Source organism: Pseudoliparis swirei, chromosome 10 (assembly GCF_029220125.1).
Source record: "Pseudoliparis swirei isolate HS2019 ecotype Mariana Trench chromosome 10, NWPU_hadal_v1, whole genome shotgun sequence".
NCBI lineage: Eukaryota > Metazoa > Chordata > Actinopteri > Perciformes > Liparidae > Pseudoliparis > Pseudoliparis swirei.
This window is the reverse complement of record NC_079397.1, coordinates 12,034,638-12,099,013: the sequence shown is the minus strand read 5'-3', so window position 1 is coordinate 12,099,013 and position 64,376 is coordinate 12,034,638. Positions and strand designations below refer to the sequence as shown.

Genomic DNA, 64,376 nt, shown 5'->3' with positions numbered 1-64,376 from the left:
TCATGCACTTTGTATGCTCATTAATTATGTAGAAGATGTAATTATATTACAGTTATTAATCCAAGTACTGCTGTGTCACTGCTTTACCAGAGTGTTGTTTTTTGATGCATCCTTACTTCACGTCTTGGTGAACTTCATAATGTGTTGCCTGAGGGAGAGAGAGAGAGAGACAGGCCTGGTTATCCGAGGCTGATAGCATACAATGCTCAATTTAGCATTTTTTTATTTGAAATTGAAATAATGAATGCCAACGCAAAGTAGTAAAAATAACTTATTTCACTTCTTGATGAACAAGCCCAACACTGCACACTATCCAGCCCTATCACCTGGCTGTGGTTCATCACTTGACAACAAGATGTTACCTCTGAACATGATGCAGGCAGCATTTACGTCTGACACCTCGTTATAATTGGGAAAACAATTTAGTCCAATATATGCTTACTTCCTAGGGTACACTTGAACTATAAGACAGGATTTGACAACTCTGGAAAGTTAGGCCCCATCAGTTCATGTGCACATAGCTCATGCTGTACAGCCTTCTCCTCAAGAGTGTGTTTGTGGCCTTTGATCGATTTATACAAGTTTATATTGAAAACATGAATGCACCATTGCCGTTATTGCTTTTGATGCACTTTGACTTTGTAGTTCTTAACCTGCTTTCATTATGCTTTTGTTTTTATAGACCTAAGCTATTACGTTTTGCATGTAGTCTTTAACTTTGATGGTTAATATGATAGGTTTGTAAAACTGATGAATTGCATTCATTAGTTGCTCTTATGCTAGAAAATACTTTATCTTGACGGTTTTCACCATTCAATCCTTAATTCGTACACCAATCCGCATCTATGGACATACAAAGATAACATCCTAGAACAGAAAAATAATGTTACGAAATGTTTCTTTCTATCTCACAAAGGTGGATGAGTGATTAGGTTTGGCGTGGATAAGATCAGGCAGTAAAGCGATCAGTGACATGGTAAAAGGCCATTGTTCCCAGTGCATTACGGAAAGATGATTGTTAGTAATTATTTTAACAGCATGGGGCTCATCGAGCCCTCTACGCTTTCCTCTCCACTCTTATCGAGCCCCACTTCTTTACATTCACACCTTCCACAAAAAGAACCACTCCAGTGATATGATTATAGTACCGTTATAACTTTACTGAAAGTTGATAAAGTAAGCATTATACATCCACTCACGACTGTGGGTTTTTCTGTAGATTTCGTGCTTTTGTCAACAGCTTAGTTTTTGGCTGTAACTACCGATTGAAAAATTCAACCTTTTGATTCATCGAAGCCCTCTTTCCCCCGTGGTCCACACCTCCCCTGATGCCACCACGACCAAAAACCCAGAACGCTTCATCCAACCCCGGGCATCACAGGGGCCCCTGCATACTACACAGCCTTTATAAGATTATTGCAATGGATGGAGCAGGTGTCTGCCAAAATTCCATTCCCATTTAAACCTCAGAGCCCATACCAGCAACCTAATCCTATTAGGCCTAATTGAGTGAAGTCAACAGTCTTTTTCCGTTAAACTAAGTTCACGCACTAATAGGATTCAAAAGGGGGCAGAAAAAAGGTACAATGTGTCATGAGTAGACGTGTTAGTGTGAGACTGGGAAGTGGAGAGTGTGCATCAGAGAGCGGGTAAGCAGGGACTGTGTGCTGGGACCAGTGGAGCTGTCCCGCTGGGTTTGGGGATCTATGCTCAAGGAAGAGGGACGTAGTGGACTGGAGGTCTCCCAGGAGGCTAGATAATCTTATAGGGGGGACCAAGAACAACATAATTGGTATTCGGGAACCCCTAGTGCGTGTGTGTGTGACTGTATGTGCATGTTTGTGATACTTGTCATAGGAAATCCATCGTATCCTTGGATACCTTATCAAATGACGATATATGTGTAAGTTTGAGTGGCCATGTGCCGTAAGCACAGATACAGTCACAGTGACTACACAGTTGCATTGCAGCAAACTATAATAGAATAAAGAGGATATTCAATACATGATTTGTTCTAAAAGAATTCGTGAAATTGATCAAACATTCTTTGATTTTGTCAAAATAGAGGGATATATATCATACCTCATTAAGCAATTTCTTAATGAGTAATTTGATTTTGGTTTAATTAAATCTCCATGTTCAAACAAGGAATGTTCATACAGTAGAAACACACAAAGCAACAAGAAAGAACTTCAAAAAAAAGTTGTTCTGGGATAGAATTAGGTCAAAACAGTCTTTCCTATTATTTCTACGAGGATACACACTTCTAACAAAACGTTTCTGGTAGGAAATCAAGCACAAGATATGATCTACAGTGATACGACCTCAAGCCAAAAGACAGTAAAGAGCCTGCCGCCTCTTCAATGCTTGTGTTTGATTGTTTTTGGCTTGTGGCTAGTACGTGATCTCAACAGGGCCCTTTGTTGACATCCCTCCCCCTTTGTCCCCAGTTGAAAGACATGTCTTTTACTCTGAGGCAGACTAGTTCTTTACACAGAAAGTAAAGGAGATTGAATATTAGAAATCAAATCATAAAGGTTGCATGAATCTTACCCTGCACCAATAGTTGTTGTAAAGATAAGTAGCCTACGATGTATTTCAGAAACATTTAGAATCAGGGATGCGCCCTCTTTTTATTCTAAACTAAGTAATGCGTTCCAAACGGCCCGTGAATACACGTATTAAACAAGACTTGATGCAGTTTGTACAAACTGTACAAAAACCAAAGTTTAAAAACAACAATGTGTGGATTCATGGACAATCTTTATATTTTTCACAACATATCAACTTGTCCTCCACCCTGGTTTTGAAGTACACAGACAAACAAACACACACACACACACACACACACATGAAGGAGGTCAGAGTGCGACACGGTGTGTAGCCGGTGGCGTCAGTGACACAGACACGGCCTGAGAACATAACCTTTCATGGCTGCCCGTAGCCAGAGGTGCTACATGGGACTCCCTTTGAAGAAAACACATCCAAAAGTACTTTGGAGACAAAAGGTTAGCATCGGCTTCCAGTGATGTGGCGGAAGAGTAACATCTAACGGGAAGTGAAAGAGGAGATGTTATCTGGAGTTTTAGAGTCCCAGATGTGGGTTTAAAGATTAATAATTGGTTTATTATTCCATAAAACTGATTTATCACACCACGAAGTGATTGGATTATTGTTGGCTGTTGTCATCTTCAAAGGCTTCGAGATATTCTCGTTGATCACGAGGTTAGTGGAATAGGAACCTTTTACATGAATATATCTTGTATTTCCACATTACGCAGGGGAGGATACTGTTTTACAAATGAGGGCCAGAGAATGTGCGATCCAGTACAGGACAAGTTTACATACATATCAGCTAGAAGTCTAGCCTGATAACTATCATAATTCAAATATTAATAATCTTCATCGGGTGCATCTTTATCGCAAACATTTCAGAAACATTCAATAAGACTGACAATAAATGGCCAACGTCTCTGATATCCGAAAGCGCACTCTGTGTTTCACAGTGACTGGCAGGTAAAAACATTCTCGTCTGTAGGACAGCTGATTAGGAGCCATAGAGCAGACATTTTAGTTAAAGTAATTTTCCTAAATCAGGGAAGGATGGCAATGATACTTTTATACAATCTAATTCAAATCATGTTAATTTAGACGAGAAACTATAAAAAGTTTCAATGCTTAACATCCACCGTGTTTCTTGGCCGTGCAGTCTGCCACCTTTTAAAAACAACACGTGCGATAAAACTCACCATAGTCAAGATTAAATTAATTATAAACTGTCTGACAAATAATCAAACCAACATACTGTTTGCTTTCTTTTCCCTTAATCATGTTACAGAAGGATTTCCTTCATATACTTTTCCTAATCCGATTACATCTGATATTACTGGCATTGACTTGTATCTTCACGGCATCCTGTCTAAATGTCTAAATGATTTTTTCTCTGAGATGAACCGCGCAGTTATCCATGTGTCTTCTATTTACACATTAGAAGATATGTGCAAGGCATTTCCTAAAACGGTGGAAACTGATTAGAAACGCGATAGTTCATCTTCATCCTAATTTAAGTAATGCGTTTGCAATGGTCCGTTAAGTGTCTCAGACTGTGAAAAAACCAGAGACACAAACTCTTTTCAGAACTTATGGGAACTCTGCAAACACGACTTTGTGCAGTTTGAACACCCATTTTAAAAATAGTAGGGGTGTGATCATCAATGTTTTTTAAATATCACAATGTTTTTGTTAAAGGTATAGTTTGACATTTGAGGCATTACACCTATTTGCATTTTTGAAGACAGTTAGATGATATTGATATACATCTGAAATGTTCTTTTACATAATTAACATACTTTACTTTTTAAGGCTTTGTTTAGGTGATGACACGTTTAACCCTCCTGTTACCTTAGGGTCAATTTGACCCCATTCAATGTTTAACCCTCCTGTTACCTTTATATTTACTGACATATTTTACCCTTGGGGTCAATTTGACCCCAGCAATTAAAACCTCCAGAAAATTATTAGAATTAATATTGTTTTCCAAGTTTAAGTGTGAGGTACTTTATGTTTGTTTGTTGACTACCTAAATAGCCCTTTAAATATATTAAAAAGTTGATATTTATTATATGTTTGACACAGTGAAAAACAGCCTGGGGTCAAATTGACCCGAAAGAACACCGACATTAAACATTGAATGGGGTCAAATTGACCCTAAGGTAACAGGAGGGTTAAACAGTTATGATTGTTTTTTATATGCACTTTAATGGGTCAATACATTCAAATAATGCTATTTTCATGGTGTTAGTATCTTCACTTAAAGATGTAGGTGCGCTAATACACAGATCTGATCTGCGATAGTTTAACCTGACGAAGACCTGAACTGTCCTGAGTCCACCACAAACACCAACGGTCCCCACCAAAAACACCATGTACTTTTTTTAGAGTGTGTGTGTGTGTGTGTGAGGTAGTCCAGTGACGGAGACTAAACTATGAAAAGTCAAAGGGGGGGGGCTGAGGCACACAGCTTAGCGCAATGATAGAACCGAGACAGGGAGGGGAAAAAACTCAAAGAATTGGAATAATTGGCATAATTCAAGGTGACTGGGCACAGTCAGGGGGAGTGTCGGTGTTGGGCGAATCTTTTGCCATCCTCAAAGAGAGACGGTCTGCACAATTAGCCACACAAACTCTGACCCCGCTCAGAATAATTAATGAATAACAGAGGGAATAAAGACAAAAAGGCACAGAGTGGTCTGGTTGAGTGGCGAGCGAGGGTAATACATCAAAGAAGACCGTTAATTGGCCCTGTGGCTTTCATTCTTTGCCCTATTTCTTTCAATTCATTGACTCAAAATAATGGGTTCAGGTTCATTATAAACAGGTCGTTAGCCCTGGGAGTGCCAACATTCACCAGGAGAGTCAAGCGTGTGTGTGTCTATTCTTGCTTGTGCGTGTGTATAACTATGTGTGTGTGTGTGTGTGTGATGGCTTAGCTTTTGCCTGCCCCCCCCAAAAGTCCTGACGACATCAATCCCACAAAGGGAAAAGTAGTATAGTTGTGTTGAGAGGACAGCAATAGGCGTGATTGCTTAGATGTTTTTAGTTGCCAAAGAGCATACAAGTTTTCACCACGTGCGTTTGTGAATGATACAAGTGTCACGATGCTGGAATATAACTGGTACGGACAGGTAAGTGAAGCCCACACACCTACTCCTGCGATGATGCTTTCTTATGTACCCGAGTGATGAGGCCTCCGAGTTGCTTCAGTCCAATAATAACAACACATAATGTAGAGTCTACATTATGTGTTGTTATTATTGGACTGAAGCACATTGTAGACGATCACAACGAGACAATGATGACGCACGCTATTGAATGTAGTAAAAATTACATTTTCAAATATTGCAGACTGCTTTTTCAAATCAAATTCCAAAATATATATGCTTCAAAATAAAGCGCACCCAACTATGTTAAGATGTGAACCTAATATATTCGGAAGCACAAATGGCATTCGACTTATTTTATATAATTTAACACGAAAATTACTGCACCACATTTTTTGACATGTTGATGATAAACATGGCAGATTGATGCCGTAAGGGGGGAAAATACATTACTATAGTTATTGGAGTGGCAACTGTCTGTTAGGTGCATTCTCTTTAAAGTGAAGTGATAATCATCATGTGCAATTACAACAATTACAAAAATGTTTTAACTTAATTTTTTTTACTCTCCTGAGTCAATTATGGGATGTGACATTTTTAATTTTTTGTCATAAACCAAATGGATTATCTGGGCAATGCATTATCATGCAGTTGAAAACAGGAACATTTGTATGAAAGCTTTTGGACCAACATTTTTATTTGGAGGAATTATTTAAAATACAGAAAAACAATAAATAGTGTTTTAGACTCCTAAAAAGCAGACTCAAACAAAGTAAAATGTTCTAATCATACATTTCACAACACTGAGAGAACTTTAAGGGAAGTGTTAATGTTGATACTGAAACAAATGTGGGTTTTATTTGACTCTTAATGAAGCACAAAGTAGAAGCGTCTACAGTATTTTCTTCCAACACTCTTTTCCTCGGCTTTGCTAGAGTTCACATTTCTACACCTGTAGTGATCGTCTTCCTCTTCTAACCTATTAACCCTTTATCATCCCGATATGACACCGGGTAATGGGACTAAAGGTGTCCTCATGTTTCATTCTCATGCTCCTTCCGTCACCTTTCTCGCCATCAGACTGTCCGTTCAGCTCATTCAATTCAATCTGTCTGTGGCAATCTGTCTCATTCTTTTGTCTTACACGTTACTAATAAGTCTGGTTTTGGGGTAAAAAAACCAACTGGTCATGTGAAACTACTCCCACTTACGCACAGAAAGAGACACACCATGAAAGAGCGAGGGGCAGGAGGGGTGGTTAACTCAATTACATTAACTTTTTCTGCTCTCGGCACATGATTTGGTGAGAAATACCTCTCTACTTGTTATACGCTCTGACATATTTCATCCTCTTTACCAACCACAGGACAGTCTTTCTTCTTCTCTCGACTGGTCTTTTTTCATTCCAATACCAAAGTGTTCCAATACCTGGGCGAGCCATGTCAAGCAATTAATACCCTAAAATACGCCTTTTAAGTGAGTCTTTTGGTCTGTGTGGCCTCGCACAGGTACCTTCTCTGCCTGCACATCAGATCATTAACATAACCACTGATGAAGAGAGAGAGAGAGAGAGAGAGAGAGAGACTGATAGAGGGAGAGAAAGGGAGATAATAAATCAAGATGATATATTTTGGTGGGACCTGCTTTTAGTCAGGATGCATGCATGACCTCTGAATAGTTCAGAGGGCTAAATAGTAACACAAGCAATGGTAGGTTACTGCATTACATCATTATGTTGTACTGCAGGTAAGATAATTCCTGCTTGGGGGTGTGTGTTCAAGGATGTTCTCAGATCTAAGATGTCAGTGCATTACATTCAAAAGCTTCAGTTTGTTACGAGAAAATCTCTTGCATAAATGAATGTCTTTATGCAGATGTTTGCAACCACATCGCCCCATAAAATAAAATAGCTTTGACCAAAATGGACAGAAATTGTAGATAGATGTAGTGTGTGATGGATTACCAATGTTTATGTAAGTTTGTGAAAGAGGATTTCTATAACACGCTGAAATGAGCTGTTTAGAAGGTACGAAATCAATCTGAAAGCTCATGGTACGCTTGAGAGAATTGCCAGCAAGTATGAATGTAATGGGCTGAACATGCATAACCACCAGCATGTTCCTTTAATCCCTGATGCATTTGCTATGTTGTAAACTGTGTACACTTCTATGTGGACATTCTGTGCACTTAAACACACTGAGATCAAATTGATCCCACATGATTATTAATTAATTAATTACAACTAAGTTTTAAGGTCATTTCTGGTTTACCGATGAGATCTGTCATTGTACAAACTTCACAGATAGCGAGGAAAAAAAGCAAGTAAAGCAAACATTAGTTTTGGTTCATGCATGCATTATCAACACATAAGTAGGATAAATGCAATACATGCTTGAACATGGACACTGGTGGGAGCAGAAACGAGTGAGCAGTGTGCAAAGAGGTGCACATTTAGAAATACACCTTTTATAAATTGTAATTTAGTGAACTGAAGTCATCTGACCGTGAAAACTTTGATGCATATTATTGCATATTCTTAGATTCTGGATTTTTCCAATGAGGAAGGATGCATAGATGATTTTAACTTCCAGAAAACTAACATTTTTCCCTTCGTTGTATACCGCCGCCAGCCGCCAAGCAGTCAAGTAGCAGTTTCATCCACTCTCTCCAAAGGTCACAGGTCACGTTTGGAATCCAAAAACCAAATCAGTTCATCTTTGACCTCGCGATGATGTTCATGCCAAAGTTGAGGGAATTTGCGGGGAGGCGTTGCCGAAATATCACGAGACTGGAATGGACGTTAGGTCCTATTGACCTTCACCTTTGACCTCCAACATTTATTCAGTTCTTCCTTGAGTCCAGGTGGAACATTTGTGACATATTTGTACTTCCCTCACGGGGTTTCTGAGACAAGAATGGACAATGCGGACAGATGGACAACACAAAAACATAATACCACAAGGTATACAGCATTGTTTTACAAAATCGGACACATACTATTATTCAAAGCAGAGTATTTCTCTGGAGCTTATACGATTAGTAGTGGATCTTTAAAAGAGAAGCATGATACTGAGGGAGGAGATAGGGGTGGACGAAGGAGCATACAAAGCATAGGCCTTTGACATAAATTGACATCTGATGCTGATGCCAGACGCTGACATTGGATGTAAGCCTGACATTGGAATCCTCCAATATGGACAGTTTTCTCGATATCTTTAGGTTGGCATGCTGTTGTAGGGTATAGTAAGTTAAGCACCTAGTTTCGGGAAAAACAGAGCTGCCGGTTGAAGACAATTTTCGTTATGAATGTGTCGGTGATAGTTGCTTCACCTTGGTGGGACGTTTAAACCAAACATGTCGGCCCAGTTCTGGGTTCAGGTCATTCAAGTCCCACGTGTAAAGCTCGTGCAGGACAAGTTTATTGGTGAAGCTTATTCAGTGAAAAGAAGTGGCTGGCATGGCCATCCGAGGAGGCGCGTGGTAGTCTACACGGGAGGACTTGGCAGTCGCGGACATCCCACACACTTTGAACTGGCAGAGACTGAATGATGGAGAACATAAATTGAACTCAGGCACAGCTAATTACCCAATTCATCCAAGACTGGAAATCGGGGTGATTTATTGAATCATGATTCAATAAAGGAAACGGAAAGAAAATAGAAAAAAATTGAAAAAGTATATCTAGACTGGGCAGGATGGAGATACATTTTCACAAAGTTCAGGTGGAGATTTTTTTTAAATTGTCCCCGGTAAAAGACTACCAGATGCTCTTTTGTATTTAGATAACTGTTACATTCATTCATTTGGAGATAAAGTTTCGGATAATAATCATAATATATCCTGAGAGATTTCAGCATATTAACTGTGAAGTAACGTCAAGATGCTTGATTGAAGCCTTTGCCTCTTACTCCCCCTCACTTGATGTTCCTCTAATGCGTGGCTGTGATGAGGAGCAGAGGCACTCCTCTCTTCATCACAGCATCTTACTCATTCAAACGGCGGAGGCACAAAGATACCCAAACAGAGCCAACAAGCAGCTCTTTGTCCTTGACACTAACCGTATATGACTAGTTCTGGTAAGGTCAAAGTTGATTTCATTTTCTGCTTAGTTCTCATTAAACAGCTATTGCATTACTTAATTTCCCACAATCTAGTTAACGGAAGATTTATCCCACAGATGCACTTTGTGTAGCTTTGGGGGAGCAGCATCCTCTTTTTTCATCCCGTGTCGAGCTTCAAAGGTCAGAGGAGCTGCATTGAAATATTTAGATTTTGAGCTTCACTCCATCCAGTTGAATCTTTACCAATATACATTTTTATTCTCTACTTCTCTTTACGATTTGCACAAAGATAAGCAAGTTATATGGAAATGGAAACGCTTGTGTTTTGGGGCATTACAAGCTGTACCTGAATAACTACATTAGTGTAATAAAGTGATTTCCAAGAGACCACAGTGATTTTGGAGTAGCTCAATTAAATTGAAAAAAGAAATGTCATAACAATGTAATATTAAAATATTGATTGTGTCACGACAACTAGCAAGCAAACAGATAAATCTAAACCGTTAACTCAAACCATAACTTAATGTTAGGATGTAATGGATAAGTAGTTAAAGTCGTAATAATGCTTAGACATTTGAAATAGTCTTTCAACCATTGGGTCTAAAGTAAAGGATAAATAGTCATTGTATAGCTTGGTCCAAATGTTTAGTGAGCACTTTGAATGAATAATGCATTATCATAAGTGTACCATAAAAGAAAAGTGAATGACCTTCATGCGTGATTTAAACAACCTTGACAGGTGAGAGGAGTGACCCGAGTGTGCACATTGGCTTCTGCTGTACTATTATTGGTGTATTCATAGAAATCCAGGCACATTGTGAACAGGTGACATTGTGAATGACTTCAGATAGAGTTTTAGTCATTTTAAAAGTCTGTTACAATGTCAACAATAACAATAATAAAAATAAAAATAATAAACTGTATTTGTATCGCCCCATTCATAAAAGAAATGCAATAGAAAAGCGCTCGATAATATGGTAAAATACACAAAATAATTACAGACAACTAGGGGAAACCCTCCAGGTATGGTTGACAGTTACTTATTTCAACCTTAGTTTCTGTTGATTGTCAAACGCAATAATAAAGATGGCCAACTTTTATTAAATCTCTCCTGACCCTTAAGTCTGGACCCTTATGGTGGAAAGTTCACTTGTGATAACCTTAAATCTCAGCTTAACATGTGTACATACAAGATACGAGATAGCTTGGGAGCCAAAGGCAAAAGAGAGACAACAAACAGGTCTTTGTCCACAACACAAACATAGATGAGGAATTCAGGAACGGTCAAAGTTCAGTTCTCATTCAACATATCTTGCATTATTTAATTTTCCAGGATCAGGTTATGGGAGGGAGGATGGAGGACAAATCACTATATCTCAACTTCCCGTCTTAACCATTCATTTTATGCCATACAGAATATGACTATGGACACGTGTAAATACATTGGAGTGAGGCAGTGATATACTTTATGTTTGATTGAAATCCTGCGTGACATGATGTGACAGAGAAATGATCACAAGAGATGTTTCATATTCGAGCAGACAGAGTTTAAGGCTTTAATTGGTCTGACTGTCAGAAACAAAATTAGAAGCATAAAGTGTCTCATAAAGTGTAGCAGGGACATTTTGCTGCCTTCATTTAATGATCACACTCTTCTAAGTGACTGCAAAGCGGGAGGAGAGTTAACACACAGGGTCTGGTGTTGGCGTCGGTCTTCTTTGCCTGACCCTGTCCTCTGTTCTTTGTTTAGCTTGCTGAGTTTGATGGTGACCAACTCTCTCTGTCTCTCTCCGTCCAGTTTTAAACCGGGTTTGTCCCCAAAAGAATGGGGGTGGCCGGTTTCACCTCACTCTCATAGCAATCTCTCTAACCCCTTCTCTCCATCTCGCTCCATTTGGGGCATTCTCCCTCCTCAAACCAACCTCAGAATCTCCTCCTCCACCTGTCTCTTCCATGTCTTCTTCGGTCGTCCACGCTTCCTTGGTTCATTTACTTTAAACTCCAACACGATTAGTAATTTCAATTTGTTCTCACTTATTTTTCTATTTTCTAAATGACTGAACGGCGGTATTTCCTGGTCTCTTAGGCACAACATAGCTTCATAGATGCTGTATATATTGCCCCCTTTTTACAGTCATCATGGAATTACTAATGTCGGTTAACTGTGAAACACTCTTGGACACATCCAAAGCAAAATAAGTCACACGATATTCCTGAAATAAAATATAACAAAATACCAAATATTTTTTTAAAGATCCCATCTGCAGAAGTTCATCAGCTACTTTTCAGAGTGCACCATTGATCACAGTGCAGGGAGCGTTTTGTCTTTATACTGTTGCCATGCTTCAAAAGCCTTTACTTTCCTGAGCTGGGACTGTCTCACAATCAATCATGTGCATACTTTTAATAAGACTTCATCTTCATAGTTGGAGCCCACCAGGGGCTCCTTTTCACTGTCTGCCAAAGTGAGAGATTAAAGTTGTCTACAGTACAGCTTTCTGACATCATTCAGAGGCAACACTAAGCACCGGCCTAACCTGTTCTAGCTCAATGGACACTGAGGATCAGGGATGAGGTGCCCCTTTCAGGACAACAACCACCTCATAGCGGTTTACCCACAATCCTCTGCTCTGAATTGCTCAGCGGCTTTGTGGCTGTGGCTTGGACCTACCTTCAAACGGTTAAGATTAGGTGCCATTTCCCTTTGTTTTGTTTACTCGTAGAACTCCTTTTGTCAGTGCGAATCAAACTCATTTAATATTTTAACTTAAATTGAACAAATTACACAAACCGTACCAGCGTAAAGATGACAAAAAAAAGAATGTTTTAAAGCTGTCCAGACTAAAATATTGTGTGCACAGAATAGGACTGTAGTATGTGATAAGCATGCTTTAATTGTCAGGTTCTTGTGACGGGGTGAGGCTCAGGCGCAGTGACAGGCTGGACGCAATATAAATAACAAAAAAACACTCTTTAATGAGGCAAAACAGTTTTCAAAAAAACAAGGTCCAAAAGGGGCAGGCAGAGAATCCAGGTTCGGGGCAGGCAGGGTCAACAGGCAGAACCAGGAACACGGACAGGACGACGGGAAAAGGACACGGAACTAAAGACGACAATCTGACAGCAGACAAGGGAAAGACTGACACAATATATAAGGGGGGAAACACAGGTGTACGACATCAGACACTAACGAGACAAGAGTGGCTGAGGGCAGGTGCAGGGAATTAAACAATTAAGACAGAGAAGACACAGAAGAGACACAGGAGACACGGAACACAGGAGAAACAGAACAGGGTGTTACATTAATTAGGAGGAAAAGTTGATTAAAGTCCTAATGAAGGAATGTTCAGACTTAAATTTGATTGCGGGCCCCCGAACAGCTAATGGCTGTTCTCACAACTCACCATAAACTCCAGTCTCACCTCTTTCACTTCTTTTCTCTCTGTAGTTATGCATTTTATTCAATGTGCTCCCCGTCACATATCTCTAATAACCTTCTATGCATTTATGTTGTGTCTAAAACAGTCTTTCATTATTTTTATAATATCCGTCGTAGCGAATTCTGTTGAATTCTCGTTGAATTATTCCTGAAGGAAACACCGAGCTGCTACCTCCGACGTCATTTAAAATTGCTCAAAGAGGCGAGTCATGCAACATGTTAAGATGTTATTATCTAATGTTAACTTCATTAGCTCGGCGTTATCTAACGAGCACTTAGCCTCGCATGTCGTGGCGTGATTGCGTTTGAAAGCTCGGTCAGAGACGCAGGTAAGTACGAGGATCTAACATCTCCGAAAAGGAAGAATTTGGATTGGCAATTTGAATATAATTGATTCAAGCGCCAATTGATGTTCACATTCGCTGAGTGAGTGAGTGAGTGAGTGAGTGGGTGGGTGAACCAGAGAGGTTAGACCACTGATACACACATAAACACACCCACTAGTTTAGGTGGCATTCTGAACATGTAGTACCGCAAGATAATGTGTCAACAGGACTTCCAAGAACGCATGTGTGTAGAAGCTCGACGATCTCTCAGGTTCTCCTGTGAACAGCCTCCCTTTCACTGCTCACTGAGAATAATGTGCTCCGACTGATTTAGCAGATAAAATTATGTTAATCCATTTCGACTAATTACATCACCTCTGCACTAACGTAGAAGACAGGCTGCACTGCATCCTCCTCTTCCTCAGTGTCCTCTTCCTCTCTCACTCAGCGCTCAGTTGACCGAAGCTGTTGGAATGTCTCGTAATGTATTGTTTGTTATTTGCTAAATTGGAAGAAGACGAGTCAGTAACCGAGTAGAACTATTTATCAGTGTACTTTATTACGTTAATTAAGTTGTGTCGACAAATGTTCATCGTTTTAGTCTTTTTTTAACTTTGACATCACTGTCTTTTATAAAATAAAACGTTGGCATTCAGCCTACTAATTGCTAAAATACAAAAATGTTAGACAATAAGACAATTTTCATACAGTTTTATACCTTGTCGACTTCAAATTTGTAGCATTGGAAAGTACATTTTAAAAATAATAATAAAACAATGGTCTAGCATATTGTATTTTGTATTTTGCAAATGTTTATTCAGATTCAAAATCTCTGTTAAGGCTAAAGAATAAAGTTTGTTTTGGCAAAAGAAAATGTAACGGTAAATCAGTAAGACCCTAATTTTGCGGGTTTTATAAATCAAAACATCATTAGGTCTTTCAGTAATTTTCCTTATTTACTCTAAATATTATTTTTTGGATATTTTTATACCAATGTCGAGGGAGACCATAAATTAAATATTTCATCAAGGTAACAAGTACACACACACACACACACACACACACACACACACACACACACACACACACACACACACACACACACACACACACACACTCTCTCTGTCTCTCACGCCCAGTTTCACATGTAATCCAGTTAAAATGGCTATAATATTTAATTCATATGAGAATCATTAAAAGTGCAGTGGTGCCGTGTCCATTATGGATTCCTTTTCTAGCAGGATAAAACAGTCCTCAGATGTGGGAGCTGCACTTTGAAGTGTTGTCTCAGAAGCAGGCCGACTCTTACAGGAAGTCCCTGATGTTTAAAACATGCCATGCAGGGGGACTAACAAAGGTGAGCACTTGTGGCATGCCCAAGATGAGCCAAAAATGGCCAGCCAGGAATTTGGCTAGATGTGATAGAATGCACGGCGGACATCAAATAGAAAAGAAGCAGACAAATATAGGGCAATGGTGAAGTTCTAAGAATACAAAAAACAGGGATGTGCATGTAGCAAGATATACATGGACACACACACACACACACAATCTCACGAAGACACAGCAGGCAGGAAAATGTCATGATGACCTTAAAATAGCAGCAAATTGATGAGGACACAGCAAGCTAAAATCTAAAATCAGGAATAACTTCCATAGGCCGGGTGCAGGTGGGGTCGAAACACAGCAGTATTCTGAGTTTGCGAGTACATATAGTGCAAGGAAAACAAAACGACCATTTCATAGCAATGTCTTGACTCTCTGGATTTGTTTTGCTATAGCCCTGGTAGGATTTTAAGGCTGGACTCCACTCCTCTCCTGTATTTAATATGTTTTTTGGCATCTGATTTAGCTGATCGTTTTTATTATGGAAAGCTCGAGACTACAGGGAGGACTTTCAATGACCCCGTTCAGTTTAGCTGTGTCCAGGAATTCTCTGAGAGCCATTCTGGGAAGGCCTGTCCTGCCCTTTGTTGTGGCCTGACAGCGACTGGGACGTGATAACAACTGTGTGTGAGTGCACACTCACTGGGTGCTTCACTATATTTGCACACGTGCACAGATTACACGTCGGTGCATTTTCCCCCGTTGAATCCGTGACTCTAGTTTGATGTGAAAAGGCCGTCCGAGGGAAGTGGGTGTCGTGAAGATAACCTGGGAGAATGTGCTGAGCTGGGCTGGATGTTCTGCAGGAAGGAAAGTGCGGTGATCCACAAGCAGGAACTCAAATTTTGTCAACGCATTACACCCCTGCACATGCACACCCCAACCCCCTAACTGCCATCTGTATTTCTGCCTCTGTCAGGCCTTTTACCCCAACACACACATACAGGAAGTGGCCCGTGCGGCTCCCAAAAAAGCTGATGTGTCATGCCTTCCTTTCAGATATTTCTGCAAAAAGCTCAGGAAAGAGGCTGCAGCACCTCTCGTCTTCTTCTTCTTCTTCTTCTTCTTCTTCTTCTTCTTCTTCTTCTTCTTCTTCTCCCCTTGTCTCAATGAGACACAGCTAAAGCCGTGACAGTAAAGCCGGGAGACGCTGCCACTCTGGGAGCCATGCGTCGCTGTTGCGTGGTCAAAGTGACCACCTTGACTGAGATCCAACTTCTGCAGGTAGGGGGAGCGACTCAGGCAAATCGGGACCAGATCAGATATAGAACCGCAGATGTGTCTTAACTGTGTGTGCAGTTGTGTTTGCGTGCAGGCTACATTGTGCATGCTTTACAAAAGGGAAGCACGGCCAGAATACGGGAAAAGCCACAGTAAGAATGCACATTTGGTGATCGGTTTGCTATCCCGGTCTTATCTTACCCCACATTTCACAATCTAGGGTGTGTGGTTACAGCTGGTTAGCAGGCTCAGCGAAAACACAGTGGGCATGTCTGAGAAGGTTGTTTTTTTTCTCACACTTTTATCTCATCTCTGCAGATTCAAAAAGGGAAAAGGATAGTTGAGCATCGCTGCACTCAAAATGTCAATAGTTTGGGAAAAAGTAGAACATTTTGAAGAAATGAATCCAAACCTCCTAGACGAGTTTTGTGTCTATAATGTTTACAGTTTGTTAATGTCACCCGGTGTTTCATAAGTTGTTGGATTTTTATGAAGTGAAAGGAGAACTTGGGCAAGACTGAAACTGAGTGAAGCAACAGCTTTTCATTCTGAGGGAACACCTGCGAGTGTGTTTGTTGCAAAGGCGGCGTGAGTGCAGCATATTCAGTCGGACTAACGAATAACATCTTTTAACTCGGAGGTAAATCACACCACGATCGGATGCATCTCACAAGTAGTGGCTGAGGAGATAATGATTTTAAAGATTTAACAATCATTGTGTGTGTGTGTGTGTATTCTAAAGGTGTTTTTTAAATCTTTCCTAAAGGATAATTTGTGATTTTCCATTGCATACATAATTAAGAATATACAGTATGTCCTGTAAATTATGATTAATAGTTTGTATTTTAGGGATATTGTTGTTATTAGAGCATTGCTGTGACATGCTTTATAGTTGCATTAGTGTGCACTTGACGTAACAGATACATATTCACTGCTGGAAATAACAACATATGCTCTTCACAGCAGAGACGAGTATTTGTTGGATTTGATCAACCTGCTGCATTCATGTGAGATCAAATTATCAGACGAAATTATGTTTGTCAAAGAATTAGGAAAAGTTTGATTGAGAAAAAGAGCTCCAGGCTGCGTGTGAATGAGGCTGTCTTGTTCTTACATATCTTGTAATGGTTTAAATGTTCTAATGAAGATAATGAAGTTAAGTGACGCAGCTCATCTTATCGACAGAGTCGTGTTTATATCTTCTGAAAGGAAGCGGAAACTCCAAAATCAAACCAAACACATATTTTGTTATTCAAACGTCATGAAACATAACGAAGCACACGGTCCGAAGAGGCAACACTCGAATGCATCGAGTAGCATCTGCTTTGACTTGAGTGCATTTTTGTCCTGTATGCTCTGCAAAAAAAAAAGTTAGCATGTCAAGAATAACTGCCCAAATGTGTGCAAATGGAAAGTGAACCTGTGACCTCTTCTCCACCAGTAACCTCAGACACTGCCTCGATTGTTGTGGCAGGTGCCGGTCGCCATGTTGAGAGAGCGAGCGTCTAACTCATGTGTCTCAAACATCGGAATAGTCACAACAATCCCAAACCTGATCTTTGATTGATTCGATGCTTATCTCATTCCTGTCCCGTGTGTATGGTGGGCATTGATAATTTTCCACATGTCCCCTTCACACGTACACAGGCATGCCATTGTCGGCGACTGAGACACCATTACTTCACAAATCTAATCAGATTCCCGTCAGTGGATAACAAGCGTGTCTCCGGCATTTACAGTAGTGAGAAAGCGAAGTGAAACCAGGACAAACCGCTGTCACACAAAGCAGATGTGGTCTGTAGAGCAGTCCCCCCCCCCCCCCACACCCCCTCCTGCTATCCGTCGTTGGAAAGAAATGTTGATTGGTTCACAACTGGCATCTTGTTTGCCTGCCGGAGGAGTGAGATAAGAGCTCTCAGCCACTGCTGACAAGTTGAGTATTGTGACTCGTCTGCTCTTAGTTAGGTGGACGAGGGCTGAACTCGGATAATTACATGCTGGATTTCCACACGGATCCAAAGTTGCCGTTGCTGAAAGTCCCGATTTAACTCAGACAAACACACAACAGGCCATTTGCGAGCGAGCAACTCATTTAATTAATTCCAGGAAATTATGCTCTTTTGAGAGAAGAAGATGATACATTCATCGTCTCGAGCAGTCGCTCCAATGACCTCACTCAGGGTCTTCGTTGTTTCTGCCTTATTTGATCCGATGTAACCAACAGCTGATGGTGGCTTATGTGAAGTCATCTCAGAGTGAGTTGACTTTGCGAAGCTTCTCCACCTGTGCTACTGGTAGTACAAGTGTGCTACCGTAGCTTAGCATTTAGGCTAATCCCTACTATTCAGCATAGTCCAATACATGTCACTAAGTAGCTGCAGAGCTCAGATTATTGGATATTACTTAATAAATGACACTTGTTTTTGGGGTATGTTAATATGCTCTAAAATTGACATTATCAATGTGAGCCAGAGATGGTTAAGATAATGAAATGTTATTGACTATTACCAATCAGTTACACATATTAATTAATGTCATGTTACATAGTCTGCTATAGTAAATCTGATCATGTAAGACCCAAACATTATCGCTTATCGTACCTTTTTCTTCCTCTAATTGAATAGGTGAGTTCAGTCATGTAAATCGTCCAAAATGTTCTTCCTATAACTATATGGCAAATATCAGAGTTAACTATTTCTACCAGGTAATAGAATATGTTTTAGAGGAAGTGAACAAAACAATCTAGGAAAAAGAGATTCACAGGATGTACAGGAATAACTCACAAGACGAATATAATAATACCGCTGCTAATGATATATGAATTTAAAAAATACTCTAACTCATAAACTAATAGAGCCAGTAATAACAACGAGCTTCTTTGTCAGCTCCAGATCAAAACATGAACTGAAGGTTTTAGGTCAGCTTTGCTCTGAGAATTATCAAATACAAAAATAAAGAGCTCAAAATAACTTTATTGCAGTTATTGTTTGGGGAAAGTGATAGTACTTAACTGTCTGCTTTGAAACCACTGAGTGAATGAAAAGGCTTGGTTAAAAATGGCATTAGAGTTATTTAAAACCTCCATTGGGGAACAAGGGTCAATTGTGCTGCCGCAGCCCCTGGAGCAAGCCGTAGAGGACGTTGCAAGCTGGTTAGTGATTGGTCAGTCAGAGAGAAAAGGGCGGTCCGCATGAATTAGTGACAGACGTTAAAGGCAGATATCCTGCAGTGATCAAACCCTGGGTGATCTGACAGTCCAGTGTTTGAAGTGATTATCATGCTACGCAACATAAAGGCTTATCCCCCAGCCTTGTGCCTAATTAGTTCACTTAGGGCCCTTTATCAGACGTTGGTAGGGGACTGGGAAGCACAGACAGTCGCTGAGAACTCAGTTGCTCAACAGGATAGTTGCAGCAGATTTGGATCCTTAAAGTTAATTTGCTGACGCACCAAAACAAACCAATCTGAAGACCATCTGCTTCTCTGAGAATGCCACACTTAACTGGCTGCAGTTACTACACAATGCGGGATGCAGCCAGCGCCTCAAATGTAAGGATAACAACATTTAGAATATCACATGGTAAACATTTGTTGTTGAACGGTCAAGCATCTTTTCTAATGTAACATATGTGTATTTTTTACTTTTACTACTGGTTTGGCAATTTTGATGATTTATATATACTTCTGCAGATTAATATCATGTGCTTTTTGTCAATTTTAATTAGATTCTGTGGCATATTTTCCAGTTAAAAAATGCTTGTACATTTTATAAGTATAATATGTACAATATGTTAGTACTTTATTGAGAAAGGTGTTAAATTTAGGTCTACGAAATTCAGTACTGTGAATGCCTGTTCATTTGCTCTGCACATTGACTAATAATTTGAAATACTGTCTCACAACCATTCCTGCGTTCAGTTGAATCATCTTCTCACGAAGCCGACAGCCGCTGTGCCTCTTGTACATTCTCAGTCAGAGAATCAACGTATTCTGTATTCAGTCAACGAACTGAACTGGTTTGTTTTCGCTGCAGGTCCAGAGCCACCTGGAGAACTCCAAGTTCCACCTGCATCAGACCCAGAATCAGCAGGTCAAGCAGTACCTGACTCTGGGCTCCAAGCTGGCCTCGTCGGCCGGGCAGGGCCACGCCGTTCTGCACCCGCACGCCCCGGACCAGCCGCTGGCCACCGCGCCGATCATGAGGAACGGACACATGCCCTCCGTCAGTGACAGCAGCAACCCCGACAGCCCCGTCGCCCTGCTCGGCATGGCCAATCACGACAGCGAGGTGAGTGGACTTATGGGAAAAGAAACCGTGAAATATGGTGTTGCTGAATATATGGAACTGAAATTGAGAAAAACTCCAAATGTGCAGAGCGGTGACTGGAAGAGCGAAATTGCGACAACGAATTGGAACTGGTTCACAAACGGCCATCGTGTGGCTCATCGTTTTTGTCGATTTCGCAATATTCTTAGCACGTTTTCTTGTAAACGCTTCATCTTCCTGTCAAAAGAAATGTCTTTGTTCTGTGTTCATTTGGCATGCCAATTGTCAGAATGTTGTCTTAGTCCCTCTTAATTCTGTCATTTAATTCAATTTCAATTCAATTCAGTTTATTTGTATAGCCCAATTTAGAGAGATGTGGAGAGATAAGTGATGGCTGACTCTTTGTTTGGACAGTCAACCTGTAAAATGGCTTTTGAGAGCGTAGTTCCATCTATTCATCTAACTAAGTGATGCCGTCATTGATCTCTCCCACTCTCTCTGATGTGATCAATAACTTTAGACATGCATTCTTTGATGAGAGAAACATTTTAAAGGAGGAAACTAGTTTGACAAACAGATGCATATTTCTCCTGGCCATGTTTATTCCCTTCGACAAGGTGTTGGAGAATTTAGACATTATTGGATTAGTTTCTAGCCATTCCCTCCCTTTTCCTAATGGTTTGAATGTTTATTTTTTTAAAGATCACATTTGGAAAGTGTTGATGTGTTGATATTCCGGTACAAACTATAATAACACTGAACGTACTCTTTTCTTTTAGTTCCCAATGGATGAAGTTATTGATGACCTAATTAGTCTTGAATCCGGTTTCAATGACGGAGGCTTGGATTGCATGGAGTCTAACCTCATGATGCAAAACAATGTAAGTATGAATCCCATTAACAGCTACACAGGAACACTGTTTGAAATGTGACTATCAGCAGTTTGAAGCTCTTTTGTATGGAGGTCTGCACACTTCTGACTTTGTTAACCTGTTCACATTATTGCAGTTAGGTTTACGTAAAGTGAAGTTCCTCGACTAATCACTTCTGCATTTTTACGCTAAACAGGGACTTGAAAGTGAAGTTACTCCACCTAAATATTAGGGTGCATGCTTGACTTGCTTGGGAAAAAAGGGACCTATGTTAGTTTGGGGTCAACTTAAGTCTGGAGATGAGTGAAAGTTCATTGGGGCTTAGCAACATTTCTCACATTACTCTGGAAGATCAACAATGCAGATTAGGTTAGAAAAAGGGATGCTCTTACTGACACAATAACATAATCTCAATTAATAGCAACTGTCTACTAACGGAGGTCCGCTATTGGGAAAGACAACCAACAAGAAGTGGCACCACAGACAAGCACGATGAGTAGGATTCATGGCCAAGAAGGAATTTAAAAACTCTGTGCAAAATATGTGGGACAAGGGGTCCATTTGGCCGGAGAACATAGCAACACCAGAGCCAAATACGGGGAGAGTTTATGGGACGGGAGCAGTGGGAAACTGGCCTAACTCCTTAAAAACAAGGAGAGCAAGACTGGAAGACAAAGAATAACACACACACACACACACAGATAAAGTAGACAGACTGAAAAACACAGCAGATACTGTGACAGAGAAGGAATGAGAGGGGGGAGGAAAAGATAAGAGATGGGGTGGGAGGAATGGGAGAGCCAGCCGGTTTCAAATGTGGAGCGAGGAAAAGATTTAGTTGAAGAGTTACTGAGCCATTGGATTGGGCTCATGCATACACTCCCCATGGGCTTGTTCAGAAGTGATACCATGCTTAAATGGATCAATTCATCCTAATTAGTCATACGGTTCGATGCATCATGTCGTTGCGCCATGTCAACACATCCAGGAACAAGGATGGGAGATGGACTGAAGTGATTACAATGGGAGGAGGAGGGGAATTGTTGCAATATTTCATTTTGATAAGTACTTCTGTCCCCTCCTCCTCCTCCTCCTCCCCTTTCTTTTCTCCCATCTTGGTGAGATAATGGGAAAAAAGAAAACGAGACCAACTGCAGATATGTGAAATGTCTGCAGTTTCCTCTGTTTTGTTTCTTCTCCTACTTCTCCATTCCTTCCCATGTCTTGACATGACGTGCGGCCTTATCACGTCCACCAGTCTGGCAGTTAGATTTGACACACACGCCGTGGATCCAATTGGCTGCGCGCAACGTGGAATGCATGGTGGCTTCTGTGGCGCTTTCCCATAAATACACAAATGCGAATTAGACACACATGTGTGTCAGCACGCTATATCTTGACATGTCCCCCGGTCCGTGAAAAGACGTCATTATCGCAGAACCGATGCACGCTTTCCCAGACGAGTGGAGACCCGTAGGAAAACAGTTTTGCCTCTGTTCAAGCAGTTGACCTAGCTAGCCTTTTCATCTCATGGGTTGCTATTTTCAACACAGAGCCCATCTCTGTGTGAGGAGCACTTTCAAGTGGATGGGGTTTTGCAAATGCCGGCGATAGCAGATCAAGGCACAACGTCTGGACAAACCAAAGCTCAGAAATCTGCAAGCCTGGGTTGGAGGTTAGGCTGGAGGATGACCATTCATTGACCTGGTTTCAGCGAGGTTACGTTTGGTTGTTTTTACTCAAAATGAGCCGGCCATCTGAACACGGCAGCCGTTCATGAGCACGGCACTGGGTTTGCACGGTCCTACTGGGGACGCATGTGGATACTACAACTCCCTGCTGTGAGGCCCGGAGCCAGAGGCCCGGAGGCTGACGGCCTTCTCAGCAAGGCTCTGATCACTCCATTCGCCTCTTGTCCTGTTTCTCAATGATCAATGAAGCCACACAGCAGTGAAAAACAACTATTTGTGTTGCTGCTTTTGTTAAAGTAAATGCAAAAGTGTTTGCGTGAATGCTTCCCCCGTGACTAACACATTGTCTTTCTCGACCCCCTCCTCCTCTCTATCGCTCTCCTTCCCAGGTGTCCCTCAGTGGCAGCATGCTGGATCTCTATGGGGGTGAACAAGGTATGAACACCCCTAATGGTTGAATGAAAATAAAACATGCTCACATTGCTGTAAAATTAAAACAAAAAAACACAAGTGTGTCTTTTGAATTTAGCTGAATAAAAAAAGGCATATTTCTTCTACAGTGGGTGATAAAAAAGAACAGAAATAAAGGCAAATAAAGCGTGTCTGTTTCTGCTTAAATTGAGTGCAATTAAGTGCGCCATGCAAAACACAGACACATGTCCCAGACGATTTGTGACCAGCGAATGAAAACTGCCCAAACTGCCTTATCACTGGTTCCGTTAATAGGCCGTAGAAACGTGTAGACTATTTGTCACAGTGCAAAAAAAAACAAAAACTAAAGGGCCCTTTAGGACATTTCTTATGAATGTCATGCATCAAGCAAAAAAGCTTAATTGATTGAGGAAATATAAAGGATGCCCAAAGAAGCCCTTCACTCTCAACGGGCAAATGAGTAAATTGCCATTCGTTTCATTTGTGTGTGGGCAGAGAGGACAATGGGCTGTTACACAAGTTGAAATTGCCTTGATTGAATCAACAGAGACAAATTGGGAAATCCAATCTCAGGTCCCCAATTACCTAATTTGGAAGAATGTGAATACAAATATGGATGCTCTGGTATTTGTGTCCCCCTCCAGGACAGATTAGTGAATTTGCTAAACTGTCTTAATGACGATAGTTTAAAAGTGATCCCCATTTTTTTTCTTCCCCCGTCCACAATGGGCTTCACACATGGCAGAGGGGATAAATCGGGCTCGTTCAGTGTGTGTGTGCACGGAAAGTCCACATTCTGGCTAAACCCGGCACTGAACTCCCTCAAAACAACTGACTGTGCGTCTCCTGACTGGACCTTTTGTGGCGTTTTGTGTGTCGTTGTCTTTCGGGATTCTAAATTCGTGTGCGTTGCTAATCCATTTGTTCCGCTCTGTCATTCACTGTCTTTGACAGTACACGACACAAGAGTGATGGCCAAAGAGAGACAGAAAAAGAACAACCACAATCTGAGTAAGTGTCTCCCCGCTGCCTTTCAACTCCCTCACAGTCCATCATCATGAAAATGATTCTCTGGCGTGATGGGCGAGCCTTTTCGCAGCTGGCAGCATCCTCACCATCGCTTGATCTTTGTTCTGCTTGCTTAGTTGAAAGGAGGCGGAGATACAACATCAACTACAGGATTAAGGAGCTGGGGACGCTCATACCAAAGTCGAATGACCCGTAAGTTGCGAGCTTGAAATGTATTTATTGAAACAATAGCCCTGCCTCTCTTCCCTTCATGTCACTGAAACAGCGGCTTGTCTGGCAGAGGAGCATATTAAATTCTAAGCACAAAGACACTCTAAACGTTGTTCATTGAATTCAAATGAGATCTCGAGTACATTTCAGTCATATTTCAAGGGTGCACTTGAACTTCCATTGTAGTCGACGCTCCGAGAGCTGTACCTCCTCTCGCTGGGTCCCAGCAGTTCAGCTCAAAGCATGAATGATGAGGAAAGGGTCAAATGCAAAGAAGCAGGCCACACCGTTTGAATCAAAGTTTGAAGCACAATTGGAACACGGAGACGGAGTGTGGCGCTGAATCGAAATCCACCGGCCATCTTTCGCAATTGAACTTTGCTTCAAATTTAAATGGAAGGTTGCCGTTGTCATTGTGCCATTAACACCAGATAGAAGAGATTATTAGCGCTGATCAGACCGACGTCTCACCCGTGTGGAAAAGGACAATTCCACGACAGCTCCCCTTTACTTTTTGAAAAAAAGCAATAATATCTGCAGAAGAATGACTTGCACTCGATAACCTCAAATCCAATGCCCCATTTTCTCCTCCGTCTCCCTACTTAGCTCATTTTCCCCTCACCTATTTTTACTCGGGGATTAATTTTGACCGAACCAAGGAGGTGCGAGAATGGACTTTCCGCATAGCTACTTAACTATTCTATTAAAATTCCCATTCAGTGTCCCCATGTAATGTCCAAGGATGAATAATTGCACCATGTAAATCGCCATTTCGTATTCGGATCATAAAAGGGGAAAGAAACCTCTGTGTTAAAACTTTCCCCCCTGTTTTTTCTTGTCATTATTATTACGGAGGATATTCTGCCGACATCAGGGGGTTCTGTGGAAAAGGTTATCTTTTACATTTCTCCTTTCTGCAGGGACATGCGCTGGAACAAAGGCACGATCCTGAAGGCCTCGGTGGAGTACATAAAGTGGCTGCAGAAGGAGCAGCAGCACGCTCGGGAGCTCGAGGGCCGTCAGAAAAAGCTGGAGCAAGCAAACAGGAGACTTCTGCTGAGGATCCAGGTCATAAAATGCTCGACGTGATGCAGTCTGATGGTCGTCAGTGGCAACAATACTGAATGAGCCCTGCAAGCAAGATTATAAAACTGAATATTAGTTTACATCACTTACATTAAATTGTATTTGCTGGACGACAGAGTTTAACATTTTTAACTACAACTGGGTGTTTAAAGGCTTTCTTATCAACTATTTAAACTTATTTGACTATCTGTCCCCTCCCCCTTCGCTCTTGATGTTTACATGAGGTCCATCCACTCCCCTTATCCCTGGGAGCTCAGTGTTTATGACCTGATGAATAAACACAATGCACCCAGCTCTTTCAGTGGAAAAAAAAAATAGGTTAGAAAATAGATTATGACCACGAAAAAAAGAGATGTTTAAGAGGGTACACAAATATTATAATTTATCTGAGATAACGAAACTATACAAGGAAGGAATACTGACCATCTCGGACATTAAGACGACATGTAACAAAGGTCAAAGAGCCCTTTGTCATATTGATCCTATACCGTGGTTAGAGTGTGTGTGGGAGAAGAGTGTGTGTCAACACCCAAACTCCTCAAAGTGCGGCTCACCACAACCTCAGTAAATGGAAGAGACGAGGCGTCGTCATGGCAGATCTGCTCGTAATTAAGGACACTGCAGATCTTATCTGGACTAACTTGCAATACGTGTGGAGATATTTTTCACTCATGGTGTCTTTTTATTTGTCTTTTCCAGGAACTTGAGATCCAGGCACGAGCGCACGGCCTCCCAAACATGGCCTCGGCCCTGGGGACAGTTGACCTCTCCTCCGACCTCCTCAAACAGCAGCAGTCGTCTCCCCAGGCCCAGCAACCCCAGCAGCCTCCCCTCTACCAGGAGGACCCCAACGGCGACTACCTCCAGAGGATAGCCGGCGTGCCGGCGTCCATCCCCGCTGCCGCCGGGCCGCAGGATCACATCCCCGGCGCCGACGGCTGCTCCGCGTTCTCCGACCCGCTGTCCCACTTCACGGACTTCTTCAGCGCCACCCTCAAGGAGGAGCACCGACTGGACGAGATCCTGATGGCCGACCCGCTCCTCTCGGCCGGTTCGCCCGAGGCCGCGTCCAAGGACAGCAGCCGCAGGAGCAGCTTCAGCTCCGCGGAGGACGACGACCTATAAGGGTTCGCCCTCTTTAGCGATGAACTCTTGTTATCTCCATCACGGCAACACTGTTGTAATGCCCAGTGGGCGTGAGCCTCCGAAAGACTGACCGATGGCTCCGGGCGTACAATAACCACTCACAGGGTTGCACGTCATTTAAATGACAGCTTCCACACCTGACAGTGCCCCTCAAAGTGCCACCTGTACATAAAGTGGGCCGTTCTTGTTAGTCAGGTGGGTGTTCGAGCTGGACTGGCCCCAGAGCTCGCATTCCCAGAGATCCTCCTGCTCCTCCACCTGCTTTTTTTTTTTTTTTTTACTTCACAAAAGACAATGAATATGTTTCTCTGCCTTCCCGGACAGAGTTGAAACAGACTCACAAGAAAAAGGGAGACATTTAGAAGCCTTTACGTACATGATATAGATGGCTATGGCATACTGTTGTTTTGGTAAACACTGCGGTCGCTGTACACTGTAACGTGCAACATGTTCACTGAAACCCAGACAGAACTGTTTATGAATAAAATGAAAATACTACTACGTGTAAAGGACTGTAGACAGTGATGTGCCTTTCTCAAACTCCAAGTTTTGTCCTAAGAAATGTCTCAACATGGGACTGATGTACTCACCACAATGCCTAACATGTCTTTGGTCTTGTCTGTGTCTTTTAAGTGTTCTTGTCAAATAAGTGCTTGTGTATTTATATATGTTTTAATCCATGTTTTCCTGAGAAAGATATCTATAAATAGTATTATCTAACATGCTACCTTTTTTATTCTTAATATAGGGGTGGGAAAAATATAATAAACCCCTTTTTTTGGTAAATGGATTTTTGGCTTCTTGACAACATCATTTATTCGACGTCTGCATCCGTAAAACCTCAAGAAAAAGAAACTAAAAACAACATTTTAAACCACAATTCTATTTCTAAAGGCTAAGAACAGTCCCACGGAGAAATAAATATACTCTGTGCAATTAAAAATGGCAACGTCCTTTGCATTTTACTTTCAATTGGAGACCTACGTTACCCACTATCTTATCAGATGTGTCATCATTTTGTACAAATGAGCAACGTCTCGCTCTGCTCTATTGTTAAGTGGACAGGAAGCGCAAAAAACATGATGATAGCAACTTGATACAAAGGGAGCGGCGGTAAAGCGCAAAATCATTTATCTGGACGGTAACAGACCAAAAGAGTGAGCAAAGCGTGAGAAGTATCACACCGGAAGGTGAAGGGCCGACTTACAAGGTGGCTGATTGCCAACGAGTGGTAGAACGCAGGAGAGAGGAGGGAAATTGGATAATAAAGACAAGTAGAGGAGGAGTAATAACTCTGACGAGCCCACTGTGAGCTGATGAGGCCTTGAGGATGAATAATGTGGAGGGATAAAGAGCTAAAGAGAGAAAAAGTTTCCCCTGAGGTATACGCCAAGTTGTGTCTGTACACTGCAGGACTATTATCACTATATCATGAACAAAGTTTGCTCAAGAAAGTTTGTTTGCCACATATTGATCAAAGAAATTATGAGCGTAAACATCTTATACTGTTTTGGGTAAAAATGTATATATGAATCAGTCATCAACATGTAGTTTTAAAAAATCTTGTAATTATGCATTAATAATACAACAAACAGAGCCGTCTAAAAGAAGAAGGAAAAACGCACGCCAATACTTCCCAAATGGATTTCTCATCAAAGCATCCCTGAATTAATGTTTTAGAGTGTTATTAGCTTGTGTTTCTTCATAATGAAATCGAAACGTTCCACGCTCGCATCTCTTGAGCCGCAAATAAGACTCAACCAATCAATCATTATGGACTGCAGTCACTTCAACTACAAAGTGGCGACTGATGTTTACGGGTAATTGACCAAAGCAGTTATGGAAGGTAAATATAGATTTTCATGGAGAGTATCTAAGAAAGCGTCTGCATGACTGACATTTCAAAAAGACTTCATTTACATTTAGACTTTCAGTGATTTTTCTCTCTTCTCCTTTCTCATATTACAAAACTTGGGAAAAATAGACACATCTAATTAGTCTAGCACAGGAATTGATGAAAGCGAAAGTCCGAAAATACAAATGAATACCTCAATGAAGTTATTGACAGTAATACACATTCCCATAACACTCTTTTGAGACTCACCACGTGAGACAAAGCACACTGCTCTGAAATAGAAGGTCAGATTAAACTTCCTAAATCATTTATTTCTCTCCATATCAAAGACTATTATGGACAAAGTTCAAGGCATATTATGCACGCGCTACAAATGGAAATGTGGTCGGATGAGGCAACGGTGACATCAGAACAAGGGACTTTTTATTTGGAATATCACAGTTCATCAACCCACGGTTTGGAAACGCACAGGACCTAATGGGGAGGAGTGGACCGAGGAAACAGCGCAGGTATCCCATGAGGCTGTTATGTTAGAGGCATTAGCTGCATATGTTGGAGAGGATCACTTAAATTTGAACATGTAAAACAAATCTGGGAAAGTTCCCAATCCTACAAACCTCCCCATACCTCTCTCGCGTTCTCTGCTCTTAACCGAACCTCCTTCATGAGAAGCAGATTGGGTTCTAGCTATTGCCAAACAATTGTACATCTTGTAAAATAATCTTTTCCATTCCTTTTTGTGTTGCATATGCAAAAATGGCCTCCCTGTTAAGTATCCGAGGGTTGCTGCTGCTGCGTGATATTTCAAACAGCAGGTGGCAGCAGTGTGCTGTGTGTCTTCGTCACACTGGGCATGTGTTCATGAGAAGAGACCGAGAGCAGGAGGTGTGCTACAACACAACACATTAGCAGGGGAGTATCCCCCCCCACCCCCAATCAAGTACAATAAGAAGAGTATAACTATAGTTGGTAAAACGCACTCCAACATATGGAATAGTGCGTCGTCAGTATATGCTTAAAGTCCACGGTAGTCCCTAAACTTCCCAGTATAAACTGACAAATCTAAAGAAGGCAAGTGATGTCGTGAACCTCACAGCGCAGTCGTTCTGTCACCAAAACAACGATGTCAGACCTCCTGCCACCCACCAACACCGACACCGCCACTGAGCCGGAGAAGCTGTCGCCTGTGCAGACGCCACAGCTGCCAGCAAGGCTACAATGCACTCACCTGTCGAGCCTGCCACTGGCAACTCTTAATCACCTCCCGCTGAGGTGACTCACTTTGGAGCACACACACACACACACACACAAACAAGCCTAATCAAATGTGCTTGAGTGCAAAAACAAATGTGCACAGGCAAGCGCAAAGATACACACACACAGGCAGGCAGGCATATATGCATACGACACACACACACATGCACAGGTGTGTATCTCATTCCACCGCCATGCCGCACACACGAGGAAGCTGAGGGGAGAAGACGAAAAAAATACCCACCTAAAAGCCCTCAAGAGGATCTGGACTGTGACAAGAGTTGTGCACAAATTAGGTGACATTTGAGTAACACTATGACAGAAGGCAGTGAGGCACCAAACATCAAGCGTCATTTCTATTTTCAGCCACGATTCAGAGCTGTGTGGCAAACAACACCGTGCTGCTTCTCAATCAGTCAGCCCGTCTCCTGGAAATGCAGCAAACTCGGGCCCTGGTTGAGTTTTTCCCCTTGGGGGAAAAAAAAAAAGAAATGATCTGAAGTTAAGGTCAAAGTTGAGAATATAAATGGGCCAAAATTGGAGTATTACATTTAATGATTAGGAAGTCAAGCAATCAATAGTGTTTCCCCAGTGCACGACAGTAATTCACCCCTCGATTCTTTGGGGCATTAGCCTCCATGCTGCTTTTATTAAGGGCCACACCCTGACCAGTGCTCGGCAAAATCCCATGTCACGACACTAGCAAGGCCCCACGTGCATTAACGATGGAACACTAGAGAGATGAAGAAAAAAAAACACAAAAGAAACGTGGCCTGAGCCTTCTCGAGATGCTATAAAATTAATGCGATTTCCAGAGTTTTTATGAAACGAGCCAGATGCCAAATACATAACTTCAAACAAATTGACTTCCAATTATTGGTGCGGCGCACCACTTCCAGATGTGCAACAGATGGGGCCGGGGCGACCAAAGGTGTCTCAACCCGCGCTTTGTGTTATTCCGCAGTAAAAAGGCAGTACAGTTGTGTGTGTTTCGAATCACCGTGGGCTGTGGGCTGGAGGTGAAGGGAAGGACAGGCGGATAGCGGAGGAAACAATGAAAGCACATCATTAGGAAAATATGAATCGACGCAGCACAGACAGTAGAGCTCCGTATGTAGCATTAATACAGCCTGATATTATGTAAAGGCAGATGAGATGCTGAGGCTGAAAGCTGGAGTTGTATCAAGGAGATGGGGGATTCAGAAATGTAAATGTTAATGTGATCTCTGCTGTCTCTTCCAGTGCTGGGATTAAATGGTAAAAAGGAACAATTATGGGGCGAGCTTTTTTTGTGCATATGTTAATAGCTTACAATATCCTTGCATGCATAAAGTACATTCGATATGATTAGAAGATATCCACAATACATAGCTTTATATACTAGAAGGTTTTATAGTAGTCAGAAGTCGAACTGCACTTTGTTCAATTGTTAATGAAGTCCCTTCCTGGAAACTTTAAATAATTTGATTAGTCACTGTTAAAGCTACATAAAAGTAAAACAAATGTGATTCTGAGTGGGAAAAGTAGCTGAGCACATACTTCTTCTCACTGTGGAGGAAACTAATAGAATATCCACTAGTGGTACGGTGTCCTGGGAGGGTCATGGCTGTGATCCCATTATTACCACAGACTTGGGCCCTGAGGGAGCCAAAATGGCTGTGTATTTTTCCCAGAGCCCATTCTGAAGCAGTCTACTGGGGCCCTATCTGCTTCACTAGCAGTCCGCCTGAGCACCACAGGTCCCCCGCCTCTGATCCTGGGGGCCAAAGAGCTTCTCCTTGCCGCCTCTCTGTTTTCACGTATCTTAGGTTGTCTATTCAAATACACCATTTTGCTTGGCTGTCGTACCTCTGCGCTGGCTTTAATTCCCTCGCTCTGTCGGAGTTGTATGCTAATCCAACTAGTGACAGTCCCCCACCCATTCCCTCTCAGGTCTCTTTGCATGCGCACACACTCCAACACACACACACACACACACACACACACACACACACACACACACACACACACACACACACACACACACACACACACACACACACACACTTTAACCTTGTGTAATCTGGGTGCCCTTGGACTGAATGGAAGCTGCTGAAGAGAAGAGACCCTGATTGATTTGTGATTTTAAAGAGGAGCGCTGGCCAGTGTGCCACCACCACCCTAACACCAGGAAACCCCTCTGCTACCTTGACAAAAAAATAAAAAAATAATATGGCCACTAAAGCTCGCTGCCCTGGTTTTGGTGCAGTACGCATGGCGAGGTGCAGGGGCAGCTGGGTAAATGTCGGATTTAGGCATGTGGGTGCAGGGCGGTGAGGGTGTTGGGGGAGAGCATCAAGATGATCATCATTAGCAGGGGAAGATAATTGGCGCTGCATGGGCCCCAGCGTTACGGTGCTCTGATGGGCATCTTGTCTGCATTATTCATTCCTCTTCTCTCTCTCCCGGTCCCTCTCTCGACCCGGGCCAGCACCGGGCCTTAGGAGCCGGACTCATCTATTATAGATGGGTAATTGTTTATTAAATGCAGGCCTGACCCTATTATGCCTATTAACCATTTGCTACACACTGGTGTGTGTGTGTGTGTGTGTGTGTGGCTGGCAAGTGTCTGTCTTTATCCATATTCTAGAAGATCTGACAGTCCCCTGTCGAGGACGTGAGGTCGCTTCGGCACGAGCAAGTGTCAGCATTCGCGGCTAAAGACGGAGAAAAATGAAGAAGAAGAACAAAAATAGAGATCGGAAAAGAGGAGGTTTGCCGGCAAGGAGGAGAGGAGAAGAGAATGATGAAAAAAATAAACCAATGCCCGTGTGGCTGCCACTGGCCAGAGAGGTATCTCACTCCGTCTCCTCCAAGGCTTGGTGCATGGAGGCAAAGACAAAGGGCGAGCTAAAGAGACGCTTTGCTTCTCATGACACCGACTCCTAATCTACCTCTGCCCTATCCGGGGCAATCCCTGCTCCGGGCGTTTTTGGAGACTAAAGCTTCAAACTAGACAGTTTGTCCAAAGCGGATTCATTACCTTAGCTATAGGACCCACCAGTGAGCCTGCTAAAATGTCACATTTAAAACTCACAGCGCCGCCAGAGCCCGGCCAAACTGACACTAGAGGTCAGTGTTGTAACAGAGTTCAGGCGCCTGAACTCTTTCACTCCCAGGCGACGGTGAGCTCAAAGCAGACACATTCATTACAAAAGATAGGAGAGACTGGCAAAATAATTCAGGTAATGGGAATGAATTGAAATGAAATGATTACGTTCAGTTAATTACTGGATAGCTGAGGCAAATCAGCTCAACTTATATCAAAATCATTATTTCAGCCACAACGGCAGATTCGAAAGGAAGATATTTGGCCAACATGTAGTTAAAACCAGTGTATGTAAAGTAGGATGAAGCTCATGGATTAGATATCATACACGTGGCACGCGGTATGGTGACACAAATAAATGTGCTATTAGAAATTATAGGGCTTGGGGGGGCAGACTGGGTCAATTGAGAGCCACAGATGGTTCGGGTGGCGGTGTGGATATATCGTCTTTGACATCGTTCAAGTATTCGTATCACCTGTGTATCACTTTGTGAATGACATGTCTTGCTAAACACCAACTTCCTGTTGAGGAAAACAGCGGAAACTCTCACGGTCAGACTGTCAAGTAAGTCAAAACACTCACTGAGCTGCCTCTACAACACAACGGCGAGGAGAAAGGGAAGCATATCGCCCGGCTCGGATGTGCTGCTGTGCTGCGGTATGATGTAGTGATCTGCACGATGGCATGTCACTGGTTATTGGCTGGGTTGAGAGTGATTAACATGGGGTGTTAATTAGTGGGTCGTCAGGAGTGGGTGTGTGGCTAACGACACGGCTCCGAACAGCTCGGTCACACATAAACACACGGCACAGCTCAGGCCTTCTTTCACAATTAAAATGAATTTTACAATTAGTGCAGAGGAGAATAATTTAAATTACATCTCTCAATATGTTCGGTTTAATCAACGGCTTAAAGGAAGATACTGACAATTAAATCATTCCTAGAGAAACACAGAATCAGGGGGACTTGTTCGGGAAATTTCACAGGACATTGTGAAGGGGGATTTAAAAGGTTACTTTTAAAACAAACAAATAAATAACTGCAGATTTATACACATTTTGCAATTCAGATCCCATTTGAAATCATGTCAAATGCTCTTTTTCGAGCAGCTAACACAGAACAGGCTCAGATCCATAAAAATGAAGCTGTGGTTGTGAAAGAGGAAACTAGTGTGTTTGTTTTGTACTGTTTTGTACAATACTGATAAAATCACCAGCAGGGACGTGTTCTGTCATTTCAAATTACTGGCCAAAATACTACAACATGCTAATGTCATTTTCGTTTGAGTGGACCACAAACACATAAACACAATGAACATCAGCATCCTAAAACAATAAGAATATAAAGAAAATCAAAAGATGGCTTTGAAAGCAGCGTCAAGTGTAAATCAATGTCACATTATTTACAATCTTTTTTCTTCTTCTAATTCAATAGTGCCGTCGTGCTTTTGAGTTGATGAGAAGAGTGAGAGGAGAGTGACTGAGAGAGAGAGAGAGAGAGTGTGAGTGAGTGAGTGAGTGAGTGAGAAGAGAGGAGGGAGTGAGAGAGCGAGTTGAGCCGCCCCTCTTCCCAAAGCTTATTTATTCCTCCGGCATCCAGCCCACTGATTAGGCAGCCACAGACACCCGTAATGCCTCCCCACAATGAATGAGCTGCCGCGCTTTCAATGGACTTATCTGTTGTTGCCGTGTTCAGTAAATAATGCGGCGGCTGTCATTGGCCTTGAACGCATCATCCTAAAGCTAACGCTCGGTTGGGATTAGCCGCGTTGAGTGAAGTCGTGTCACCGAGCACGGGGAGCTTTGCCGAAAGCTACAAACAGTTTACAGGACCCTCCGCCCCGAGAGGGACAAACAGAACGTAATTAAAGAAAGTCGAGAGTGCGTAGGAGGCGTAGTTAGACGCTATCACATGACGCTAGCATTTTCTCCCGCAAAAAATGCTTAAGCCTCTTTGTTAGTTGTCGTGCCTTTTAATACCCAGAGAGAGCAAAATGCCTCTTTTTTTCTTTATCTTCTTCTTCTTCTTTTCCCCCACATTATGGAATTTGTCATGTTCGGTTGCAGCTGTCATCGCTAGAACAGTGTGCGCTAATGTGTGTAATCTGCTTTGCAACACATCAATTATGATGGATATTGCTCCACCGCCATGCTTCCAGGGTTTTTATACAAGCCTGCAGGGGAATCAGTCTTTTCTTGTTAGGCAACCTGTTTAGTAAATAATGATCCACTTTGAGCCCCGCTGATGCCGTATAATGTGATGCGCGTGCGTGTTTGTACACACGCGTGCATACAGTGTAGTGTGTGAGTGTGTGTGCGCGGGCGCGCGTGCGGTGGTACTTTGGTGCGCAAGGATCAAGCCGACTAGATCAAAAAACACTTACGTGCAGGCTGGAATTCAATCATGCCTGTGCCGTGCGGCAAAGAAATAAAAACACACACGTCACAGAGAAACCTAAAGCGCCTCTAGAACGCTCCGCCAGGCCACATGTAAAAAAACTATAAATATTGTCGGTGACTTGTAAAAGTATTTCCAGAGCTTTCTGAGCCAACAAAGACAACGAAAGATAAATATTTCGATCTTACACTGTACCAAACTACATTTATTTTTTCTTCCAAATCAGCTCTCCCCTTTTCTTTCTTGCGGGGGGGGGGGGGGGGATGCTCCGGGCTCCTCCTCCTGTCATCTCCCCTCTCCCCTTCAATAACACCACCGCTGTTTGTCTGTTTTGCTGCCTTCATCTCCCCCTGACGCGACTTTTTTTGTACTCCTTTCTCTTTCTTCGTGGCTGCAGGTGAATCCAACTTCCTTTCCCCGAGCCCGATCGGCCCGTGAACTCTCTTTGCCGGTGTCGTAAACGATGTTTCTCCACCCCGCCGTCTCCACATCTTAATCGTGTGCTCCTGTGCTCTGAAATCACCGGGTGCACTTTCCATCTCTGCCTTTTCATTCTCTCCATCTCTAACAAAGGTCCTATTTCTTCAGTCGAACACAGATCTTCGAAGGCCGGCGCTCTACGAACAAAACCCCGAGCTTTTGCTTGGAATCGCTCTCCACAGGCGCGGCAACATTTAGTTTCAATTTATCCAGAGCAACCTCCGATGACCGGAACCTGCCGGGGACGTGACGCTTCCTTCACCGAAGTGCATTTTGACAAAACACACACATTCCTTGGACTTTTCCGTTGAGGGACAAAGCCCTCTATACTCTGGGCCCACCCCGCACGCCTGGCTCCGCTCATATGGATTAGGGCTTCGCCAATACACGCTTGGGGAGGGCTTTGGCTTTGGGTCCTCTGGGAGATCCCTCACCGATCCCCACTGCTCTGCTCTTCTCAGTCAGTCAGAGAGGCAGGTAACAGACATGGAGAGAGGGGCCCCTCACTCCGAGGTGATGTCAGCATTAAAGCCTTCGCCGCCCTGGGACCCACTCACTTCGCTCTGTGTATGAATTGTGTGTGTGTGTGTGGTGGAAATGTTTGTATGTATTCATGTGTCTTCACACACCTCTGTGAGAGTGAAAAACAGATGAGATTTCGGGTGGCTTAATCTGAGATTGCGACAGACGCCACTGGATATTCTATTTACTCCACGCAAGCTGCTCCCCGATGTCCCATAAAGCCCCTCGCCTCTGAACTAAGCTGGTCAGGGTTAAAGCTCCCCAGCGACGGGAGACTGAGTACCTGCCCAGAGTGCGTGAGTGTCGGCGTGTTTATGTGAATCTGTCCATGGGAACACACAGTCCTGTCCCCCGCCTTTTCAGCAGTGTAATGGCTTTATTTATGAAGTGGCAGCGGCGGTAACAGGCAGCCGATAAAGGAGCAGACAGTGGAGCAAAGCTGCATGCCAAGCCGTGGCCTGCAGCCATGCTACCCCTCACGGCTTTAAAAAGATTGATAACGTTTGATGCCGCGTGCTTATCGTGTGAGCGAGGAGCAGGAGAGACGGGGTAAATACTGGCGATAGAGGGGCAGGAGAAGCTATCGGAGGTGACGATATCAATAAAAACATGTTCAAGTGCAGGAAACTATGTGCTCAAGTTAATGGAAAGAGTAGCCATTAACTATCTTAGACTAATTATGTTATGCGCACTGTGACGTGTATATTTTTCACATAATTACCTTCGCATTGAAAATGCGGAAGGTTATGTTTTGATCGCCGTGTATTTTTTTATTTATTTGTATGCGTGTTATTCGCATAACAAAAAAAGTTTCAAACCGAATCGCATGAAATTTGGTGGGATGATGGGTTATTATCCGGGGAGCATTTGATTAGATTTTGGGATCAATCGGGTCAAAGGTCAAGGTCATGGAAAGGTCAACATCTTCTTTTTACCATAGCACGGTCAATTTTTATCCAATTGGCAACTAATGCCAAAATATTCATAATTCACTGCCCAATCTTGTGATATGTGAAGGTATGCGCTCTACTGAGTGCCCATTCTAGTTTAATTATGTTTCGATGCTCAGTGCGCCTATTTGCCGTAAAATGCAGTTGATTTCTTCAAAATATGCAAAAAAAGACAGCGTGGACAAATGAGATGAAAAGGCAGTGTGTATGATTTGACAAACTATTTTTTGTTACTGCATTAATAGATACATGGTGAATCGTGAAGGCTTTATCTTTCATGCATGAGGCATTATTGTGTTTTGACAACACTGATTGGAAAGAAAACACGACTGGAGTCATTTTAATTTTGTTGCATCATCTATCAGAGAACACGGCAATAAATACCAGACACTATAAAGATCACCAAGGCGTTCAAACAAATCCTTAACAAAAAGTTGTATTCGATATCTAAGATATCGAACTTGAGTGAGAGGAAAACTCCACGACAACGTCCTTTTTTTTCTCGTGCATGAATGATTTTCTAGAAATCCCACCTGCACACACACACACACACACACACACTGCACCTACTCATAGACACAGAGGTGTGCCTCTAAAAACAGGAAAGTGAGGACATTTCCTCAGTATCCCCCAGGGCAGCGGCGGCCTGCTGGCCAATGAGACCAGCAGCTTCCTCGAGATGCAGAAATCTGGAACACACACAAGTCATTCAAGCTCTTCTGCCTGTCCTCTTCCCCCCCCCCTTTCTGCTCACTATAGTTAATATGTGTGTGAGCATAACGTCTTTACTCAAACCTCTGCTTCTACGCACCTGTGCGCCGGGCAGGCCCGCCATTAAAATGAACATATGACTTGCCGTTAAACGAGCACATTCGCCGTGTTTTTCTTTCTCGTTGTGCCATTGCGAGCGAACCCAACAGTTCTCTGGGGTGCCGTTCCTGAGTTGTTTACCTGAATAGCTAATGTGATTTACTATTTCTTTTTGAAACCCGACGGCAAGCGAATTGATGGCGTCTGACGGCGACCGACGGCGCGTGACGGACACAAGAAAAAAACAGAGTCGGCATTCACGTGCACAAGGAAAGCAATGTTTAATGTCAACCAAATGCACAACACCAGCGCCGCTACGGAGCAAAACGTCTGCAAAGTAAAGAGGCAAGGCCGCTGTCATCACAACCACCTAGTGTGTGTATCACAGACAGACGCAGAGTAAAGAAACGAGGAGGTGAAGACACTTTGTCTCTGCTCATGACTCCCGAAGACTAAATATAGCGTCTGGCTTTTGTAACCTCCGTTAAATCCCATATTTCAGTCTGAACCTGATATGAAGACAAAGTAGACACCGTCTCTCTATCTCTCTCTTTTTTTTTTGTGTTTCTCCGTGACCCCTCTTTCTCACCGACTGAGTTATGCCAAAATGTCCTGCTAAGACAACAAAGCGTGGGCCTTTCAGATGTGTCATCTCAGTAAACTGCTCGTTTGTCAGCGGAGATGTTATAATCACTGTCACGCCGGGGTCCCATCTTGTTTTGCCAGGTGGACCGGGGCCCTTCCCCGCCATCTCCGCCTGACTGTTTTGATCCAAAGCAGCTGGTAGGACGCGATACCCGTTTAGTCTGAGAAATCAGCTTGTGCAAACAAACACCTCGCTTTGCTCCGCAGCCCGGCACAGGCCCGTGCATCTGCCAACCATTATATCTGAATATCTGCCTCCTATCAGCCCTCTTGCAATATGTAAGCCGGGTCCTGTTTCCAGGCCTGCAAATAAACAAAACAGGCCTCGGGCATCATTATTCATTATTAAAGATGATATGGCTGAGGCCGGGGCAGTTTACAAAGTACACCTGCAGTGCCCACAGTGATCGAGTTCGCGTACCACATCTCTGCCAAGGGGAGATGCCAAGTGCTACTCACAGGTTAGGTGACATGTCTTTAAGATATGCCATTACCTCATACGGAATTCATACATTTGTATTCATGTATTCATCTTTTCATCACAAAAGCCACAATTCTAAGTTAGTCTAAAGAGTGAAAACTCGAACTCATGGAGAGCTCTTGTAGTGTGCCTGACACACACACACACACGGCGTGCAAACACGCAGCCAATGGCGGCGTGTCGTCAGTCATTCCGACGTAAAACTGCCAGGTTGATGACAAAAAAGGAAACGCTGAGTTCAGCAACTCTGGAGAGTCACTTTGGTTGAAGGCCTACTGAGCACTTCTCCCCGGAGTACAAACTTGTTACAAAGTAAGGGAGCGCTTTCGTGTTGATGGAGGGAAACTGAACGCCACCAGAGAATCTTAGGAGACACCTTGCTGCACCGCGAGAGAGAGAGAAAGGCAGAACCAGTAAGTGAGAATAAGGGCAGATTGGAAGCAAGGGGAACGACAGAAAAGTGAGAGGAAAAGAGGCGTCATGTGATAGTGTGTGTGTGTGTGTGTTTGTGTGTGTGCAAATGAATGTGGATGTAAAAGGGTTGAAGGGAAGGTGGGCAGTTGTGGCTTGTTTTCCTTGGCGCACCTGTCTGGAGAAGCAGCCACGAACAGGAAGGTCTCAAAGTTAATTACAGCAGCTGTCGGAGCCAAAATAAATGTCAACCCCAGATGGACGCCGCAACACCTCGTCGCCTCTCGCTCGTCTCCCGGCCGGCACTTCACCTGCTTTAAGTTAAACATGTGAGCGCCAATGACAGGGAGAATATTCTTTACAACTTATATAAATGCTGAAATGTTAATGTGGCTTGCATATGATTAAGTTCTATTCAAAAGCCAAACATATTTTTTAAGGGATTTAAATCACTGGATCAAGTGGAACCCATTTCGACTCTGGATGTTTTTGTCCACTTCTCTGCTTGTTTCCGTTAAAGTCTCTCAGCCGTGCTCTCTTCTCGCCCCCTGGCTGTGTGTTCATTGAGCAAGCCTTGTTCAAAAGCACCGCTCCCGGTCTTCCTCGCCTCTTAATCGCTCGTATTTTCCCGTGGCACCTGAGGGTGGCCTTCCTCGATCCAGTGCTTCTACCAGTCCAGCCCCTGTGGCCTCCCCCCCCCCCCCCCCCGCCCCCGACCCCGTCCAGAACTCAGCTACTCACACACCCTGCGCCAATCCAACCGAGAGCCTCCACGCCACGCAGCCTCCGAGCAATGTGGACTTAAAAAAACGCGTTATTATCTCCCGGTACACGCGGATGATCCCTGTAACATTAGCATAACTTAACCCGGCACCTCTGGCCCGCCTTTATGAATCACTACAGAGACGGGATAAAAACACACCCTTCTATGGGGCCATAACTTAGAGAAATATATGAATAAAGCATATAGAAAAACATTAAATTAAATGTGATGTGTGTAATGTGTGCAGGCTAACCAGGACATGAACACCAGTCATCCTCTATCCACACATACCGAATGCAACAGTTGGCGAGATGCTCTTCATTTTAAACGCAGATCCAGGATGCCGAAAACTATAATGCAGGATTGTCCAGCAAAGAAATAGTTTAACCGTGCTCAACTTTTACCGCAAATGATGCAACATTATCTGGCAATGCACTCCGTTGGCCAATTTCTTACATGTGTACAAACCCTTTGTAATAACATTGTTATTCTACGCTCCACCTCGTGACCATCGAGATGAAAGGCTCTCACCAGGTTCCCAGAGTTGTACAATCTGGACATCTGGTGTGTTTTGTACATTGTTGTGATATCTGACAAGCTGTATGACATTAAAATTGAACATGCTATCCTATTTTTGGTCTGAACACCTGTTCCAACTAGCGAATTACCAGCAGTGTTTAGCACTTCGGGGCTGTTTTGTTTCAAAATGTAACTTTTATTTCAATTATTTACACTACCGTTCAAAAGTTTGGGGTCATCCAGACAATTTTGTGTCTTCCATGAAAACTCACTTTTATTTATCAAATGAATTGAAAATTGAATAGAAAATATAGTCAAGACATTGACAAGGTTAGAAATAATGATTAATATTTGAAGTATTAATTTTGTTCTTCAAACTTCAAGCTCAAAGGAAGGCCAGTTGTATAGCTTATATCACCAGCATAACTGTTTTCAGCTGTGCTAACATAATTGCACAAGGGTTTTCTAATCAGATATTAGTCTTCTAAGGCGATTAGCAAACACAATGTACCATTAGAACACTGGAGGGATAGTTGATGGAAATGGGCCTCTATACACCTATGGAGATATTTCATTAGAAACCAGACGTTTCCACCTAGAATAGTCATTTACCACATTAACAATGTATAGTGTATTTTTGATTAATGTTATCTTTATTGAAAAAACAGTGCTTTTCTTTGAAAAATAAAGACATTTCTAAGTGACCCCAAACTTTTGAACGGTAGTGTAGGTATTTATTCATTTAGATTTACAAGCTCCCCTTCTTTCTACTTTAAGCTATACCTTTAACTGCCAGATTGAAAACGCTCGCTCATTAGCAAGCAGGGGAACTATGCCACAATAAATATCACTGTACAGCTTCAATTTGATACATTAGCAGGCGTGCTAATCACGAGTGCTGACAACAAGATGCATTATTACACCTGAAAGCCCTCCGAACGCTTCACCGGATACTTTTCTGTGCATCTCTCATTGCGACGCGGTGAAGGACGAGTGGGTGGGCAGATGGAAGGAAGGCGACGCGCCTCGCATCTTCCTCCCGCTGTCACTTCCAGCATCCTCTCCTCTTTAGTCTCCTCTCCTCCTCTCCCCTTTTTCCGCTCATGGCGGGAGCGGTGCGTGGGAGTCGCTCAGGAGACGTCATCGTGAGCCACTTCACTCGAGTGCTGCCTTCAATCAGCCCTTGAATTAATATTAATCATTCCTCCATCCCCGCACAAAAACAACCCTCTCGTCTCCAGACTGCTGCTGATAAATACTGATGTGAGGAGAAGCAGCCGAAAGGATTCACAGATGTGTGTCAGCGACCACACCTCGGCTTCTCTTTCTTTCCCTTTTTCTGTCCCGTGGTTCAAACTGCTGTTCAAGACTTAATTGTCCCTAATCATTGCTGAAGGTCACGGCTATTCTCAGCAATACATCTCTGTTCCCCTGCCCTGTCCTTCTCGTCTCCCCTCTTTTCTCTTTTCAACCGTCAACGTTACCTTCAAGGAAGAAGACGCCGAGAGCGACCGTCCATTAGAGATCTTCAAGAGAAATAGTCGATGAGTGAATGTGTAATTAGGACCTTTTATTCTCTGACGGGTTTTTTTCAAACAAGAACGATTTATTCGGCTTGGAAACATCTACTGCCCCGCTGATACGGCCATGTTGCCTTTCGAGAGAACGAGAAAGAGAGAGAAAATATGAACCCTAAAATCAGAAGTGATCATCCAGAGGAATGTTTTTAAATGTGTGTGTGTGTGTGTGTGTCTGTGTGAAAAGTGAGAGAGCTGAAGATGGCTGAAGGTCAGGGAGACATTGAGGCAATCACTCTAATGAAAACAAACGAGGGGTACAGTCGGAGGGGAGAGAGGGAAAGAAGGGAAGGGACAAAAAAAGAGAGAGGGAATGAATGTGTGTGTGTGTGTGTGTGTGTGTGTGTGTGTGTGGAGAGATAGTCTGCCTTGCCTCAGACTAATCAAACAAAATGCAGTGCTATAAAAGGCTGGTGAGAATGTACAGAGACATAAGGACACTCTGCCATGTACTGCTCTTTTATTTACATGCCCTCCTAACCTTTAGTGAGACTTGAGGCACACTCAAATACACATGCTGTACTGTACATAAACACACACACACACACACACACACACACACACACACACACACACGTAGACAAGGCAGTGGCAATATGTGAAGGTTATTCCTGCAGAGGGATGACAGTGTTTATTCAGGGCTAGCAGGCAGACTCTGTGACATTCAGCTAGGAGAAAATGATTAATGCTACAATATACATAGGCACGGGGAAAAAGAAGAAGAAGAAGAAGAAGAAGAAGAAGAAGAAGTGTTGCTCTGGTCCTTTGCAGAGAGCAGAGGCCTTTGTAGCCACACTGTCTCTCTTTCTCTCACATGTGCTTCATTTGTGCGTCTGAGAGAATGGGTTTACAGTAAATTACAGTGATCATGACTCTTGATATCTGACGCTTTGTCAGTTTTCGTATCAAAACCCCCTAATTTGTTCTAACAGGTTCAAATATAAAGAAACAATGAGAGAGAGAGAGAGAGAATACAAAAGTTTGGGTCTGAAGAGTAGCGAGGGCGGGCGGAAAAAAGAAGAGCGGTACATGAGCTGTAAGTGAATAAAACCGCCATTACCACGCTGAATGTAAAGGAAGTGGGTTTTTAATTAACAGCGCTGCTAATTAACCGGTGGTTACAGATCAAAAAGAGATACAGAGGCACGGGGAAGACGTTCAGTACGCACACACTCGTCTGCACACACCTGCACAAATTGCCTGAAGTACACACACACAATCGCGGCATAATCGCTCTCTGCACATAATCACACGCTATCCGCACCAATCAGTAAGCGTGCAGACCCAGCGGCTCCGGACCAATGGCATGCGGCGGAGATCATTGAGACATTACGAGGGATCAATAAGCGGAGGGCCGACCGCTGCACACACACCTTCCCAGAAGGGAGGAACCGCCTCGGGCAGAGAGGAGAGCGAGCTGTGGACGAGCGTTTGCTGCAAAACAATGCGGTGGGAAAAAAATCAAGAGGGGGAAAAAGATCTACAGCGCGGTGTTCGGGTGCAAAGATAAGCATTTTTAGAGATGATTTTCAGATGAAATGGTTGATTCACAATGTGAATAACTGCTCATTAACCACCCGCTGTTCTGCCCGCGGGACGCGAACATTATGTACAACTTTCACAGCCTGCTGGTACTATCAAACGTTACATTAATAATCAACATGTAATATATGTATAAATAGGTTAGATTCTAAAACATGTGGGAGGTGGAAGAGGTTACCAGCTTGAGGGGGGTGATTTTTGTCTTAAAGGTGGGGGTAGTTTGGTATAAATGGAGTTGAAAGGATCACAACGGGGGGTCAGGAGGAGTTTGTCGAGAAGTAACTGAAAAGATTATGATTATTACAAAACTTTTGTTAGTCAGCTGGACTACTTCTATTCTTGTATCTGTGCCTTGTTCCACAGAGAAAGTGCTGTTTCACTGCAGTGCCAACACCAAACACATGACAACCGACTCCATGACTCCATCAATCTCTCCAATCCAGGAAAGTTGTGAAGCAAGACGACGGACAATGTTCCATGTTAAGGCCCCACGTGAATCATTTGGGAGTGATGAATGCGAAACTTACTCGGCTGATTGACCCAGTCAACAAACCAAGCCGTCAGTCAGTCGGCCGATCCGACAGGCAGCAAACCGACGACCCGAGAAAGCCGAACAAGCTGACTCAGCAGCTCTCAGACAGCATCCTGGCGCAGCTGAGCTGCTCTGCGCCGGCCTATTCCACTTCAGAGGAAGCCCTCTCGTTTATTTTTCATTGGAAAGGGGATTTGGCTGCTATCAAGAGGTAGCAGCCCAGTGTCAAATGCATGTCTGGCTTGTAAACAGGCAGCTGGCAGCTCTCCAAGCTCCCCACAGCGTGGAGTTGTGACACTGATCCCACCCCGATCACTCCCTGACAGCCTGCGCTAATAGACCCTTCAAACACTTTCACCTCTATCTATATTTTATTTGAGACATGCCAAGTCTGTTGTGTGTACACGTGTTGGTGTGTGTGTGTGTGTGTGTTTGCGTGATACGACTCTGGATGTGCATCACGTTGTGTGTGTGTGCATGTCTCTCTGGATGAGGCATCTTCTTTATTGCTGGTTGTTGACATGGATCCCTTTAGCCCTTAACAGGAGTCAGCAGGAGGGCTAAGCTGCTAACCAGCCACTCTGACACACACACACACACACACAGAAACTCACACTTTGCACTGCTTCACAAGTCCAAAAGCATTATTCAGCAGGTCAACAGCCACTCTCACAGCTGGGAAGAGTGTGTGTGTGTGTGTGTGTGTATACAGTTTGTGTCTGCTGGATGTGTGTTTGTGTGTGTGTGTGTGTGTGTGCTTGCGCTCTGCGCTTCAGGCTAAGGCACTCAGAGTGAAATTATGTTCTCAGACTGGCTCCGTGTTGCCCTCTTTATCCTGACAGGCGAGGAAACAGCCACAAATAAATAAGCAGAGAGAGCTCTCCCCAGACGTGACCGCCATGGCACACGAGCACTGCACAAGACGGCGTGAAGAAAACAGGATTGTATTTTATCGTCGGGGTGGCAGGGGACTGTGACTCGATAAGCATGGTGTATTTGTTGTATTTGTGCCACTTAAAGTAAAGCAGCTTCTGTGGGGATGGATGTTAGGGGGGCGCGTGAGGACACAACAGCCATGGAGAAATCTGCTTCGCGGCCAAAGGCCCATTCGCACAACACACGCAGTATTATTTTTTTAAATATGCAATAAAACTGACTCCATAATTTAACTGTTTGAAATATTAAATATGAGTTTTTAATAATTCATTTTAAATTCTTTTTTTTAAATAGTCAGGAATAATATTGAAGCTTTTTACAGATCTCATTTACAGCTAAAATCAATAATCATTCTGTAATATATTGCTCTCCCTGAATCATTGTGGTGTGTCATATGGCAATAAAGCACATTAAATGTGGCTATATTGTCTATTTTATATCTATATATCTTTGATAAGCTGAACTCTTGTAAGATACTCTGGTCATCTCCAAATCTCATACAGTCTTCATTAAAACATCTTGACGATAAATGAGTAATGGAAAAGCCTGAATGCCATTATTTAACATTGAATATCTTCGGAATTTGATTCCAATCAGTCGTCAGATTTCAAAACAAAAAGCGTGTTTTAATGTTTCCCATCATGGAGCTCCATAACCCAAATCCAGCCTCTCGGATCCCATAATAAAGTGCAACCTCCATCCTCACCTGTGAATGTGATTGCTGACCTGTTGGAGAAAACCCAACAGCAGCAGCAGGTCCAACAGTTTCCTAATAAACAGCCATTTTGTTTTTGCTTATAGCCAGAGGGAATCTAATCGATTTCTTTGTGTTGACAGCGATATGATTTAAATATTGACAGCTTCAGACAAAAAAAAGGGAAAAAGTGGATGTTCAAATGGTGGCTGATGATAATGAAAAGAAAACCCCTCCCCAGATGGCCTATAAAAGACTTGCAGAGAGACATCTTTGAAGGTTCTCCTTCAAAGCCCCGGTTTGCCTCCAAAGCCACATCAGGGGATTTCTGTTATTAATTGAAGTTAATTTTCTGGGATATCAGTTTGCTGGGCACGTGGGAAAGATTGATAGCCCCCGCGCGTCTCCCGAGTGTTGGGATGTGGAGGGGGACGGGCGAGAGGACAGAGAAATGACACTGTTCCCTCACCATCCCACAACCCGGCTTTCACTTTTATCATCCCCAAATCAAATTACAAACATCGGATGCCAACCTTGGCTGGAGGAGATTTCCATAAGATTAATTAGGCCGGCCAGCCTGAGACAAGAGTGGGCAGGGAAAAAAATAAAATAATAATAAATATGGGAGGGGGTGGGGGGTGCTCGTGATGGGGATGGGGGGTTGGTCGAGGGATATAAGGGATGAAGTGCGTGTGTCTGTGTGAGAATGGGCAAGTCAAATGGACAATGGGTAATTAGTGCGAGCGGCAGATTCTCAAAGGCACGGGGAGGACAGCCGAGCGGTGGGGGGGGTGGGGGGGGGGGCTCTCCGTTGGCCCCGCGATGTGGAGGGCCGTACGGCGGGGCCCACATTTAATTAGCGCCACTTTGATACCCACAGGAGTGCCAGGGGCCCGGGGGCAACCTAAACAGTGACTGACAACCACACACCTCCGGACGCTCCCTGCTCTCCAATTATAGATGCACCAAGCTGAGAGGGCCCAGTGTTAACCCTCGTACTCACGGGCGCACTCGCACACACACACACACACACACAAGCAGAAGAGCGACACACACCTTTGTACCGTATGTGCACAAAATGCCCAAACAAGCCAGCCAACCAGGCAGCTGGCTGCAGCCTCTTCCTATTTGTGTGCTACAAATTGGCATTTGGATTAAATGGAGCTTGAAATGCCCCGAAGGCGGGAAGAGAAGGCAATCTCTCACCTGGCCTGATCTGCGAGCGGAGCAGACGTTTAAAAATGAGGATTAATTTTGGGAGGCGAGAGAGGAGGAAAAGAGGAAAGAAGCATCAGAGAAATCCTCCGCCTCTGTTTTCTGAGACAAGGCGCATGAGCAAACAGGGGGTAAGAAACAGGCACACACACACACACACACACACACACACAGCCTTGGTGTGCCAGTGTACAATCTGCAATATTAATGTGTGGAAGCGGGTATGAATAAGTGACTGTAAAGCAGGAGCTTTGGCTGTGTTGCGCTAGTCTATTTTTAATGTGCGGGGATGTGCCTGACACCACAACATTTTTACAGCGCTTGAGTTACGTGAACCAACAATGCCACGGGATCTATGAATTATGCAACCGCCGTGTTTTCATCCGACTCCAACACATGTATTTAGTAAACAAACTGCTTACTCTTCGGCTCACAAGATGTTTGTGTGAATAATATATATTTAAATGTGTTCTCCCGACAGAGGAGGAAAGTCTCCGTGTGATTTATTGTATTATATTACACGTTCTCTCTTCCTCTCGCTCTGCGACTCCCCCGTTTAACAATACTCGGCGCCTCACACATGAATGAGTTGTTGTTCTTTGCCAACATGCCCCGTGAAAACACTTCTTCTTCTTCTTCTTCTTCCACTCCCTGCGGTAACAACCGCCCGCCGCCTGTCATAAATGAATTACCAGACTTTGAAATATTAATCCACATGGCACACTTCCCTCACACAAAGAGGGGAAATGTGAAGACGTTGTCGTTGACAAGGCATCGCCGACTGCTTGGATTTGTCATCAAAAGAAATCAATAGGATAAATGTTGTGCGTAGAAGACGGCGGCGCTAACAATATGGCGTCGAATCACGAGCCTTTGCTCGCGCTGTCAAAGATAATTCCCCCTCACGTCTCTTACGGGGAAACCGCGGCGGTGCTCTCGTGATGTAATGCAGAGACTCCCCAGATCGGTGACAGCGTACACAAGGGGCCCGCGTGGTGTTTATCCAGGGAGCGGGAGGTGGTGTTGTTTCATCAATAAAGCTTGTTTGATTGTGGATTGCCTTTAATCGATGGAGGAAATCAAACAAACAGAGACTGCTAATGGCTGGATAATCTGTGACAAGAGATCTGAAATCCACTAAAAGCCCGGGTTTGATCCACACCACACCCCTGGGCAAGGGGATAGGGGCATTGGAAAGATTAGTGTTTCTATTGCACATGCACACACAACTGATGAACAGATGTTTTGCTCGAACCTAAAAAAGAAAAACGATTGAAATCAACAGATTGAGGAGGAGAAGCGATGATGCCTCCTGCTCGATCCTCGTGGGTCTCTTTGCATCTGCTTTACGACCAAAACATTTGCCACAAACTGAGCAACCGAAGTGTCTTCCCCCCTGTGTGGACTTTCATGTGTTGACCGTTTGCTTGTTTGTATTGGAAGAAAAATAATAATTTTAAATCGATATATGATAAACAACAGCGTCTCTACAGAACACACACTTCCTGTCGACGGAGAGTTGTCAGCTGAGACAAGGATAGCCAAGGTTGGTTCATGTGACAGGATCACATCAGGTCATATTATGCAGTGAGATATGCAAATGTCACACGTTATTGTTGTTATTGTTGTAAGAAGAATAAATCACATGTGGACATTTGTTGTCATTGGACAATCGTTATACCATTCGTCATGAATCATTTCCACACCGTGACAAAGACTCACCCGGAGCTCTCGACGGCATCGACACCTTCTGGATGCTACTTTGTCACATGACAAGGATGGAGCATCGGATGGGATTGGGGTGCTCTAAGTGCCAAAATAAAAACTCAACAGCAATGTCTATTTCCAGAAAACCATGTGAGCAGCCTCGTATCTCGACGTGAAACTGCTCATGACAAGGTCCGGATCATCCTGAGTAACCGGGTTATGATTCTTGGAATGTGGCACTCAATTAAATTGACTGTTTTTGGCACTTTGAGTGTTGGCGACATTTTTGCGGACGATGTCGCCAACACTTTGGCAACTCACAATATAACAATCTGGAGTGATGCATAGCACTATGGGTAAGATGGAAAATACACTACCGTTCAAAAGTTTGGGGTCACTGAGAAATGTCTTTATTTTTCAAAGAAAAGCAGTTTTTTCAATAAAGATAACATTAATCAAAAATACACACTATACATTGTTAATGTGGTAAATGACTATTCTAGGTGGAAACGTCTGGTTTCTAATGAAATATCTCCATAGGTGTATAGAGGCCCATTTCCATCAACGATCACTCCAGTGTTCTTATGGTACATTGTGTTTGCTAATCGCCTTAGAAGACTAATATCTGATTAGAAAACCCTTGTGCAATTATGTTAGCACAGCTGAAAACAGTTATGCTGGTGATATAAGCTATACAACTGGCCTTCCTTTGAGCTTGAAGTTTGAGGAGCAAAATTAATACTTCAAATATTAATCATTATTTCTAACCATGTCAATGTCTTGACTATATTTTATATTCAATTTTCAATTCATTTGATAAATAAATGTCAGTTTTCATGGAAGACACGAAATTGTCTGGATGACCCCAAACTTTTGAACGGTAGTGTATGTCTCTTTAATTTTGGGGTGAACAGTCCCTTTAAACCTTACGCTGATAACCATCATTGTTATAATTGATACAAATCCTGTGTCATGTGTCTAATTTGTATAGTGATTAAATAAGCACCATAAAAAAAGGCAGTTCCACCTGCAGTGGCAAAAAAGCAACATGTATGGCCATCGACGACCTAACTTGCCTCCGGTAGACTGGTCTCCTTAAAATAATATTTCCATGTTCGGGAAAGATATTTCTTCCACTTCAGTACACGGCCTATATTATTTGCCTTCTCATGTCTCACCACTTCAAGGCTGCACGCACACATGCATACGTAGAGCTCACGAAACCCATCCTACAGGGCTGATGTCATGCCCACCCATCTCCACCCCTACTGCATTAGCCCATTGGTCACACTCCAGGCCCCCCGGAGGTCGTCCATAAAGTCGACCCTCTTGACCCAGACACTCTCTCACCCAACTGCCTAAAGAGCCGGGGGGTGTCCCTTCTGTAACCACCAACACCTCTCCAACCTCACATACTACCACTCCCCCCCCCCTCTCCTTCCTTCTCCTTCACCAACCTCTCCTCTGTCGACACATGCAGCCTGGGGGACCCAAAGCAGTGCCAGATGGGGGCCTCTTGTTGCCACAACAGGCCACTCGTGCATTTGTTGCAAAGCAGCCTCCCGCTCTCCTTTGCCCTCTCGGCCTCTCCGTCCGCCTGATGCATATTGATGTACGGAAACTTGGCGTGACACGTAGACGTTGACTCAATTCGTGTCGACCCCCCCGACAGCTGTCAGACATTACACCCAATCAGCGTGGCTCTAACCAGCCATTGGGCAAGGAGCCCAGACTGCTGAGCACCAATGGCCTTTTATTGGAGACGACAAATTGGGCCCCTCTCAAAAACTCGGCCATTTGCTCCGTATCGCAATTTGTCACCGCTTCGCCGGCGCTCTTTGGTGGTCACCGACACTATATCACCTTTCACCTTTCTCAGAGGAACTCCACATATTGCATGAAAGGATATGTCCCCATTTCCCATTTCCACCTTCCCCACACAGCTCTTTCCTGTCACAGTGATCGCTCTCTATCAAAGCACCTCTCTCAGCCAGGGATTGACAGAGGAAGTTGCCGACATCTGCTATTTATCCCTCTTTACCGTCCAGATGTGTTGCCTTCTTCGAGGTGACCACAGATGAGACGGAGCTGTCACATCGCAATGAACATCTGACGCTATTCGTTGTGACTTGTTGTGAACAACGAGATCTTGCCAGCTGTCGTAGTCTTGCGAATGTGTCGGCAGTCATCTCAGAAATGCTCAATTATTGTTGTGATGTGATTCGGTCACACCCCGGGAGGCATAATCAAGGCTCTGGGCTTTTCAAAATCAATCTCTCTATGCATTGGATATGCGAGATTAAATCATGGAGACAGTAGGAAACAAGCTAAACTGAATCATGTGCTGTTGTGATATTGAGCTTCGCCTTTGGGAAGCAAGACTGAATAATGTCCTTTTCCACACTCTTTTCCCAGATATTGTTTACTTCACTTATCATCGATTTCGGCACCGACACGGGATTGCTCAGACTTTAACGGTTCCTGATTGCCGGGCTTCGTTGAGCTCCTTCACACTCACCACTGTGCTCACATTCTCATTGCAAATTTTAAATCCCCCCTCCCCCCAACCCCCCCCCCCCCCCGCCCGCAATCCATCCGCCAGTCTACACAAACGGCATCGAATAAAGAAGTAATAGACTTCACGTTCGCGCAGCTCATGTTGAAGCCATCAAGCCAACGACCGACACCGAGCCTCATCCGTCCCGCAGCTGCAATCCATTATCATTTGTTATAGATTCTGTGTATCAACAAGGAAAACATGACATAAAGGGTTCCATATGGTCAAGAAACGCCATTTTGTGCGTGAGACACTAAACGGTTTGGAGTAATTTAACATGATCCCTTTGGAGAAAGAATCTTGCCCCCTTCCAGCGAAATCCCTGACACAAGACACAAGACATGTGGTGTTGATGCATGCGAGTGCAATAACATTTACCCTGCAAATCACAACCACATTGGGCTGCGTTGTATCAGGTAAGCTGCCTGAACAATAACTGTTCATACAATCAAATGTACTTTATGTTTCCACTCATGGAGGAACGTCGATAAACGTATCAGCAATTTGTGAAGCAATTAATAGGAAAAGGATCGCAGACTTTTTCTGTTTGAGCACATCTAGTCAATAATAAATCTATTTCAATTTGACATTTAAAGAGTCACATTTCACAATATGCACAATATGCATGCGGCAATCCAGACGGAGGAAGCATATTGAGTGAATTTGTCTGCATGTATTTGTGTGTTGGCAGCCCTGTGTGTCTCGGGCCTGTTGCATGCTGGCAGCCAGTGTTGGCCGAGACCCAGAACTCCCAGTTAAGGCTGAATGCCAACAACACGCTGGCTGCTGCATCCGTGTGTCTGCCAGGCATAATGGGAGTCTTTGCTCTGTGCTACATTAAGCTTTTAATGGCACATCGGTTTGTCACATAACTGCTGTAAACACCCCCGTCGGTGAACTGTGAGCAGTGCACGGCAATCTGTTGGTGAATTAATGAGGGGAGGGGGCATTCCCGCCCAACGCTGGCACCTTGCCAGAAAACCCGACTGGAGAGGCAACAGGCTGCTATACAACTGGAAGGATGGAGGGACCAGTCTGGGCACAGTGTGGGAAGGAAACGCAAAACAGGGAAGAAGCGGAAAAAACCTGTGGGAAGTAGAATGTGGAAGAAGGCGAACGCGTGAAAAAAGAAGTGAGAAGACGTAAATGGAAGCAAGAATTCCTCTTCGTGAAATAACTTCTCGTCAACAGCTTCCAAACATTTGGACGTGTAATTTTCCCCCCCGGCTCAAAATAGAAATCTGAGCTGAGGAGCTAAAGGGCCACACGGCTGCGTGAGGGCGGTTCAGATTTCACACTGAACAGGGTTCCACCAGCGGCGCTTCGGCTGAGCTAATTCACTAAATAGTCTGTGTGAACAACCCCTGGCCCCACTCCACCCTCTCTCCTCACTTCAAAGTAACTTTATTAGGGGAGAGATTAGACTGCACTTAACCTCTAATGATGCCATCTGAGAGGCTGAGTAAAGAGGTTTCTGCGAGACGCTGTTTTATGTGATAGTTTCAAGATGAAGAAAGCAAGGCGGGCGGCGGGGGTGAGAGGCACGACAGCGCCGTATCGGAGAGCAACGTTCTGTCACCAGCCACACCGAGCCCACGCTCTCTGACGATGTGCAGCTGTTCCCCAGCCCTCCTTCTTCCCTTCCCTTTTCACCCTTTCCATCCTCTCTAACCTCCCACAATCCCTTTCTTTCTCCTTTAGTCGAACTGCCTCCTCCTCCTCCTCCTCCTCCTTCTGGCTTTTTCCCCCCCACGAAAAAAAAAAAAGAAGGAAAAAAAATAGGCCAATGTAACTTGCCAGCACCCCCCCACCCCCCTCCCCGGGGGTTTGTGTGATATTTAACTACGGCTACAGTGGCATTTACTAATTTTATATGTGCAGAATTTATGTCAGATTCTTATTCAGCGAGAACAGGGGAGAGGAGCAAAGGTGGCTGGCTCCGTGTCCACTGTGTATACACTGGTATTATGTGAACTATTCACAACACGTCCACTGACACCGGCATCGCTATTTTGTCTAGAGCGCCGCTGCTTTCCAACCCAGGTGCCACAATTAAAGCCTAACCTTAGCATTTGGGGAGGGAGACATGGACGAGCCAATTTGTTGTCCACCACGCGCCTCGACTCCGATACCGAGTGGCCAATAGAGGTATTCCTTTCTTTCCTTTTTTCAGAGGGAGCTCACAGCCCAGGGCCACATCTTGTTGACAGGAGTGCGAGGTCGATCCGATACGACCAATACGGCGACACAGACAGAGACACGCAGGCACATACACAAGCACACAGAGGCACACACACACACACACACACACACTCACGCGCACACACACATTATAGTCAGACTAAAATCATTTCATGACTTTCCAAAAATAGTAACTCTTTCCCTCACTGAACAAATCCTCAAAGATTAAATGTGCACATATGGAAATACTACAAAAGCTTTCATAAATGCATCTGGGCACATACTATTGAGGTCAGACATACTTTCGTCTTTGAGAAATAAATTGCTTAGTAGGCATTTACACAGTCTTAGACTTGGGTACACAGGATAAGAACACTGCCATACTGTACAAAACAACTCCTTTCAACTTTACCGTAAACAAGTCATTGATTATATCTGCATTTCGAATGAATAACACTGATTTGTAGGATTTAAAACTCAACCCGACTAATAAATTGCAAATGATGGGTTGTGACAACAAATGCTTCAGTAATCAGAGGAACATGTTCCACCAATCGCTGAACTGTGGTCGCTCCGGAAAAAAAGGGAAAGCAAAGTAAATATGACATTCCCAGTCCACAATTTCCATTGAATCACAAACCTCCACAGAATAGAACAAAATCACAGTCACAGTTTAGCACGGAGCGAAAGTGAGTGATCGAGAAAGTGAGTGAGAGAACGCAGAAGAGAATGAAAGTGTGCGAGAGTGATCGAGACTCAGAATAAGAGAGAGAGCAAAAGAGTCGAGATGTGGAAAAAAGAAATGATAAAAGGAAGTGCCTGAAAAGGGAGTTCAGGAGATTGACCTGTGGGGCTTAAAATCAAATTGCAACGGTATTATATTCCCTCCCATTTCCAGTGCGGCGAGTAAGCTCCTTATTGATAGAGGAGAGATGAGACCACCCATACCTGGGGCTCATCCTGCTGTCACCGTGCAGGACGGGCACCAGGAGGAGGGAGGAATCACACAACACATGTGGGGCCTTTTCTATTTTGCAGCCAAAGCCAAAGCCAAATCCCCGGGGTGGGATCCCGCCTCGTCCCCCCTACTCAATAAAATAATTAGCTTTTGGACGGCCCGGCCGTTAATCAAGCTGCTCTAACATATGCAAAGGCGAAAAAAGGAGAGAAGAAGAAAAAAAATGAAAAATATATTCTTTTTTTTTTTATCCGCCTTTTCACTTGGCAAACCGTGGCACTTTTATCTGTAAAAGTCGCTGATGTGAGTTCTTTTTTTTGTGATTTCTATAAAACATATGGCACAGTCAGATTGCTTTTTAATTTTATGTTTAGTCTAGAGGAAGCCAGATTATTGCTCCCCGGACTGAGGGGGTTGAGAAGTAAATGAGAGAATCAGCACAAACTGTTTCATTTCAAATAAATCTGCTCGGTGCTGGAGAGAGGCCACGTCATGTGAAGATTTTTGTTTAAATAAACTCAAAGCTTTTTTTTCTTCTTTCTCCCTCTCCCCAAGATTCCTCTGTGTGTAATTGTTAGTCGTAAATGAAACATCTGTTTGGCTGCGGCGTCGAAGTCAAAAAATGCCCGAACAATTACAGCAGGCCTCAGACAAATAAGCAACCGTGAATGGGATGCATTAAAAAAAAGCTTGAAACAGATTTTATAGTAGCACATTTACAAAAGCCTTGTAAATAATCTAATTACTACACAAACACTGACATTAACTTGCTATTTTAATAGCAATTGGACTCAATTCATTCGCAATTCTACAAAAAAAAATGCAACCTCAAAACAAAAGAAACATACAGGGGTGTGTGTGTGTGTGTGGGGGGGTCTGAACTATATGGCTCTCACAGAAACAGAATCTTATGCAAATGCGGGAAACGCGATGCAGAGGTGAAAGGAGGCTGTCTGACAACAAGTGAGATGCCTCTTGTCTGTGGAGGCCTCTGCAATGCGATACTGTTGGAAATGGCTCTAAAATATGGAGCGCTAATTTAAGGCATGACACATTTCACCGTCTCATTTTTTACTATGGCTTCAAATTACAATCAGGAAGGTTGCAGATATGTGTTTTACACACACCGCTTTGGGGGATTCTGTAATTTCACACCTGCTGCATATAAAGGGCAATTGGGCTTAACCGTACATATGCAAATAGTTATTTTCTATACATGCTATGATCAAGAATGTATTTCAGTTGAAAGCAAAAGGTCACACAGATGATAATGTCAGTATGGATCCAATATAGTCCTGCTAATTTCTCGCTCTTCTTTTGACGGTTTCTCCTCTGTTGGACTCAAAAGTAATGACAAGATCACGCAACAGTCTAGAAAAAAGAGGTGTAGTTAAACTAACTGTCAGCATTAACAGTGTGAGGTACTTGACTAGCAGGAATACCTTGAAAAAACAAGATCATACAGTTGATAGAAGACACCAAGTCAATGTGCAACAGTCGGAGAGCGGAGAAGAGCGCTCGTGGAGACCGTGAGAGAGAATCTGAGCGCTCATGGATTTTTCCCTCTGCAGCGAGCATGAACTCATACAGAAATGCTAAATAACAAGGACTTCTATACGGTCCATCAAAACAGAGAGAAACACACGGCGGGCCCCCTCATCTTTTATTTTTGATTTCCATCCTCCTCTGGCCCCCGTCCAAAGCTCACATCTCTAATGCATGAACCTATCGCCAGGCATTGTGCAGGAGTCCAGCCTCAACCAACAAAGTGTTCAATAAAATATGGAGGCATGGCGTTCAAAGCCATGCTAAACGCACCTGACATGGGGGAGAGAGAGAGAGAGAGAGCAGGGCGTGCAGCTATTGTCAGATCGGAGGGAAGAGAGCGAGGAGCACATGTTGGGAGGAATATTGTAACTTTCAGATCATAACACTTCCACTGTGGCTTGGGAGCAGTAGTGATGGTCGACTGTTGGCTCACACTGATCTTGCTTGTGTGTGGTGTGTGTGTCTGTGTGTGTGTGTGTGGGGGGGGGGGGGTGTTTGTGTCAGTGTGTGTTCAAGTTGTTAATTTGTGGGATGGGGTGAGGTGTGATTTAATGAGCCAGTTAAATTTCATCCTGATTATTTTCAGCCTCAATCAACTGTGATACAGTTTAGTTTAGAGCCAGTGTTTAGTTTGTCCGTTCTGGGCCACCGTAGGAGCATGGCGGGGCTACATGCAGCGGACTCCGTGAAAAGGACCCACTCTGGAGGTACAAACGGCTCATTCTATGCTCACCAAAACACAATGGTTCGTATTTTCAGCTCATTTTTACACAAAAAGAAAGCTAGACTTATATTCTGTAACTATATTTCTGCCCAAAGATGCTACACACTGGCACCTTAAATCAGATGAGATACTTAAGAATGAAGATATCATTCCAATAACTAGTTACAACTCTGTGTGACTATTATTTGAAGAATACGTTCGACATATTAATAACTTTTTTTTGCCAAAAGTTAGATTAGGAGATTTACTCCCAAAAGTTAACATGACAATTCACCATTCACGGGTTCTGATTTCTGGTTGCCTGGCAAAGAAATATTCTGGCATTCGTTGTACGAGAGCGAACAAGCAACACATTGCATAACGTATATAATGTTAATGAGTGAGCTTTAAAAGTGCTGGTGGGTGGATGTTCCACTCTTTATGCTAAGCTAAGCTAAACTGCTGCCGGCTCCAGCGACTTATTTACCGAGCAGACATGAGAGTCGTATCAATCTACTCATCGAACTCTCAGCAAGAACGCAAATAAGCTTATTTCCCAAAATGAACCATATAACCGGGTGATTAAGAAAGCAATTGGTTCACGGAAGGACAGGCTGCAGGGAAATATAAATTACAGATGTTTTCCATATTTTTCATTGCTGAATTATGACGCCTCGCTGCTTCCTCACGCCGCGAGTTGGCGTGGAAGCGCGTATCTGCCTCGCCGTGTGAATGTGAGTGGCTTACCGAGGCAGAGAGAGAACAAGAGAGACAGCTTGAGCAGGGGAGATTGAGCACAGCGGACTGTGTGGCCAATGATGTCTGCAGATCATCATGTGTCATAATTACCCGCTGCAGAAATTAGAGTAGGGATGTTGAAATTTCCATCCTGTCTGTTTTCTTTGGGCCCGGCGCACCTAATCACCTCCAACGGAATGCGGCTGTCAATCATCGCATGACTCCTGTCCTCAATCCATAATTCCCGGGTCCCTCGAGTGGCGCTGCCTGCTGGACCAAGCTGCCTCGCACGTATAGACACACACACACACACACACACCTACACGACTGCATGCACAATTTTCTCGTATTCACACACACAAACACACCTGTACAGTACACACACTCAGCATGATTACTTAAGAACAAGGGGATGAACGCAAGCGGCCAAATGAAATAAATAAATAGATAAATAAATAAAATACAAGCTGCATGGCGTTCTCATACATTTTAGATGGCAGGCTTATATTGATTGGGGTGTGTTTGGAAAAACAAGTTATATCCATGGCCCAGAGCACTGAACATGCATAATAATTATTTATGATATATTTGGAGAAGGGGCCCAAGTGATGTTCTGGCATAATAAACTGGAGCAGACTACACAGTGTAATCACCTGGCCTATCTTTCACTACAAGGCCTGGAGAGAAAGCTTTGTGGGCCACACACACTTTTTCTTCCCCTGGTCGCTGATAGAAAGAATCCAAATTGAGCAGTTTGGGTGTCACATCAAATTATTTTCACAAGACGAGAGATCATATTACAAATGATAGCGTGTATTCGCTTAATTTAAATGACGTACATTTTAATCCATACATGAGATCTTGACTCGTGCTTTTCCCCCGCCGACAGTACACCTGTAAGCCAGACACCGTGCGTACGTCACAGCGCTGCATCGAAATGAAGATGAAAGTGCCACTTTGTGTATCCGAGGACCCCGAGGAAGAACGACAGGCGGCCGATCGCCCTATCTCGTCCGTTTTGTGACCCCCGACCCATCTTTGCAAACCCTGTCCGGTTTGCAAAATGGCCACATTCCACCCTGGGCGTATGTGTGCATGTTTTCCTGTGCCGATAAGCCCCAAGAAGATGAGACGGGGACCTGCGGGTGACAGGTGATGCAATTCGCATTTAACAAGCTTACACTCCAGTGTGTCCGTACATACAAACAGCTCGTAAGTAGCTTGGAAATCAATGGGTCCCGGTGGGGGGGGGGGGGGGAATAGCAGCGGATCCCCCCCTCCCCCCCCCCAATACACATCTGCACTCCTTCATGTCTGGTCAAGAGCGTCAAGAGAGCTTAGACATTGCTAATCCATGTTTAATATCAAGGAACTGTGGCATACGCTGAGGAAGTAGGGGCGGATGGGGCGGAGGTGTGTGTGGGGGCGGGGGGGGGGGGGCAAAAACACGGCACGCTCAGGTTTCCAATTTGGAACAAATAAAAAATTGAACAGTAATGTAAGACTAATCAGGAGCTGTTGTTTACATTGCTGTGATCCCTGACTCCATGTGTGATGATGTTTTCCCGCGGGGCTTTGCTAGGTGTGGATGTTTGTTTGCATATGTGTGTGTGTGTGTGTGTGTAGATTGCACAGGGCGGTTTTTCCTCCGGTTTGTTGACCGGTTCCCTCCGTCCAAACACAGTGACCACAGATCACTCTCACGTGTCTCCAAACACAGATGGTGCTCTTCACTTGTCTGGCTACTGAAGAGATGTCTCATCACCCCGTTTTTTTATTTTTGCAGGCCTTGTAATTTCCCGGGTCATCCGTATGATGTGAGATGTCCTAATTACTTTGAACAACTTTCGGATTACTCTGCCCCAGAAATCACAACAGGCAATGTTTTCCACATGTGGAAAGGCTTATTAGCCTGATCATCCTTAACATCTGAAAATGTGATCAGTCATTACTCTAAGCCTCAAAACATGTATGTGCTTCCCTCTGAGTAACCCCCAAACTAGTATATGGACAGATAGTCTGGAGATAAGGCCGGCGAATCAAACCTGTCTCTCAACGCTTCCTATGGTTTGCAGCCCGTCTGACGCATTCTTACTTTAATTATATATGTCAATCTTTAAAAACCTGTAATAGATATTTAATTATTCGTACAATCACATTTGCGCAGAGATTTTAACAGAAGGTACCAAAACAGGATTAAATAGTTCATTTGTTGGGGCCTATATTTAACAGTGGATTTGGTGTGTGTGGTTACGGCAGCAGAACGGTTTATGTGGGAATAACTCAAAGATAAAATACAGCCCCCATGTTTTTAATGAAGAAATGGCGCGGTTCACTTTTTTATTATTACCAGACTTAAAATAGTTAACGTCATTAATTTTAATGTGATCTTTGTAACTTGTACATTTGGACTCACCTGTACCAACACACATGCCAAAAATTCCACAAACCCGTTGTGCTAGGCCACACACACACACACACACACACACACACAGAAATACGCACACTCAAACCCCACTAGAGAGTTGGGGGGAGGTTCCTGCAGAGGTCAGTATAGCAACACCAATGATCAAAGACTTCTTTGACTTCACAGGTGTGCATGTGTGTGTGTGTCCATGTGTGTGTGTCTGCCTGTGTGTGATCCCTGTGTGTGTGTGTGTGTGGTGGTGGACAAGACTTGTGTTGCTCGCTGTGGTAAAACTCAAGAAGTTGAGTCTGGACCCTTCTTTTCTCAAGTAAAAATTCTCACTTTTTATCGTGTGATTATTTTTATTATTGTGTTTTGTCACACTCCGCCATCATCGGAGCAGAAAATAGAAAACTGAAATGATCTTCCTCGACACAAAGCGGTGGTGAGATTTCCTTTGTTAATTAATTCCATGCTTGCCATTCTCGTAAACTCTGGATTTCTAACACGTACCGCGTACATGTGTATCGCATGTATGAGAGAAGAAAAAAAAGGTTGTGTTGGAGATAGGAGAGCGGTGGCTGCTGGATGAGGAGGAGGAGGAGGAGGGGGAGTAAAGTATAAGAGTATTCTTCTCCTCCGCCTCTCCTCTGGTTTTAATTGCAAGGTGCAAAAGTGAAATGGCTGTGCTACATGATAGTGTTAGAGGAAACAGGGGTGTCAACGGGTGAGGGAGTCGGCGGAGGGGATGATGGGCAGACGGCAGAGTGGTAGAGCGGTGCTGAGGAGTGGGGTGGTGGGGGTGGACCTGGGGTGTGTGCACGAGAGAGTGTGTGTGTGTGTGTGTGTGTGTGTGTGTGTGGAGGTGACAGACAGGAGAGCAAGTCCCCAAGGTGCTCTCGGAGGAGCAATAGATAAAGGTTCTCTGGGGAAATTTCTCTCATTAGTCCTCAGACACAGTTCAGTAATTCAGCCGTGTCAGGTTACCCGTTTGTCATGAGACCCACAAAAATAAGAAAAAAAGGTAAATAAATCAGTAGAAGAACGACTATGTGCTTTCTTTATTTGTTGTATACGTCACCTCAATGCTCCGTCTCGTGTCCAGCGCTTCCAAGCGAAGGCCGTAGCAAACTGCGAGGACACTTATCGTCCCACGTCCGCGATAAATCGACCTTTTAATGATTAAATGAGGTTGCTCTCTCGCAGGGGAGTGTTTCAAACCCTGATGGCAGCAGTATCATCTGGCTCCAAAGTAGTCTGTGGCAAGATAAAATATGCTATCCGCTGGCGCACTGCACTGTTTACCGGTCCGGTAGAATGAGTGCAATCAAGGGGCTGAATTCAAAGTGAGAGGACACAAAGGAAGAGCCATGATGTTGACACCAGAGATATAGCCAACACTGGTCTACATATTAATCATGCCACCAACACAGCCTGCAGTTATCTCCTCCGTACAAGAGCTTCTCCTCGGGAACAAAGGAAGCTCTTCCTCAAACAGCGTCGCAAGTTTTGGACATTTTTATTACACCGTTAGCGGCATCAATTTTGAGCAACAAAAGGAAGCCCCCGCTTGTGTGTCACCTCCGAGACAAAGCCAAACCAAGACAAATGAATTCCCCGGGCATGTGATTGTTTAAAATGTGGGGGAGAGGGGATCTATTCTTTTTTTCCGCACATCTTCTTGACACAACAGCTCGGATACAACGAATGTGCCCTTTCGGAGACAAGAGACACCGGCGCGAGACAGACACGCGGTTGTGACAGTCGCGGTAGGGCGAGGGGGGGGCGGGGGGGGCACCGAATGTACGAGGAGAAACTCAACCCTCATTTCTGGTTCATTATATTTCCAGCAATGCAATCAATAACTACACAGACGCCCGCCCGCCTCCTCCTCATTCTCTTTCTATCTGGGAATTAATGAATAATAGAAACACGCGATTCATTTTTCGGAGATCATAACTAAAACCAAAACCTGTGAGGACCATTAGTGTGAAAATAGATACGGCTTGCCGCTGGCCTTTGTCCCCCTCTCCTGCTTCCTGTAACTCATTGTCCGCCTGCACACCTCCGCCAAGGAGGCCAGGGCCTTTTTTACTCCACAGTCGAATGGAAATGGAGGTCTGTCTCCGTCTGTAATTGCTCCTCTGTGTCTGCATCATCTTAACCAAGGAGAGGAAAAAAAGCAAAGAGGTGCGAGAGCATGAGCGGCCTGCTTGCCCTCTGCTTCGCTCTCAGCCGCCGCGGTCTATTATACCCGACGCTCCTCATCTCACTCATTATCCTGCCGGGTTAAAGGTCAGATGGTACCCATCCCAAGTGGTCATTTAACTCTTCTTAACACAACAAAGAATGCAGATGACATCTCGCTGTTGCATAAAAAAAAGGTTATAGGAGCGGCGCGGCGGCAGAACGGTCTCCGCTGGCTCGCTCGTTGAATATTTAACACACAAAAAAAAGCAGAAGAAACAGAAACAAGTCGCTTCAGTCGTGATCCCCCCCCCCCCCCCCCCCCCCCGCCTGTTGGAATGACCGGTAGTTAGCCTCTCACCGTGCTCAGGGAGAATAACAGTTCAGCCTCGTGGCGACCTTGGATATATCATGGGCCGGTGCTGTTTTAATACAAGCACAGCTCCCACTTTATGAATGCCTTTGTATTATTAATACTGTGAGAAATGAGAGGCGAGAGGTGAGGGACTGCGGGGACTGCGGGCTGGCTTTATAGATACCGTGGCGCCCAGCAGCTCGGTCCGGCCATGGGAGGAGAAGACGCCCGAGTCGTGAAGTTATTCTGAAAGGCACATAAACTTTACCGTTCGTGAATACTGAATGAACAGAGGGGCGTTTCTGGGCTCAGGGCCACACACCAACAACATTACAACTAACAAGGGTTCTTTTTTTAATACATTTCATCGCTCTTTTGGGATTAACACACTGCTAATATATCACATCCTTCCTTTCCAAATCCCTGTGCCGGCATCGGGTGCAATGAAACCGGAGTTGCCTGTAAATGTAATTTCTCGGTCAGGCAAAATAAGATGTTTTTCGAGCATTGTGCCGAGACTCCGGACTCCAAAACAACCACACAAAATAGAATTACTGCACCCACGAGAAGTCGGGTCGGAGTCAGTCATGCGCTGCTGTTAGTGCTGCCTCTGTCTGCGATGGCACATTGATCACGCCGGAGCAGAAGACGCTTAGAAGAAGAAGCTTTTCATCTGCGTGTGGATTTGTGATCTCAGGAACAAGCCAAGTGCTTGAAACTGGGAAAACTTCCTGCCAAATGTAGGACACAACAGCTTCATTTAGGACCGCACAGTCAGCACAAAGTCATCCGAGCTAAACGATAGTGGTCTGGCAAGCGAACAACAACTTAATATCTTCCCGTTGGCTAGCATGCATGCGGCATTCATCCAAAAATGGGAGATTTTGATACGCATAACAAACCCGATACAAAATATACAAAGACTGGATATAGTGGGGCTTTACTGTGTGTGGAAATACACAGAAGAGAGCTATGAGGGAGAGACAAAGACACAACATTGTAAGAGATTATGACGTTTCCCTTTATTTGAATCGGCGCTCAAGTTGAATAACGCTATTTATAGAAGTGGCTATGGAGCAGCTCTGAGAATTATGTAAATTCAAATAACATATTCTTTATATCAGAGAAAATAATGAAGGCCCTACAATGTGTTTCTTGTAACAATGAACGGGTTTGAGGACATTTTCCTCAGACCCTGATCTTGCAGAACAATGCCGTGTTCATGGACAATTAAAACAAAGAGCAATGGGGTTCTGCCGGGACACGGCAATGAGCAGAATTGTCCTTTATGGCGCGTGCAAATTGTCCCATTTTTTTATAATTTTTTTTTATTACAACGTTTGAGCAGGGTCGACCTTAAGGGAGAAAAATCACACACACGGGCCCCACTTCATCTCTTTTATTTCTCTTGTCTTTTCATGTACAGTATCTGTCTCTCTTTGGGTTTTCTCTCACTCACTCGTTCTGTCTTTCCCTCCAACTTTTTACTCACATATTTTCAATCCTACCTTTTTTCAAGGGTACATGATAGATGATG

General features: G+C 43.7%; 1 protein-coding gene across 3 annotated transcripts; it reads left to right on the top strand.

Moving 5' to 3' along the window:
* The first annotated feature begins 5,518 nt into the window (after positions 1-5,518).
* Positions 5,519-27,616, top strand: tfec (transcription factor EC). Of its 3 annotated transcripts, none has more exons than XM_056425400.1 (8): positions 5,519-5,684; positions 20,127-20,381; positions 21,140-21,241; positions 23,313-23,358; positions 24,310-24,366; positions 24,501-24,576; positions 25,515-25,662; positions 26,380-27,616. In XM_056425400.1, exons 1-8 carry the CDS (start codon positions 5,658-5,660, stop codon positions 26,803-26,805), a joined length of 1,137 nt encoding a protein of 378 aa, XP_056281375.1. In that variant the 5' UTR covers positions 5,519-5,657; the 3' UTR covers positions 26,806-27,616. The 3 variants fall into 3 exon arrangements, with proteins under 3 accessions (XP_056281375.1, XP_056281374.1, XP_056281373.1); XM_056425399.1 differs by lacking the exon at positions 5,519-5,684 and adding an exon at positions 16,005-16,096; XM_056425398.1 differs by lacking the exon at positions 5,519-5,684 and adding an exon at positions 18,563-19,642.
* Positions 27,617-64,376: the final 36,760 nt, after the last annotated feature.

Coding starts and splice junctions, on each gene's coding strand:
- tfec (XM_056425398.1), top strand. CDS start 19,583: ATGCCACACTTAACTGGCTGCAGTTACTACACAATGCGGGATGCAGCC. Junction 21,242..23,312: donor ACCTCATGATGCAAAACAAT/GTAAGTATGAAT, acceptor TCTCCTTCCCAG/GTGTCCCTCAGTGGCAGCAT. Junction 24,577..25,514: donor ATACCAAAGTCGAATGACCC/GTAAGTTGCGAG, acceptor TCCTTTCTGCAG/GGACATGCGCTGGAACAAAG.